Here is a 71634-nt window from a genome sequence, read left to right as displayed (position 1 = left end):
TCCAGCTGCCCTTTCCTTCTCAGCTCGAGGAGTCTTGAAGGCATGCTGTCTCCAAGGTGGTGGGATTCATGCTAGGCCAGGAGCTTTCAACCTGGACACTTGACAGCTTGGGTCAGATGGCCTCCTGTGTTGTAGAGGCTGGCCTGTGCATCCTAGGCCTCCTTGTTGTGGGGGCTGATCTGTGCATTCTCTAGCTTCTACCTACTAACATCAGTTGTGAGGACAAAAGGTATCTTCAGACATTGTCAAGTGTCCACTGTGGGACAAGAGTTGCTTCCTGTTGAGAACCATCAGTCCTGACCTCTGTGAGGCGAGCTCGTCTGGTGGGAAGGTAGAATGCTTTGCTTCAGATGACCTTTCAGAGTCTTGAAACCCTTCCTGGGGGTATCTTGAACGTCTATTGCAATACCTTCCTCCAGGCTTTGGATAAGCGTATAGCTTCCTGGGTACATAATCTAAACCTTTGCATTTGTTCTGAATCTAGGAGAAAGGTGTTTGTGAGTTTGCCCATGGTAACTTATAGAGATTTATTTTATATATGTCCGTTACAGATGGTTGTGAGTCACCGTGTAGTTGCTGGGAATTGAACTCAGGACCTATAGAAGAGCAGTCAGTGCTCTTAGTCGCTGAGCCGTTTTTCCAGCCCCTTTTTCCTACCCTTTTGAGTATGACGCGCTTGATGATGGTATTGAGTGAGTGGTGAGCCCATTGTGCATCCTTGGGTGTGATACACATGCAGATTTGATAGCTCTGCAAACATCTCTTTTCTCCAGCTCTGAGAGACCATCTGACTTGACTCTGGGTAAGCACCTCCCATGTTGGGTTTCTGCAGTCACTTGTTATCAGGAAAGAGTGAGTTTGTCATAACTTCCTAAATACTTAACCCTACTGTAATGCTGATTTTTTTTTTTTTTGACACAGTGTTTGTGTGGTCCTGACTGTCCCAGAACTCACTATGTAGATCAGGCTGGCCTCAGACTCAAGAGATCCGCTTACCTCTGACTTCTGAACGTTGGGATTAAAGGTGTGTACCACCACCAAACCAGCTGAAAATATTTTTTTCTTTGTTTTTTGAGACAGAGTTTCTCTGTGTAGGCCCAGCTGTTCTGGACAGCCTGTCTCCTCACTCTAGACTAGGCTGGCCTCGAACTCATAGAACTGCATCCTAAGTGCTGGAATTAAAGATGACTGCCACCATCACCCAGAGGAAATAATTTTTAAAATAAGTTATGGTCTTGGAGAAATGGCTTGGCATTTAAGAGCACTTTTCTTCCCAGTGAACTGGAGTTCAGTTCCTAGCACCCAAGTCAGAGAGCTCACAAAAACTTACGGTTCAGTTCCAAGAGATTTGCTGTCTCTGGCCTCTGAGGGTACCTGCACCCATATGTATATATCCACACCCAGGCACCTATACATATGATTAAAAAAATAATTTTTAAGACCTTTGAAGAAAATAAGAATTTTACTATAGCCATCTCTGTTTTTTGCTTGCTTGTTTTGTTTTTGAGACAGGGTCTCACTGTGTAGCTCTGACTAGCCTGAAACTCACTATGTAGTTGAGGCTGGCCTCCTCCTCTCAGAGATCCTCCTGCCTCTGTATCCTGACTGCTGGGATTAAAGGCGTGTGCTGCCACACCAGGCTACTACATCCACCCCAACCAGGATTTTTCTTTTTCTTCTTGGTCTTTCTTTTTGAGTTCTCCTTTCGGAGCCTAGCTTCAGAAAAAGCAGTAGGATTGAGAGCAGTTGATTAATTCACAAAGCCAGTTCTATTAGTAATAACAGTAATATTCAATTAGCTTGAATATTAGTAATAACCCAGAGAAACATGAAAGTTACATTGTGATATATATATATATATATATATATGGGTATATAATGTTTAGAATAAATTATAGGCACTTTGCACTAGCAAGGCGCATTTCAGGATCAGATATTGAGGTGCTGTCCTTTGGTATTTGTCAAAAGTCACTGAGTACTTAGAGCTAATCACATTAGGAATGAAATGAATTAATTAGCTCATTTTAATCTGCCTAACAACCCCAGGGGCTGATTTACAGTCACCTTCACCTTTTAGATGGGGAGAGAGAGCCCCGGCTCAGACAGGTAAGGTAACTTGCCTAAGGCCATTCACCAGCTAGGGGATAACAGGAGGATGTTTTCTTGCCATTGGATCAAAGCCTCTGCATCTCACTGTGCGGAGGATTAAGCCATAGCCTTGTACGTGCTAAGCGTGTGATCTAACACCCCGTTCCAGCTACGAACTTCTTCCGTCCCTTGTTAGTTTGCTGGGTAGAGAGAAAATGGCTGAGATGACAGCTACAGATGGCCCAGTGGTTAAGAGCAGGTTCTGGTCTTCTAGAGAGCCAGAGTTCTGTTTCTACCACTTGCTTCTCGTGGCTCACAACTTCCTGTAAGTCCAACTTCAGGGATCGACCCCTTTGCCTGTCCTCCCCTGGCACTCATGTGCACATCCCTCACTTGTATACTCGTAATTTTTAAAAATGAAATAATAAGGCACGTCTTCAAAGGAGGGCAACTGTTGAGATGAGTAACTCTGTGCTAAGTATGGAGCCACTGCCCTGGAAATGTCACTCCGAGCTGACTTCAGGGCCAGATTCCTCACCGACAGTCTATTAATAGAAGCTTTTCTGATAATTGTAAGTTATGGGAAAAGTAATGCAAATACTGGCATTTACTGCCCTAGGAACATGGGAGGCGTAAGGAAGGAGGGAGGGTTGTAATTGTAGAAAAACATCCATTCTGGTAACAGAACTCAGTGGCAGTCAGAGACTTCTTCACAGGTTTCCAGCCCTGCTGGTGGCCCCTCCACCAGGCTCCATACAGGCAGGAACCCCCAGAAGAGGAAAGGGGCCTGTTACAGGAATCATCAACCTGTCACCACTGCTAGGGTGAATATGGCCTCTGAGCTAGACTGGGAGGGGGGAGGCTTGCTTTATAGCACTACCAGCTGCAGGGGTGGGGGCAGGAGGTTAGCATTGTGGGGGAGAAGTGGAAGCTAGAGGTAGGCCTGCCTCTGAGAAACTGTCGTTCATGGAAGTGCTGGCACTAGTTAGCGCTGAGTATGAGCACGGAGGTCTTTTCCCCTCAGGGTCTCCTCACCCTTTGCCTGTGCCTGTGTGGATTTGTGTGAGAGAGAAAAGGGGGTCGTGGTGCTGGACATACAAGCCTGGGAAGGATTACGTAGGAAACCTGGGATGGAGAATGGGGACAGTGTGGTAGGAGGTGTGAGGTATGGGGTGTGTCGAAGTTGGCCAGAAGAGACTGGGGTGCTGGTGGTGGGCCTAAATGGTGTCTCTATGCTTGGCAGGCTGAAGGGGCTTGTTTCTGTGTATGTAGGTTTGGAGACCAGTAGTGTCTGGATACAGGAGGAGGGTAAAGAAAGTCTCCTTTTTCTCATTCATTTTATTTACTGCATGCTAGAGGCTGTACTTTGCTTTCTTCTCACTTTTTAAGGTCTTTATTATTTTTATCTCTTTGTGCATGTCCACCTGTCTATATATCCTAAGTATGCAGGTGCCCGCAGAAGCCAGAAGAGGCCATGGGAACCCCTCTGAGCTGGAGTTGTAAGTAGTCATGTGCCCTCTGACATGGATGGGAGCTGGAGACCAATCCTGGGTCCTATGGAAGAACACCAAGCCTCCTAAGAGCTGAGCTATCCCTCCAGCCCCCATGTTTTAATTTTTAGACTCTGTATGTTGTAGGAATCATCTCACAGGGCACCATCCCCCCAACTTCTCCTGGCTGTGAATTGGTGTTAAGTCCGTTTCTCTGATGAAGAAATTGACTCAAGGGTCAGTGACTAATGCAAAGTCTACCCGATTGGGTGTCAGAGAGCTCCTTTTTCAGCTGCTGGTCACTGGGACTACAGAGGGACCTGTAGTCCCTAAGACAGGGCATGGAGAAGGGGAGACCTATGGAGCTTCTGTTGGTGATCTTGCTTGTTTTCAAGGTTGGCATGAGGAGAAGCGGTACTCTTCTGTGTTTCAGCTTCTCTGCCATCGTCAATCTGACCTTGGGAAGATGTCCAGTGGTCATGCAGAATTCTGTCTTCCATTCTCTTTTCCCAGGCATTGTCGCTTGGGGTAGGAGTTCCAGGGTGCCCTGGCTGTGATGTTCCGGTTAATGTGCCAGCTGGAGGGGCTGGAAAAGAGATCCCAGGAAGCAGAAGTTCTGCAAATCTCTGGTTGTAGGTCTGCAGAAACTCTGAGGCCTGAACCACACCTGCAGAAAGCCTCTTGTCCCCAGCCCCAGCCCCTGCCCCAGCAATGTATCACAGACAACACACTTGACATAGGGCCATGCAGAGTGGGCATCCCGACCCGTATCCTCTTCCTGCTCTTTGCAGCCACTCCTGGCTCCCAGGTTCATGACCCTCAGCAGGGGTGGAACTTCTAACCTGTACAGAGAGCTAGGTAACACGACGTAGATTAATCAGTGCTCTGAGCGCCGGCTTGTCTTGCCATGACAGGTGCTGTAATTGGTGCTTTATATTCTAAATATTTATCATAGTTTGTCTTCTGGATAAATTTTAGTGAAGCAGTCTGTGCAAAATCAAGCGTTAAGTCATAAGATCAAGAAAATATTACAAAGTGAACACAAGGGTTAGCAGCGATACCAGGGAAACAGGACAAAACCAGTCCTTGGTCACTCCAGGGAGAACCACCATTCTGCTGCTTAACAGACACCCAAACATTTGCTTTCACTGGACAAGTATGAAGCCTGGGTGCAAGCTGTCAGTACAGCGTTATCAGTGAGGGCCCTGTGACTGTGTGATCTGTTTTTGAAGTGGCATGGGAGTGTTTTGCTTCTCCTCAAAGACTGGGGAGTGGGGGACTGGTCAGTATCTCAAATTTACACTTGTACAAAAAAAATTTTTATTTTCAGTTTCTAACACTTTTTATTTTTTTATTTTTTCATTTTTATTGTTTTTTTATTAGATATATTTCTTTCTTTAAAAATTATTTATTTATTTAAAGTACACTGTAGCTGTCTTCAAACACACCAGATCCCATTACAGATGGTTGTGAGCCACCATGTGGTTGCTGGGATTTGAACTCAGGACCTCTAGAAGAGCAGTCAGTGCTCCTAACCACTGAGCCATCTCTACAGCCACATTTATTTCTTTATTTACATTTCAAATATTATTCCCTTTCCTGGTTTCCTGTCCATAAGCCTCCTATCCCTTTCCCCATAAGGGTGTTCTCCCTATCCACCCCCCTTAACCCGCCCCCCAACATTCCCCTGCACCAGGGGTCCAACCTTGGCAGGACCAAGGGTTTCCTCTTCCACTGGTGCCCCAACAAGGCTATTCTCTGCTTGTACAAAAATTTGAGGTCACCTCCTGTTATTCCTCTGGGCTTACTCAGTGGAGTAAGGTGTGGCCCTAACTCCTAGGACCTGCCCTGTGTCTCCTAGGGGTGGGTTTGTGTATCTCAGAAGTCATAGGACAGGTTTAGAGTACAACTGCCTGCAGTGCTCATGGTTAACACAAACCTGGATCTTTTGTAACAGTGACACATCTCCAGCAAGCTTATTGCAATAAACATGGGCTTGAGGTTCACTGGGCCCTGAAAATCATGGAGAAACTTTAAATTGCTAGCACACTGGAGGTGGAGCTCCATAGTCGAGTGCTTGCCTCTCATCCTGTCTGCATTGCATGGGGTCTGATCTACTGCTCAGCAAAACAAAGAGATAACCTTTCTCCTGCTACTCAAACAACCCCAGAGTCTTGTTGGAGAGACAGCATGCCGCTTGTCTCTGCGGAATCTTCCTACAGAGCAGTCAGGTCAGTGGCTGTAACAGTCCCGTCTCACTGTGGTCATATCTATATTTCAACATAGAAATCCACATCGAGCTGAGTGAGCTGCGGCTCAGTTCTGTAATTCCAGCACTTGGGAGGCCATGGCAGGACGAGTGCCATAAATTCAAGGTCTGCCTATGCTACAAATAGGATCCAGTCTCAGAAAGCCAAACGCCAAGGTTGGTGAGATGACTCAGTGGGTAAGGGCTCTTGCTGCTAAGCCTGACAACCTAAATTTGATCCCAAATGAATATGGTAGAAGGAGGGAACCGGCTGTCCTTTAATGTGTCCAGTTATTTGTGCTGTGGCATGTATACATATATCTGTAACGGGCGCGCACGCGCACACACACACACACACACACACACACACACACACACACCTACATACACCACATAATAAATAAATGTAAAACAAACAAGTCCCCAAACCACTCACTTGCCTAACCACACAAACAAACAAACACCAACAATGGGAGGTATAGACCCCCAGGATTTATCTTTCTCTATGTATCCATCCTGGTCTAAAGGGATACAATACATTCTTCAAGGCAGTTTGTCTCTGTCTCTGTCTCTGTCTCTGCCTGTCTCTCTGTCTCTCTGTGCCTGTCTGTCTCTCTGTCCCTCTGTCTCTCTGTCTCTCTGTCTCTGTCTCTCTCTGATTTCTCTGTTGCAACCCTGGCTGTCCAAGAACTTGCTTTGTAGACCAGGTTGGCCTTAACCTCAAAGATCCCTCTGCTTCTGCCTCCTAGGTGCTGGGATTAAAGATGTGTGCCACCACCACCACCTGGCCCACACCAAACTCTTTAAAATCAGAATCCCAGTGCTGCAGATAAGGGCCTTTCAGGTCTCAGATCTTCCCTGGGGGAATTAGCAGTTCCCAGAACAGGGCAGCTTACTCCCCCTGTGGGATAGGCTCAAATGAGTGTATGAGTAGTGAACGCGGGTTGGGTGCTCCCTTATCGCATCAGGTTCCGGGCACTTTACATTCCTAGCAGCTTTTCCATGGGAGCAGGCTCAGAGCATCCACCCTCTCCCCTCTGTTTACTGCAATTACTCTGAAAGTTTCACGGGTTTTGTTTTCTGTGATGATAGAAAGGAATAGAACACAGGACCTTCACTCTGTTGAAGAACGAGGTGTTCTGGTTTGGATTCTAGAGTCAAGGCTTACCAGTTGAGTACCGTACTTGCTTTGTGACCTTGACTATGTCTGTTTATATTGGTAAACTTTAGTTTACTCTGAAAATACAAAGTACTACTATCTAATTAATCCACAAGGCTATTGCAAAGTCTGAGTTTTATGATTTGAATAACACCTTTAGGGGCTGGAGAGATGGCTCAGTGGTTAAGAGCACTGGCTGCTCTTCCAGAGGTCCTGAGTTCAAATCCCAGCAACCACATGGTGGCTCACAACCATCTGTAATGGGATTCGATGCCCTCTTCTGGTGTGTCTGAAGAGAGTGTCAGTGTTCTCACATTCATAAAAAATAAATAAACCTTAAAAAATCACGACACACTTGATTCAGGACCTTGAGGACCTAGATACAATAGCTAAGTGAACATTATTTATTTTTATTTAATTAATTTACTATTTTCATTAGTTCTTGAGATAGGGTCTCACTATGTAGCCTGAAACTCATTATTTAGATCACTTTAGCCTCCAACGCACAGAGATCCACCTGCCTCTGTTTTTTGTGCACTGGGATGGAGGCGTGTGCCACCGTGCCCAGTCGATTTTCATTCTTTAGTCTCATATCGTTCGGCCTTTACCTCTTTGTGTAGCTGAGGGCGATGTTGGATTCTGCATGTTTTCATTATTTGTTGGAGATGGTGGGGGGGATGCACACGGTCTGGCATCAGGGTGGAGGTCAGAGGACAAATTCTGGGAGTTACTTCTCTCCTTCCACACGAGCATACCAGAGATCGAGCTCTCATGGCAGTAGGCATATTTACTAGATTAGCCATCTTGCTTGTTCATGACCTTTGAACTTCTGATCCTCCTGCCTCTTCCTCCTGAGTGCTGGGATTTACAGTTGTGTGTCACCACAGTGGGTGACACACAGTGCGTATTCAGTGCTTGGGATCTGACCCAGGCTTTCCTGAATGGCAGCAAACACTTTACCAACTGAGCTACACCTCGGCCCTAACACCTGACCTAATTCTGTATTCTCAGTATTTTATGCTGTGATTTTTATAAGCAGGGCAAGAAAAATTGTTCTGATTTCACAGGTGATAAAGTAATGAACATATCACATGTGGGTAAACCTCAAAAACTATTATGCTAGGAGACAGAAGACAGAACGGGAGAGCAACTACTATATTATTTTAACCGCTTAAAATGTCCAGAAAAAAGTGATTTATAGGTAAAAGAACAGAGACTAGTGGTTGCCTCAAGCTGGAAGTGTGAAAGAAGATTCATTATAAAGAATCATGAAGGATCTTACTGGGAGAGTGACAACATTTTTTAAATGGATTTATTTTTATGGCTCTATGGTCATAGGACCAAAAAAAGAAGTAGAAAAAAAAACTATAGGCCTTCACACTTAAAATGAGTAAATTTTATGCTACAGAAAATATATATCAGGTTCTGGAGAGATAACCCAACAGTTAAAAGCACTGGCTGCTCTTACAGAGGACCTGGGTTCAATTTCTAGCACCCACATAGAGGCTCACAATTGTTTTATAACTCCCGTCTCAGGAAATCCAACACTCTCTTCTGCCCTCTATGGGCATAGCACATAGTGTGCAGACATAAATATAGGCAAAAACATGCATATATATATATATATATATATATATATATAATAAAAATATACATCAACAAAAGTATCAGTCCTTCTGAAAATTCCAGAGGAGAGCAGAGCCCAGATTTCCCTTGGGCATTCATTAGATGGTGCTGAGCTTTCCTTCCCACAGTGGAGGAAGCAGAGGGCCAATATCAGGGTGAGGAGTCATGTGGAGGCTAGAAACAGGATTTTAGGAGAGGAAAACCAAGGGGGATAAACTTTTTCAGAGGCATAAAAGAGGAAGGAGTGATTGTGTCTCACTTACCCTTAGCAAGAGCCTCACGCTGCACTGAGAGCTTCACTGGCATCGACTTCACGGCTGTGCGGCTACGGCCTGGGGTGAGCAGTGTTGCTGCTCATGCTGCAGAGGACGAGCAGATGCTCAGGGGAGATAAACGTGTTGTGGCAATAAGCCACTATGCAGGCAAGATCGGAACCCAGCACATCTGTATTTTAATGCTGACTGGGGGTGGGAGCATGTGGTGAAACAAAACAAAACAAAACCCAAGTTAGATTGTGAATTTGAGCCCAGAATATTCAGAGATGTGGTCCAAGATAACACAATTAAAATTGTTTAAGGTATTTTTAAATTTTTATGTGTATGAATGTTTTGCCTGAGTATGGCATCATGTGCATGGAGACTAGAAGAGGATGTCAGATCTCCTGGAACTGGAATACATGTATATGAATACATGGCTTTGTCTGAGACTGCACATCACTATGCAGCTCTGGCTAGCCTACAGCTTGCTTAGCTCAGAACTCTGGCTTTAAATTCACAGAATTCTACCCAGCTCTACCGCAGTGCTAGGGTCAAAGGTGTGAGCTACCACACCCAGTAGGCTTTGCTACATTTTTATTTGTGTGTGTGTGTAGGTCACATGTATGACGATTAGAGAACAACTTTCAGAAATGGCTTCTCTCCTATCACCTTGTGGGTCACTCAGGCTGTCAGTTTTGACAGCAAGGGCCTTATCCACTGATCCATCTTGATGGCCCCAATATATGAATATTTTAAACATTCAGACAGTCCTTCATGTTTGAAACATGCCTGTGCTCACAGTTTAAACTAAACTCATTTGTGTGTGTGTGTGTGTGTGTGTGTGTGTGTGTGGTGTGTACATGTGTAGTTGTTAGTTTTGTTTTGTTTTTTGGGACAGAGTCTCACTAGCTCTGCATGTCCTGCAATTCACTATGTAGACCAGGCTAATCTTGAACTCACACAAATCTACTTCTTTCTACCTGCCAAGTGCTAAGATTAAAGGCAAGTCCTCTATGCCTGGCTTTTTGTTTGTTTGCTTTGTTTTTTGTTTGCTTTGTTTTTTTGTTTTTTTGTTTTTTTAAGATTTATTTATTTTATTTATATGAGGACACTGCAGCTGTCTTCAGACACACCAGAAGAGGGCATCCCATTACAGATGGTTGTGAGCCACCATGTGGTTGATGGGAATTGAACTCAGGAACTCTGGAAAAGCAATCAGTGCTCTTAATCACTGCGCCATCTCTCAACCCCCATCCCCACCCCCTTTAAGATTTATTACTTTTTTTTCATGAGTACAGGTGAGCTCCTGCCTGTAGTGTATATGTACCATGTACTTGCCTGGTATTCCCAGAGGCCGAAAGAGAGCATCAGGTCCCCTAGGACTAGAGGTATAATGATTGTGCAACTCCATGGGGGTGCACGCTGGGTATTGAATCTGGGTCCTCTGAACAGAAGTGAGAACTTTTTTTTTTTAATATTTTGATCTTTTTTTTCATCTTTATTAACTTGAGTATTTCTTATTTACATTTCGATTGTCATTCCCCTTCCCGGTTTCTGGGCCAACATCTCTCTAACACCTCCCCCTCCTCTTCTCTATGGGTGTTCCCTCCCCATCCTCCCCCCATTTCCGCCCTCCCCACAACAATCACGTTCACTGGGGGTTCAGTCTTGGCAGGACCCAGGGCTTCCCCTTCCACTGGTGCTCTTACTAGGCTATTCATTGCTACCTATGAGGTTGGAATCCAGAGTCAGTCCATGTATAGTCTTTGGGTAGTGGCTTAGTCCCTGGAAGAAGTGAGAACTTTTAACTGCTGAGCCATCTGTCAGGATTTTATAATAACACCAGAACTGATGCAAACAATCCCAGATCTATGGCCCATGCTTCAAGCCTTGAACCCTTCCAGAGTCTCCTTCCCGGCATCCTTCCTTCCCACTCCCACTCACATCCTAAAACCTCCTGCTTTCTATTTCGCTCCTCTGCAAGGCATCGAGTCCTCAGACACTGCCTGGGAGAGAAACGACTTACAGATCCACTCTTTGGATTTGCTGCACTGAGAGAGAATGTTTGCAGGCAGAGGACAGGCAGTCCTGGCTGGAGGCGGGGCTGAGCTGTGGCTTAGTGTTTGGGAGCTCCTCATCCAGGATGCATGAAATCCTGAGTTGGATCCAAGCCCTGCAAAACAAACACATAAAAGGACTGCAGGGGTTACGAGGGATTGCTGCTTTGCAGAGGACCTGGGTTTAGTTCTCAGCGCTTCTATGGTACTGCACACAAATCATGCACATCACATAAAATTAAACTCAGGCACGCATACATGCAATCAAATAAATGAATATTCGAAAAGCTCAAACATGCAAAAAAAAGGACAACAAACAACTTGAAATGTTTCCAAAACCCAAATGCACTGTATTAAATACTTTTATTTAAACGATATGAGCATTGTCTCCTGCACTGGTGGGTACAGACCTGATTCAGTGGTTAAGAGCATGAATTGCTCTCACAAAGGACTCAGTTCCTAGCACCCATGCTGAGCAGCTCAAAACTGCCTTACCTCCTTCAGATCCAGGGAGATCTGACACCTCTGGCCTCCCATAGAAAACTGTATTTATATGCACAAGCACACACACACACAGACATATACTTAAAGATAATAAAAGTAAATCTTTAAAACGGATTTTTACTTTGAAATGGTGTGAGTGTGTGTGTGTGTGTGTGTGTGTGTGTGTGTGTGTGTGTTACTGGTGGTAATAAGACACCTAGTATGGGTGCAGGGAACCAAACACTGAGCCATCTCTCTAGTCCCTAAAAATAAAAATCTTAAAAAATAAAACAACCCCCTAGTTTTTCTCACAGAAAAAGAAAAAAAATATAGAGGAAATAAAAAGAAGTAAGTTGAATAAACAGACTAAGTGAAAATACCCCTTTCCCCTCTTTCATTTTTTTGGGTCCCAAGATTTAAAATGGCATGCATATGTAAACCAGGAAACCTACAGTAGACATTAAAGGATGCAGGTTTCTTGGATGCTGTACAGGGAGGAGACGAGGCTGAAGGACGAACACGGAAATGAGAAGATCAGAGAGGAGTGGACCAGTGATAGCAATCTGGTGGTCGGGATGGAAACCATGATCTGACTTTTTAATCTCTTCGTTTTGTGTAGGAGGAAGCAGAGAGCTAATACACGTTCATTTAGGAAGAACTCAAGCTCCGAGGAAACGGACACCTTGACAAGTTAATGCCCCACTCATTCCCCTGCCGCCCCAAAGTGGGGTGTATATTCCTCCATAAAGGTGTGTACATGGAATATACATGTTTCCTATATGATCACCCGTGAAGTCCAGGACCACATCTGATTAGTTGCAGAACAATTTCCGCTCCTCTTTAACAAATGTGGACTCATGCTATACGGAGTACTTTTTGCCGCTTGCTCTTTCAATCGACGTGAGCTTAGTCTCCTTTGCCTGTGAATGGATCTCCTTTGCATACTGAGAATTCTTTCCCACGTGTCGTTGTTTCCTGTAACTGCCATGGCCTCCACGTACTGATTGTTGGGTTCTTATTTTCACTTCTTTCTTTATAACCCATACAATGTAAGTATGCTTTTAAAAAGTATTCTGGAATACATTGCATAGGGAAAAAATTTCCAAGAAGTAACATTTCGAAGGCAAACTAAATAACTAAACTTAGAAACGTCGAATTGTCTCCGAGGTTTTATCGCCCCTCTCTGGCCCACCCCCGCGGGACACACACAAGCAAACGAACACAGAAAATAATTACATTTTAAGCTATGAAAAATACTAGTGTCTCCAGCTTTGAAATTCCGCCAGTATCAGACCGACGGTGTCTTCTTGCGCTGGGGTCTGTTTCAAAAGTTCTACACAAAATGTACAGCGTTGAAAAGAGGTTTTTCTCTGTCAGAACTTAGCAGAGCATCATTTCGGTAGATCACAGGCCAGAATAAGTGGGGACGGGGGGGGGGGAACGCTGACGTCTGTTGCGCGGGAAGAGCAGGTCAGAGTGAGGACCTTGGGGGGTGAAGGTGTCTGCAGGACTCCCCACAACTCAGAGGGATTGGATCGCGCCGCACGATCCTTTCTCGGCAGATGGAGAATTCCTTTTTAAGCCCAGACAGGAAAGGGCGCAGACACCAGCCCACTGCTCCTGGAGGGTCGAATTTCCTCCCAACAAATACCAAGCGCTGGGATGGAATTCCCTCTCCGTGGTGCACTGCCCACCCGCGCCTCCCCTGCTGCCCCCGCCACCCTCTCGCCCTCACCAGGAGCCGCGCGTCTCCAGACTGGTTGGCCTGGGAGACTGTGAGCTTTGCCCGAGCCCCGGGCCCCGTACCCCGGTGACATGAGCTTGCAGCCCGCTGAACCTGCGGGGCTGTCCATCATGGATAAAGCGTGCCCCGGGGTCCTGCCAAGGCGGCGTCCCCGAGAAGCTGGCAACAGTAGAACTTGTCATCAGCATGGTAACAGAGGCCAGAGGCCTCCGGCGACTCCCGGTGCCCTTCGGATTTAGCAGGATCATCCCGGGACATTTAGGTGGTCTGAGAGTTTGGTTCTTGTCAGCTTGTGGATAGAAGGAAAAAGCCTCAGTCAACCTAGCCACCTCAGAAATTCAGAGGGAACTGGGTAGACTGAGGCTAGAGAGGCAGCAGATAAGAGACTGTAGACCGTGGACCAGTCAGCCCCATCCTTGGACCAGAAGCATGGGGGACAGGCAGACACGGCCGCACCATTTCCTGCTCTCCACAGAATCCCACTAGCTCAAGTAGTCCTCAGGTTAGTGGGCTGTAGAAAAGTTTCAGCGTGTCCTAGTGGGGACAGTCCTGGGCTGGAGTCATTCTTTAGTCAATAGAGAACTGAATGACAATCCAGGAAAACAAAACAAGAGCGCACTTGAAGATGAAGCATCTTCCGATACACTCAACTTCAACTAAGAATCTGCTACTCCTGTCCCCTCGACTCTCTAAGGTGGCAAAGGCTTCCATTTCTACTTCTGTCGGCATAGGTGTTTGTTCCCTGAATATTTCCCGTCCTATTCTCTACTGTGTTTTATGGTACAGGGTCCACCCGTCTGCGGCTCTCTGAGAATCTAGCCAGTTCTGTCTGGCTCCTTAGTGAAAAATGGTTGCATTTGAGAAGCAGAGTCAGGAAGATGTCCAGGTTTAGGCCAGCCAGAATTAAGACAGAATGCCTGACTGGGACATTCTAAAAACCAGTCTCTCGAGGTTTTTTTTGTTGTTGTTGTTTGATGCTCAGAATTGAGCTAAGTCTTCCAGAGTGGTGGTGGTGCTCTCTGCTCAGCAGTCAAGACCCAGAAGGAGGCAGTGGTGTCTCTAAGGTTATTACAGTGACCAGGTCTAGAACTCACTTCCCTGAATCTTGGTCCAAAGACATTACACGTGATTCTTATCTGGGCTTTGACCCAACATTTGCCTTTCTCTGTCTGGGTGAACAGAAGGAGTTGATGAGGGCAGGCTTTGCTCTTGCTTTCGATTCTCAGTTCTGGTCTGAGAAAGCGCAGAGCTGTGGGCTGTTCTGTCCCCTTGGCTCACTCATAATCTGAAAAACAGAGCTTCCCACTGAGCGAAGTGAAAACTTTACAAAAGCTACAGTTTCTGTGGGAGAGGCTGGGTTTGGACTAGAAACCAAGAAAGCTCAGCAATGGCTACTCCATATGAAGTTCCCACCCTGTTTTAGTGTTTGAAAGTGCTAATTTGATCTCAAAGGAAATCAGTCTATCTAACCATTAGGGAAGTCTCCTCAAACCTTCAAGCTTGAGGTCTATGTATGGAGACAGAGAAGTGGCAGCCAAGTCCTTTGGCTCGCTGTCTCAATCTATTACAAAGCTCATGGAAAAATGAGTTGTTGGCAGTAGTAACTAGAGTGTAAGAGAAGTGGGCCTAAGGGACTTCGTGATTCAGTTATGGGCATTTCCCACCCAAGACTAAAATGTGTAAAGCAGGCCAGAGGCCTTCGTGTATCTGCATGAAGGAAACAGCACTTCGAGGTTTTCCTGTTGACTCAGCACATGGGATATCTATCCGAAACTGTGTTAACTAGTTCGTTGTATCACTTTACTTCCCATGGAGTAATGGGAAGACTACAAAAGCTACAGCTTCTGTGGGAGAGGCTGGGTTTGGATTAGAAACCAAGAAAGCTCAGCAATGGCTCCTCCATATGAAGTTCCCACCCTGTTCTAGCAAGGCACAAGGTGTTTACTAGTTCACTCAGTTTTTACAGCCAGTTGGGAACAGGGATTAGGAGCTGGCTCTTTTTCTGAAAAAGCCTTCTGAGAAAATGTTTTCAGTTTTCATTCTGTCCCTTGAAAAGCTTCTGATCTGTCCTCTTTGTATCTCTTCCCTGGTATCTGTGTAGCTTGGATATTAATCACTGCACAAGCACAAAGGATTGTTTCCATATTGCTATGTAATGTTACATCGGGTGCTGGTGGTAACAAGCACCTTTAATTCCAGCACTGGAGAAGCAGAGTCAGGAAGATCTCCAGGTTTAGGCCAGCCTGATCTACATAGTGAGTTCCTGGACAGTCAGGCCCACACAGAAACAGGGTCTCCCAAAACAAAAGACAAAACAACAGCAACAGTAGAGTTACTAACATGTTCTAGCAGCTGCTTGTCTGGCGTGACTACCTGCCTGGAGGAGGAATTACTGTAGTCTGAATGTCTGTAAAGGCGCAGTCTTTTCAGTGGAAATATTAGACAAGCGTGCACACCGCTTGCTGCACGTGATCATCAATTCCTTCTGTTAACCTGAATAGATGAAGAGAGATACCTGGGGGCGGGGCAGAAGAGAAGGATCAGTAGTCAAAAGCATTCACTGCTCTTGCCGAGGGCTTGTGCTCAGTTTCCAGCTTCTTCTTGATGGCTCCCAACCACCGGAAACTCTAGTTCCCAGGTATTCAGCACCCTCTTAAAGAGCTTTGCAGGCCCTCCAGGCATGCATTCGGTGCATATACATAGGTGTAGGTAAAACACTCGTTGAAAGAAAATAAACACAAAAAGAAAAAGGAAGAAAAGACACAATTAGGGCACACCTTTGGTATGCCTATGAGCATGTTTCTAGTGAGACTTAACTAGTGGATGGTGGGAGCATCTAGAATGGGATCCAAGATGGGCTAAACAGGATTTGTTGGCCCATGCCTGTAATCTCAACACTCCAGAGGCAGAGACAGGAGGATTGCTATAAGTTGGAGGCCAGCTTGATCTGTATAGTGAATTCCAGGCCAGCCAGGACATCATAGTTGCACACTAGTAACCTAGGGTCTTATTTATTTATTTATTTATTTATTTATTTATTTATTTATTTATTTATATATAAGTACACTGTAGCTGTCTTCAGACACACCAGAAGAGGGCATCAGATCTCATTATAGATGGTTGTGAGTCACCATGTGGTTGCTGGGAATTGAACTCAGGACCTCTGGAAGAGCAGTCATTGCTCTTAACCACTGAGCCATATCTCCAGCCTGGGTAACCTAGGGTCTCATGCATGCTACGCAAACACTGTATAACAATCCTATACATACCTCTCCCTCTCTGTAGGCTTAGATACTGACTTTAAAAACTGACTTTAATAAGGGTTCTTAAAATGCTTTAATCTCCTTTCTAGCCTACCACCCACCAGAGGTAGTGGGAAGGAAAGGTTAATAGGGCACAGGGGGATGTGGACCTGTTTAGAAATGGTTCTCTGGGTGATTCCAGTCTTCTTTGTCAGGATATCAGCAGTTCAGGTCACACGAATCAACAGCGTTAGGTAGATCCACTCGAAAACACCATTCACAAACCAGCCATGATAGTTTGATCCAGAAGAAACTGTGAGGCTCTGCCAATCGGCCCAAGTCAGCAGAAGCTGCAGGAAGTTATTGGTGTGTTTCTCTCTATGGTGTCCTGACACAGAATGATCAGCTAAGGAGGCAAGGCAAACCAGTGCCACAGGATTGTCAGTGGAGACCAGTGTCAGCAAAGCCCTACAATTCACCAGCAAAGAGCTGCAAGGCGAACCAAGGTCAGAGTGTCGTCCACTGTCTGTTGGGTTATACTTACAACCTTTCAAACATCATGTGCGCTTTCTCTCAAGTGTCCTCTCTAGCAAAACATCACATGCTCTTTTCCCAGGCAGCATCCAGAAAAACACCATGTGTCTGCTTCAGCAAAACATCCTCTCACGTGTCTGCTTCAGCAAAACATCCTCTTATGAGACAATTTCCAGAAAAACATCACATACACAACTGAGTCTCCAAAGAAACCAGAATTTTCCACTTCATCACCCTCTCTCCCTCATCCTGTCCCTCTTCTTCTTCCCTTCCTCCTCCCCTCTCCCTCCCTCTCCTTCTTTCTGTCTTCCTTCCTTCCTTCCTTTCTTCTTTCCTTCCTTTCTCCTCCCTCTCCTAGGATTTAATTTTCTTTTTAAAAAAAAACTTGAGACAAGCTCTCTCTCTACAGGCCTAGCTGTTCTGGGAACTTGTTCTGTAGCCCAGGCTGACCTCAAGCTCACATGGATATATCTGCTTCTGTCACCCAAGTGCTAAGACTGGAGACATACACCACCACATCCAGCTTGCTTTACTTTTAATCATGTGCATACGTGTGTATCTATGTGAGTGGGAGACACGTGTGCAGGCGCCCCTGGAGGCCAGGAGCCTCAGATCTCCTGGAGCTGCAGTTACAGGAGTTGTGAGCTGCCTGATGTGAGTGGTGGAAACTGAACTTAGATCCTTTGAAGAGTAATATGCACTCTTAGCTGCCGAGCCTCCGCCCAGCTCTCTTTTTAACCTTTAATTTAAATATAATCTCTCACAACAGGAGCGAGCATTGGATTTTATTCCAGACAGTTGTGAGCCACTATGTGGTTGCTGGGACTTGAACTCAAAACCTCTGGAAGCGCAGTCAGTGCTCTTAACCGCTGGGCCATCTCTCTAGCCCCTATCTTTAATTTTGAGATTCTGTTTCACTAAGTTGTTCAAGCTGGCCTTGAATTCATTCTGCAACCCAGTTAGACCTTTAACCCTGCAGTCCTGCTTCAACTTCCCAGCAGCTGGCATCGCAGGTCTTTGGTTTCCTGAAGTGCTGGGATTTCCACCCAGGGCCTCACCAGCCATAAGCGAGTGCTCTCCTGTGGCTTCTTTACTGCTGTGTCCACAAGGCACATATACAGCTCAAGGATACCATATTCTTATCAGTACTGGAAGTTTAACTTCAACAGGCCAAGAACTTTGTCTTCTGTGATCTACCGGGGAGAAATTGTTCCCGGTGTCATAAAGCCTTAAGTAAGGGTGTGGGGTGCTGTTCATTTGGAGACAGTACCCAGGGTACACTTAGCATTTTCAAGGATCTGGGTTTGATTTACAGATCCAAAAATCGGCCATGCAAAGACAGAAAATGAATCTAAAATCATCACGGCGCCTTAGTTACTTTTATATTGCTATGAAGGGATACTAGGACCAAGGCAATTTGTCAAAGAAAGCATCAACTGGGGGTTTGCATAAAGTTTTAGAGGGTGAGTCCATGATTATAGCAGTCAGTGTGGTAGCATGCAGGCAGGCATGGTGCTGAAGCAGTAGCTAAGAGTTTATATCCTGATCTGATGGAGAGAGAGAGAGAGAGAGAGAGAGAGAGAGAGAGAGAGAGAGAGAGAGAGAGAGAGAGAGAGAGAGAGAAACTGACCCTGGCATAGGCTTTTAAAATCTTAAAGCCCTCCTCCAGTGACATACCTCCACTAACAAGGCCACACCTCCTAATCATTCATAAACACCAAAAGGGAAACAAATATTCAAATGCATGAGCATATGTGGGGGACAGATATTCTCATTCAAACCACCATACAATACCTGGCTTAAAAAAATAAGGTGTTAAATTTCTCACCTGGAAGTCAGGGTAGGGGTCAGAGCAAGTGAAGGGCCCTATAATGTCAAGGACCCAGACTGTCCCATCTTACTGCTCTGCCTATGTAAGCTCAGGTTGTCAGCAGACGAGCTCCAGACAGCAGATGATAAAGACAGAATGGGCTTCTGCCTCTCTGACTTCCAAGGCCTCTTACAGCAGCGATTGAAGTGGGGTTGGGGGGCTTTTTCTTCAGACTGGAAAGCCATATGCTTAGGTGAAGGTAGGAGTTCTTTCAACATGACCGAAGGGGCTGAGGAGCAGCCAAGTGCGTGGACCGTTGGCTCAGCATCCTAGAGATCCAGGGTTCCATAATTGGGTAAAATCACAGTGAGGAGCACAGAATAGGGACTCGGCAAATGTCCCACAGACTGAGTTAAGCTTAAGTGTCCTTAAAGAATTTCTGAGAGCTTCACAGGGAGTATTAATGAGATGTGAGCCAGCAGGGGACAGTGGTACACAGAGCAGAGACAGGAGGACCAGACGCTGAAGCTGGTAAGTAGGATTTCGTTTCAATACCAACAACACTGAACACAAACAAGCAACCGAACAAAAATTAAAGCCAAATCACTGGACATTTCCTCTGGGTTTGGGAAGAACAGCTTGTGTGGAGATGGTTAAATAAGATCAAAGGACTTTCGCTTTCTAAATTTGCTGATTCTTTAAGCATCTTTCCCATCTGTAAACACTACTGATGCCGATGCCAATAAGACTGGCTTTCTTTTTTCTCCTCCTCTTTCTCTCTCCTCCCCTCCCCTCCTCTTCCCTCTGTTTCTCCTCTCCTTTCCTCTTTTCCTTGTTCTGAATGGCCTCAAACTTCTAGGTTTAACTCATCCTCCTGCCTCATTTTCCCAGTAGCTGGGATGACAAACAACGCACCATGTGCCGAGCCTCTTTCTTTCTTTCTTTCTTTCTTTCTTTCTTTCTTTCTTTCTTTCTTTCTTTCTTTCTTTCTTTCTTTTTCTTTCCTTCTTCCTTTCTCTTTCTCTTTTTCCTTCTTTCTTTCTCTTTCTCTTTTCTTTCTCTCTCTTTCTCTTTCTTTCTCTCTCTCTCTCTCTCTCTCTCTTTCTTCCTTCTTTCTTTGTTGTTTTGTTTTTGTTTGTTTTGAGACAGGGTCTTTCTACATGGCTTTGGCTGTTCTGGAATTCACTCTGTAGACCAAGATGGCCTTCAAGCTCACAGAGATCCACCTGCCTTTGGCTCCAAGTGCTGGGTTGAAAGGTGCCACCACTCTCAGCACCTCTCATGTTTCAAATATATTTGCCTCCTACTGATACTGAAGGAAGTCTTACAACATCAGCTTTACCATCACACTAGGATAAGATTGCCGTGAATAGCTAGCTCCAAGTGAGTAATTAATGCTGCCACACATGTGAGAGTCTCAGAAGGACTGAGCAGGATGCCCCTTAGGTAACAGTGACAAAAAGGAGTGTCTTGGAAGTCCACTTCCCTGAGTCCTCTTTCCTTCTTTAGCCCTGTTCTCCCAGTCATTCCCATAATGGTGGTTAAGTGTTAATGGATTGGCAAGCCTCAAGTAAGCAATGCTTGAACTGTAGCTCTGCCCAGGAGGATGAACTCTGTATTACACACAGGAGAACCATTAAGAGTCCAAAGATTAAAAGCAACAGCGAGAGGTAATAGCACTCTGTGTGAGCCAACAGCTACACAGAGAAGACAAATCAGATTTCATCCACTGGATGTTCAGGGAAGTTGAAGGGTCTAAGGTTATGTGACTTGAGCAGGTCAGTACTGACCTGTCTGCCTTTGAATGTATGCTGTTCCCGTACATACCCATGGCGTGTCTCCTCCATGGGTGGAGTCTGGCTGCAGTCGTCTTCCTTTTATCCTACAAGCACACATCAGAGAATTGACATACCATAAGGATGATAGCTAACATTTATGAAGTCTTAATGTGTGTTAGAACAGCTTCTAATCGTTTTATATGTGCTAACTCATTTAATACTGACTGGCGCCATTTTACGGATGAGGAAGCAAAGTTTGAAATAATTTAAGACACTCAACACCACACAGCTAGTAATGAGAATGGCAAATATGGAATTCGAAAGCAGGCAGGGCTCTTTGGGCTTTCATTCTCACCTGCTACTCTAGATTTCCACTAGATTGTCCTTAAAGGAGCAGCTACTGCTCCCCCCCCCTCTCTCTCTCTCTCTCTCTCTCTCTCTCTATATATATATATATATATATATATATATATATATATGGTGAGTAGCTTCACAAGCTAAAACCTTGTTGTGCAGGTAGATAGATAGACCGAGCAGGAAACTGAGAAAACTATTCTGGGCTTGCCTCTCTCTCTCTCTCTCTCTCTCTCTCTCTCTCTCTCTCTCTCTCTCTCTCCGTCCGTCCGTCCGTCTGTCTGTCTCTTCACTTATTTAATGTATATGAACACGCTATAGCTGTCTTCAGACACACCAGAAGAGGGCATCAGATCCCATTACAGATGGTTGTGAGCCACCATGTGGTTGCTGGGAATTGAACTCAGGACCTCTTGAAGAGCAGTCAGTGCTCTTAATTGCCAAGCCCTCTCTCCAGCCCACTATTGTATTCATGTACACTGAGCTGCCATGTAGGAAAAGAGCACAGTTGGTGAGGTTCCATGGGCACCATTCCCAGCATGCTCTCTGTTACTTCTCACTTTGAGAGGGATGTTGAGGAATAAATGTCTTGGATACAGTAGAGTGAGGTCAGGAGCTGGCAGGGTATGTGTGGGAAGGTAAATACAAGACCTTGCACTTGTGTAGTACCCATTACAGGCTGCTGCTAACTCTTTCCATCTCATTCGATCTTCGGAACAGCTCCAAAAGCAGGCCTTTTGTTTTCTAATTAGGCAGCTGCATTTTGGGTCTAACATCTTGCAGTGTTGGCTGGTAAGTGCCAGAGCTGAGGGTCAAGCTCAGGTCTGGTTTGCAAATCCTCTTGCATGTTATTTCAGTACAGCCTGCTTTCCAGCTCCTTAGCCATCCCTGGGACCGGTCTCTCCTGAACTCAGCCCAGGCCTTATGCTATATAAGACCTGGATGTTCTTCTGTTGGATCAGAAGATATTACAAGCTATATCCATATGGAAAGTGGACTTATGCTGGGCAGTGGTGGTGCACACCTTTAATCCCAGCATTTGGGAGGCAGAGGCAGGGGGATCTCTGTGTTCAAGGCCAGCCTGATCTATAGAGAGAGTTCAAGGACAGGCAGGGCTACACAGAGAAACCCTGTCTTGAAAACAACAACAACGACAAAAAGAAAAAAGAAAGAAAGAAAAGAAAAGAAAAAAGAAAAGAAAAGAAAAGGAAGAGAAAGTGGATTTGTGGCTACTGGAAGTAAAATTTGTAGTTTGTAAGCAAAGTGGCACAGAATTTCCCTCTTACTCTCTGTACGATTTCAAGAAAGTGTGTCAATGTCTTTGTGCCCCACTTTCCTCATTTGTTAAGTGGGGAGACCCATCACCCTCTCTGTGGATTGTCGTAATATTGAAACGACAGTAGGCAGGGCTGGAGGCTTTTGCAGAAGAGCTGGGTTCCATTGCTCTCACCCACATGGCTGTTCACAAGCAATCGTCTGTAACTCCGGTTTTAAGGAATTTGATGCTGTTCTTCTGGCCTCTATGGGCACCAGGTGTGCACAGACACACATACAGGCAAACAATCATATATATATAACATTATTTAAAAAGTAAAATAAGGATAAAAAGAAGTATGTGAGTTATGTTCTTAGCTGAGAGCCAGGACATGGTGTTGAAGTTAGGCTTGTTCTGCCTCCCAGCAGTTCTGTGCTCCCAGAAATAAGAGTCAGACTCAATATATATTTATAAATATCTTGGCTATATAGTGAGGCTCTTCTGTGACTAGATATAACTTAAAATATCCCTTTATCTTGCCTTTGTTCTGCCACACGGCTGGTTATCTGTACTCAGCTACCGTGTGTTCTTCTTGTCACATCTTCCTAGTTAGTCTTCTGCCTCGCTCTCTCCCAGAATCCTTTCTCCTCCCGGATGTCCCACCTCCTATTTCCTGCTTAAGCCATAGGCCATAGGCCATAGGCTTTTTAATTGACAGGTCATATTCTGACACGAGATATTCTCTCTACAATATGGCCTTTGTTCTTTCTGTTGCTTGTACCAGCAATAAAAGGGCAGGTCAAATAAAGACGAAATTTGTCTTCTTTTGCAGTTAATCTGGTTCTTCAGTTGCCAAAGGGCCATAGTTAGCATTAAATCACGACTGGATAGGAACATTGTTACCTGTAGATATGCCCCAGCCCTTTCCTCAGAACCTAACTCTAGAGCAGAGTTAAATCTGGAACGTGGGTGCCTTTTGGCCCTTCCCATGACTATTTTTATAACAGTGACCTTTCCTTCCTCTTCTGATTCTTTCCAAGAACAGTAAGGTCCGAGAACAGGGTAATTAGGAAAGCATTCCAAAGCTGACATGTTGCCAGTAATGGAGATTACAAAACCACTCAGGCCAATCGCAGCCGAAGCCTGGATCCACAGCATGCTTGCTTCCTGCTGTATATTTCCAATTATTAGTAGCGTCTTGCAGCTGTCTGCCTTTTCTTGTGTGTTTGTCAGCATTGGTGGGTCTTAAGGATGAGTCAGGGACCAAGAATAACTCATTCATTCTGTAAGATCCACTGGAAAACTGCTATTTTTGCTCCATGTAAAGCTTGAGTCTTTGTTCCGTGTCCTAGCTATGAGATGATATTGTCTGGAATAGAATTGAAGACCCAGAAATGAACCCACACACCTATGGTCACTTGATTTTTGACAAAGGAGCCCAAACCATCCAATGGAAAAAAGATAGCATTTTCAGCAAATGGTGCTGGTTCAACTGGAGGTCAACATGTAGAAGAATGCAGATCGATCCATGCTTATCACCCTGTACAAAGCTTAAGTCCAAGTGGATCAAGGACCTCCACATCAAACCAGACACACTCAAACTAATAGAAGAAAAACTAGGGAAGCATCTGGAACACATGGGCACTGGAAAAATTTCCTGAACAAAACACCAATGGCTTATGCTCTAAGATCAAGGAAAATGGGATCTCATAAAACTTCAAAGCTTCTGTAAGGCAAAGGACACTGTGGTTAGGACAAAACGGCAACCAACAGATTGGGAAAAGATCTTTACCAATCCTACAACAGATAGAGGCCTTATATCCAAAATATAAAAGAACTCAAAAAGTTAGAGAGGGGAGACAAATAACCCTATTAAAAATGGGGTTGCTAAACAAAAATTCGAATGGCTGAAACACCTAAAGAAATGTTCAACATCTTTAGTCATCAGGGAAATGCAAATCAAAACAACCTGAGATTTCACCTCACATCAGTGAGAATGGCTAAGATCAAAAACTCAGGTGACAGCAAATGCTGGAGGATGCGGAGAAAGAGGAACACTCCTCCATTGTTGGTGGGTTGCAGACTGGTACAACCATTCTGGAAATCAGTCTGAGGTTTTCAGAAAATTGGGCATTGAACACCTGAGGATCCAGCTATACCTCTCTTGGGCATATACCCAAAAGATGCCCCAACATATAAAAAAAAGACACGTGCTCCACTATGTTCATCGCAGCCTTATTTATAATAGCCAGAAGCTGGAAAGAACCCAGATGCCCTTCAACAGAGAATGGATACAGAAAATATGGTACATCTACACAATGGAATATTACTCAGCTATCAAAACAACGACTTTATGAAATTAAAGAGGCAAATGGTTGGAACTGGAAAATATCATCCTGGAGCTAACCCAATCACAGAAAAGACATACATGGTATGCACTCACTGATAAGTGGCTATTAGCCCAAATGCTTGAATTACCCTAGTTGCCTAGAAAAATGAAACTCAAACGGATGATCAAAATGTGAAGGACAAGAATAGGCAGGAAGAGAGAGAGGCAAAGATTAAAACAGAGGAACACCCATTCAGAGCCTGCCCACATGTGGCCCATACATATAGAGCCACCCAATTAGCCAAGATGGATGAAAAGAAGGGCAGACCGACAGGAGCAGGATGTAGATCGATCCTGAGAGACACAGCCAGAATACAGCAAATACAGAGGCGAATGCCAGTAGCAAACCACTGAACTAAGAATAGGACCCCCGTTGAAGGAATCAGAGAAAGAACTGGAAGAGCTTGAAGGGGCTTGAGACCCCATATGTACAACAATGCAAAGCAACCAGAGCTTCCAGGGACTAAGCCACTACCTAAAGACTATGCATGGACTGACCCTGGACTCTGACCTCATAGGTAGCAATGAATATCCTAGTAAGAGCACCAGTGGAAGGGGAAGCCCTGGGTCCTGCTAAGACTGAACCCCCAGTGAACTAGACTGTCGGGGGGAGGGCGGCAATGGGGGGAGGGTGGGGAGGGGAACACCCATAAGGAAGGGGGGGGGGAAGGGGATGTTTGCCCGGAAACCGGGAAAGGGAATAACACTCGAAATGTATAAAGAAAAAATAAAGTTAATAAAAAAAAAAAATAAAGGAAAAAAAAAAAAAAAAAGATGATATTGTCTATGTCTCCCGACCGTCTGAACTGTGGCTTCTGAAACTGGTCACTGAAAAGAACAATTCTCTACCAACCTGATTTGCCAGAGGCCTGGGGAGGAGCAAAGAGTATCCAGGCAGGGAAGGCAGCCTTCACGTCTCAAACACAGGATTAATAAAGCTGAGCATGGTGTCTAAGGCCTTTAACCACAGCATTCAGGATGCAAAAGCAGGCGGATCTCTGAGGTTAGTGTGGTCTACAGAGTGGGTTCCAGAACACCAGAACAGCTAGGTCTACACAGAGAAATCTTGGCTTGAAAAGCTGGAGAGAGAGAGAGAGAGAGAGAGAGAGAGAGAGAGAGAGAGAGAGAGAGAGAGAGCACACTATAAGAGAGCAAGTTACCTGGACTACATGAGACATGAAATCTTGTCTTAAATTAAAAATAAAGGATGTTAGGGGAGGGAGGAAGGAGGGAGGAGGAGGGAGGGAGGGAGGAGGAGGGAGGAAGACAGAGATGGAGGGAGAGAGAAGATGCTTGGTTCTGATATGATGATACATGGACTTAGATGTAAATGTTTATAATCTTAGCACTCAGGAAACTGAGGCAGGAGGATAGTGAATTTGAGGTGCCAGAGTAGGCAATATAGCAAGGCCATGCCTCAAGGCTAGTGAGATGGCTCAGTGGGTAAAGGCTCTGGCAGCCAGGGCTAGTGATCTGAGTTCAATTCCTGAGACCTTCATGGTGGAAGGAAGTTGTGCTTTGACCTTCACATGTACGCTGTAGCATGTGCACATACGCTAATTAAATAAATGCAATAAAAAGCAGCAGCAGCAGCAGCACAAAGGAGGCTGTATGCGTGATATCTGACATAAAAAAGAGAAGAGACTGCAGGGTGCTGGTGCATACAATCTTATCACTGGGGGGGGGTAGGCATATCTCTGTGACTTGGAGGCCAGTCTGGTCCACAGAGTGAGCTCTAGGGCAGCCAGGGCTGTTATACAGAAAAGGCCTTTCTTAAAAAAAAAAATAGACAGACATACAAATAGACAGTCAGAAGGAAAAAAATGACAAAGAAGTCAGAAGGCCTAACAGCATCCCTCAAAGGAGCTGGGTGGTATTTAATCTCTGGGACTTTCTTTACCTGTAAAGTAGGACTCTACAATAGATGTTGGACTTTCCTTCCTTCCTTCCTTCCTTCCTTCCTTCCTTCCTTCCTTCCTTCCTTCTTTCTTCCTTCCCCTCTTCTTTTTTTTCTTGAGATAGTTTCTCTGTGTAGCCCTGGCTGTCTTGGAACTCATTCTATAGACTAAGCTGGCCTTGAACTCAGAAATCCACCCGTCTCAGCATCCCTAGTGCTGGGAACTCAGGGGCCCACCACCACTGCCCAGCTGATGTCAGAAATTTCTATTTGACAAATCTCTTGTAACAACTCCAACAGTGGTCGAGAAAAGTTTACATGAATGTGATGAATGATTCAACTGCTAGTTTTAAAGATTTATTTATTTATTTATTTATTTATTTATTTATTTATTTATTTATTTATTTATTTATTATATGTAAGTACACTATAGCTGTTCAGACGCACCAGAAGAGGGCATCAGATCTCATTACAGATGGTTGTGAGCCACCATGTGGTTGCTGGGAATTGAACTCAGGACCTTTGGAAGAGCAGTCAGTGCTCTTAACTGCTGAGCCATCTCTCCAGCCCCAACTGTTAGTTTTAAATCTTAAATCTGTTTTAGTTTTGATTTATGCTTGTAGGTTTTTTTGCCTGCATGTGTGTCTGTGCACCATTTGTTTGCCTGGCACCTGGAGAGGCTAGAGGAGGGCATCAGATGCCCCAGAACTGGAGTTAAGAGGGTTGTGATCCGCCATGTGGATAGAACCCTGAAAGAGCAGCCAGTGCTCGCGACCACAGAGCCATCTCTCAAGCCCTGTTTTTTTTTTTTTTTTAATTTTAATTTTTTTTAAATTTTATTTATTTACTTCATGTATGTGAGTACACTGTTGCTGTCTTCAGAGGGGATCGGATCCCCATTACAGATGGTTATGAGCCACCATGTGGTTGCTGGGAATTGAACTCAGGACCTCTGGAAGAGCAGCCAGTGCTCCTAACCACTAAGCCATCTCTCCAGCCCCTCGAGCCCTGTTTTTATGTTTGAGACAGGTTCTCATTACGCAAGCATAGCTGGCTGGAACTTGCTATGCAGATCAGGCTGATCTTAAACTTCCCAGATACCTGGAGTTCTGGGACTAACAGTGCACACTACCATGACTATGTAGGAGGGGGTTTTTCTTTGGTTGCTTTCGGATGTTTTTGGTTTTGTTGCTTTGGAGAAGAGATCTTACTGTGTAGCTCTGCGTGTCCCGTACTCATCGTGCAGATCAAGTTGGCCTTGAACTCAAAGACCTGCTAGCTTTGCCTCCAGAATGCTGAAAGTAAGGACTCATACCATCATTTGGGGTCAGTTTTATTATTACTGTTATTGCCATTGTTATTGAAGTTTGGCACTTGAACTTGAATCTAAAAAGCTTACACATGCTAAACTTGCTGTCTGCAAAAACCTAACTCCCAGCCCTGTCCACTGCCACTCACACTGCTGGCTGTAACCACTATGAAATCCAGTATTTTTTTTTTTAAGCTCAAAGGACTGTGGAGGCCAGGTTGATGTCAGGAAGGAGGAGGAGCTAGACCCCTAGAACTCCCTTGGATTCCGCTCTCACCTCTGCTTTAGCTGGCTGTGTGTTCCCAGCGAGCCTTTAACCCCTCTTTGACTTAGCTCCCCCATCTGTATTACTGGCATGACTGCAGTTGTAGTAAGCTCCTGGAGTTCTGGGTAGTTTATGTGCACAGCACCTAGTACTAGAGTAGTAGTACTAGAGTAGTACCCAGTATTAGGGTAGTACCCAGTACTCAGGGGCACAGCAATTCCAAACTCACTGTTCCTTTAACTTACCAAACAACAGCCTAGGGTATGTTTAAAAGAATCTGACAATGACAATCTATGCATATGCATACACGTACGTTATGCATATAGTGTGTCAGCTTTCTAGGGCTCCTCTAAAGATGTTTGATTTAGGCCTAAATTAGCATCTTAGAAATATTCCCAAAGGAAAGTCCTTATGTAGGGTGGAGGTGTATAGCTCAGTAGTGAAACTGTGGGTTCATCCCCAGGGAAAGATAGAGAGTGAAATTATAAATATTTGCTTGTTGCTATTTTGTTGTTTTGTGAGCTAGTATTTCCTGTAGCCTAGGGTTATCTTGAAATCATTGTTACACACACACACATACACACACACACACACACACGCATATAGATGTAATCTTTTATCACACTTATTTTATTTCTAAATTTCAGTTTATCTGTGTGGATATTTTTGAGGCATGGGTATCTGTGCGTCCCATGCAGGCCTGGTGTCTGCAAATGTCCAAAGAGGGCATCAAAACCCCTGGAAGCAGAGTTCTCGCAGGCTGTAAGGTGCTGGGAATAGAACCTAGTCCTCTGGAAGAGCAGCCAGTACTCCCAACTCAGAGCATCCATCCAGTCTCTCATACTGAGAATGACTCTAAACTTCTAATCTGCCTGCCCCCACCCCCAGTGCTGGGATTGCATGCATGTACTGCCACACCCAATTTATGCCATGCTGGTAGTGAAGCCTAGAGCCTCATGCCTGCTAGGCATGCATTCTAAAGCTGAGCTATATCCCCAGCCCAGGTGTGTCTGAAACTCAAGCCTAAGGTGCTGTATGCAGGAGGTACTTGTAACACCACCTCCTTTAAGGATTAATATGCCCATAGTTTTTAGGAGTCCCTAGAAAACCTGTTTCTGTACCCTAGCCTTCCTTGTCCCCAGTTACTTCCAAGGCCTTTATTTCCATTTCTGTTTGTGTAAAGAGCGACTTGGAAGCTGGGCATGGGTGGTGCCTGCCTGTAATTCCACCGCTCTGGAGGCAGAGGCAGGCGGGTCTCTGAGTTGGAGATCAACCCAATCTACAGAGTGAGTTGCAGGACAGCCGGGGCTACACAGAGAAACGCTGTCTCCAAAAATGAAACAACATAACAAACCAATGAATCAGAACAACAACCAAAGAGCTACTTAGAAGCCATAAAGGACAGGGAAACTCAAACATATATACATGGATGTGTGTGCAACCTTTAAAGTACTCTTTAAAAACTCCATCTCAGGCAAAGGACCGCAGAAATGACGAAATCCACAGAGTAGCAGTTTTTAATCTTGAACGTGCATTGTGATCATTTGAGGGGCTTGTTGAAACACATTACTGAACCCAGTCTAAGAATTTTTGATTCAGTAGATCTCTAAATGGAGTTCCCAGATGCTGTAGACCACACTTCAAGAGCACTGTCTAGGTGAATCTGAGAAGGGTTGCTTGTTTATCAATGGGCCTCAAAACTATGTGAGGAAAAAGTTGCCCAAGACTTGAAGGCAAAGCAATATCCAGAGACTCCACAACCTGGGCTGGGTGAGTCACATCAAGTGGAACATGCACACATGACTGGACGGAATGACAAGTGACAATTATGACTTCTATCCATGCTACAGTTCTTATGGAGGTGGGAGGTAGTTCTGCGCTGGTTCTCAAATGACTGGGGAGGAGGCAGGCTGGCATAAGAGAGCCAGGTCCAGTTCCCCACCTGTAGTTAATTACCAGTCTTTGGAAATGAGACTAGGTGGGCGGAGACCTCGCGTCCAGCTCTCCTGGAGTCTTAACCCCAGGACGGACGCACCGGGAGGGAGGGAGGGAGGCTCACTACTGTGCCAAGATCAACCGGACCTCTAGCTATTCGGATGCCCGTAGTGGCAGAGCCCTGGGATTTGAGCCAGCGAGGATGCTGCGACGAGATACGACTTCCGCCTCTGGCGATCGGCAGTGGGGGGCGCACCAAGACAGCAGTTCGGGAGCCGTGCTTTGTCACCGCGGCAGCGAGGGGCGGAGGATACAGGACCTGGCCGCAAAGACCGGATGGAACGCCTGACTGGCTCTCAGCTTGAAAGGGACATTTTAGGGGGTTGTGCGGCTGCACCTGGTGCCGCTGTGATGGTGAACGGAAGGGATATAGACGCCATGACGAGCCAGTCTGGGCGCACAGTACTCTCCTAGCCCGCAGCGCTTGTTTTCTGGGCTGACATCACTTCCACATCTCCCTCGCTGCCACAATCTGATCCACCTTCGGTTACAGCACCAGCACCTCCTCCGATACTCACCGCTAGATTTCTAGGCCACGAACGCCCAGTTCTTCCACCTTGAGGCGCTCTGCGGGCCTTCCTAGGGTTAACTATTTTTTTTCTGTTGTATTGGATCCTCTGATCCCTTAACAGCCGCAGCCACCCAGCCAATTCGAGAAGGATGGTCCTTGTCCTGATCTTTTGATACCCGAAGCATCTTGATTGTCTGGGTGTTAGGGAATGTGATATAGGATCTTGAGGGCACTGGGGAAAATGTCATAACGAAAAACCTGGCGTTTGGAAGCTCCTCGACTTAAGTTAAAAACTGTTCATTTCACTTCTATCTGAGTGCTACTTAGATCCTTTCAATCTCTGAGACCGTTTTTTCCTCTGCTTATTGGTACCATGAAGCTCAATTAGTTGGGGGGACTAGTCTGGGTTGGGAGGGGACTCTGAAAGTCAGCTTCCACAAATCTCCAAACCAAACCAAAGACTTAGAGAAGTTCGACTGCACAGACCAGTTGGACTTGCTGCCCTAGGCTAAAGAATGGAGAAGTAGTTTTCCCACCCAGTTATCTCCTAGGCTGGGGATCCAGAGAAGACAGGGAGACCAGCACTTATGGGATCAGTTAGGGTCAATTCAGATTCCTTGCAGACTCCTTAGTCTGATATTACAGTGGGTCTCTCTCATTACTGTCAGTGAATGGGGTGAACAGGGGGACAGCACTGTATGGGAAAGTTAGAGCTGACTCAAGTCCTTCATACACAGAAAAGCTTGCCTTGGAGAAAATTGTAGAAAGCAGAGTAAGCACTGGGTATGAGGGTACATGCATAAAGTCCCAGAGGCAGAGGCAGAGGCAGAGGCAGAGGCAGAGGCAGAGGCAGAGGCAGAGGCAGAGGCAGAGGCAGAGGCAGAGGCAGAGGCAGAGGCAGAGGCAGAGGCAGGAGACTCACCCAGTCGGGGCCAGCCTGAACTCTACAGCAGAGCTTCCGTCCTTTCAGCCTAGGCTACACAGCCAGACTCTTATCTCATCCTCCTACCCCTCTATGAAGTGCACAGCAATAGATCTGGGGTATGTCCTGGTGGCAAAGTGCCTGATGAGCACGTGCAGGTTCTAGCTGCAGAGTCCGACTAAAACCCAAGCTAACAAGAACAGAGAAGCCCTCCCTGAGGCTGGGAAAGGAACTCCTGGTGTAATAGAGGGATGTGGGAGTAGCCAGGCAGCTCTTGTCTTCATTCGAAAGATGATCAGGCTAAGTCAAGCCCTGCCTTTTAGGGATGCTCCAGCCAGACCATCTTTCTCTGCCCCAGGGCCAAAACCTGGAGGTTTCCCCTGGAGGATGTGTGCAGGTCAGGTCACATGTACACACAAGCCTGGCCAGCCACTTAGGTTTAGTCTTTTGGTCCACACAACATTAGGATAGTTTGGGAGAGGAAGCTGCTATGTAATGAAAGAAGAAAACAACAACAATAACAACAAATCCCTCAGGTAAATATACATCCCTAAAAATGAATTAGGCCATTTTGCTTGGACTCTGGTGGCTCTAAAGGACTTATGAAGGGAGAGAAATTCTGGCAATTGAAGGACCTCTGTGAGCTTTTCTAGGGAAAGGATAGCCAGGTATCTAAGGGGATAGAGATTCTAAAAGGTTAAGAGTGTAGGGGTAGTTGGTTGGGTGTGGTAAAAGGCTATATGCCTGTAAATCTAGCACCCTGGAAGGCTGAGGCAGGAGGGTGCCTGTGAGTTGGGGCTAGGCTGGTGGTTTTCAGGTTATCATATGTGATTGTGGTCTTGCCTCTTAAAAAACTAGATGCGTGACCCTGGGAAACCCAAGTCTTTCTTAGTAAAGTAATCAGGGTTGATTGCAATGGTATGGGCCGATGCCTTAAGGTGCCCAAAGTCAGTAATTATACTGACATTTGCCACTCTAAACCTGATCCCAAAGATCGGAAGTTCCACCTTCAGGTCCCAATGTCCTGCTGCATGGCCACACGTGGCCACAGTAAATTTTTTTCTCCTATAGTCCCTTGCACTGTCCTCACCCAGCTGCTGGCCCCTATCCTGTAGAGGGAATATTTCCAAATGGTTTACAGCCTTTTCCCCCCTCCCCTGCAGGTCCAAGGGGAGTACCCAGGGTCCCAGGAATTGTCCCCTCATCTATGAGTGAGGCAGGAGGAAAAAAGTCCTTGGTGAAAGCACAAGCTGGCTTTTTAGTGTGAAAGCCTCAAAGCCCATGTCTGGTACCTCATGGTAGCCAGGTAAGCATTCTACCACACAGGTCACGGCCCAGCTTCCAAGTTGTTCTGAGAGTTGTCTTCCAGGAGGAGTGGGGGAGTGAAATACTCTTCCTCTTATTTCTCCCCGTTTAGTTTTCTCAGCTGCAAGCCAGGAATAATTCATCACCCCCTTACCACCCCCCCAAGCCTGTAGAAGTTAGAAAACACAAATGCACAAGACTGTGTTGTCCTTACCACAGGGCCCCTTGTCCTCCTGGAAAAAGATGTATGTTGGGGAGGGGTGGCATCAATGTGGCCAGGAGCCTCTTCTCCAGGGAAGTGCTTTTGAGGGTGGGAAGGACCTGCTGAGGCTTCAGCCCTATCTAGATTCCAAAAAGTCTGTGGGGTGTTACCTCAGCATGAGTGATAGCAGAAGAGATTCCCCAAGGACAGGAAGGAAGAAGACTTAGGAGGAGGAGCCTAACACTCAGCCTTGCCCGGCCATTTGTTAGGACTGGTCACCCTACAACTGAGGGAGAAAAAGCATTGCAGTCTGTCAGAGCCCTTTAAGGAACTCTTGCACAGCTAAAAGAGACTCAGATGTCAACTACCTTTGTAATAATAGCAAGTTTCAGAACAGTCAGGATGAAAGAGACCATGGTACTTTTGTGAGGGCAAGGCTAGCTATCCTGGCTTTTGTACATGCAGACACTGAAGAACTCCCTTGGACGGGAGGGAACAAACCACACTGGACACATCCAGGCCTTGTCCAAAGGGAAGGGTTAGCTTCGGGTGTCAGTCCTGTGGTGGGTCTGCTCCCCACTGCTGTCAGCACCCACGGTGAGCTAGGCAGGCAGAGGTAGAACAGAGGTAGGAAGCCACTGGACTCTGGTTTTCAGTAGACTAGGCAGACAGGTCCAAAGGGAGAGAAGGCAGGATTAGATACTTTTGGGGTTCTGAAAAGCACCACGCATTGAGCGCCATGAAGCACCCAGGTTCTTGTCTCAGATATCTGTGCCCTTTACATCAGGAGACCCAGAGGCTGAGCACTTTTCCTAACTGGACTCGTCCTAACTGGACTTCCGAAGCCTGCACCTCAGTCTTCTGAAGAGGAAAGCTGTTGTGTTGCCCCCTGCAGCTGAACACTGCCTCGAGCTCCCTCAGCAACAGCCCCCTCCCCCGCCGCCCCCGCCGCCCTGGACAGCCTGGAAGAGGGGTAGGGAATTGGCCCAGATCATTTGATCTCAGGGCTCATGGACCCTCTGGAGTTCGGCTTCCAGTGAACTTTCCTCGGGGGAGGGGGGCGGCTGTTCCCCAAAGGAGTGCACTACTCAGTGATTCTGGGCTCAAAGAGGCCTGGACAGCTGTGTTGGGAGCAGTAGAGCTGACTGAACGGCACTCCCACTGCCAGCCCCTCTAGCTGTAAAGACCCAGAGTCACAGAAACTTTCAGGAAATATCCCTGCCAGAATCTGGGAGGTCACGGAGGACCAGAGGACAGTCTCTAAGACAGTTGGGCGACTCTTACTATTTAGAAGGATGCTCTCTTTGTTCTTACATTTGACGAAAGAAAAGTTAATTTTTTTTCTTTTCTCAGCCAACTCACAGCCCCCCCCCGCCATCTCTCCCCCTCGCCCCTTCGGGAGAAGGCGGCTAAACCAGCTCCAGGTCCTTGGACTTTCGTCCTTTGCCTTTCAGGAGGCATGTGCAAAGGTGCTCTGGACGGCTCAGGAAGCTGCGGACCACGCCCACGGGCCCAGGTCCACCTAGACAGCTACCACGACCGCCGCCGTCTCTGCCGAGCGAAGCGAAGCTTTTTCCGTGGATCCCTGCGTCCAGTGCCCGCTCAAGGCTTCAGATTCCGTTTGAAACAACCGGCGCGACTTATCTCCCCTCGGCCCCGTAGGATTCCCAGCCACCCTCTATGCCTCCTAGCCGGGGCGGAAGCCAAACCCGCAGCTTTTGAAGTTCAGAGAATTTCAATCAGCGTCGAGCTGGCGGCATCCGAGCCGATCGCCCCAGCAGGAGAAGGACCACAGGTCGGCAGGGTTGCAGGGGAGAGAGATGCACCGGGACCAGATTCCACTCGGGCGGCTGTCACCCCCTCTTCGTTTTCGAAGGGTTACCTTGCTTCACGGGCTATTAGAATTTTCTTTCTTTCTTCCGCTGCTCAGTAAATAACCTTCATAATACAACGGCAGTGACGATTAAAACACACTTCCCATGCAGGAAGATAAATAAAACAAAAACAGTAGCACCCTAAGAGAAAGCAAAAATCCTGAAATCGTGTCTTTCTCCAGCACTCTCTTTTCATCTGCCGTGAAACATCCCACCTCCCATCATTTGAAGTCGGCCAACTGCTGATTTTAGAAGTGACATTTAGTTAGATTTTCCCCCTTTAAGCATCGGCATCGGTGGGGAGAGGTTCAGTAGGGACCTGAGAACTAAATAGACGGAGACTGCTTTAAAAAGCTAGGCTAGATTCTGGGGAGGAATTTGGGATTGGGGGTGGGCTGGGAAGGGATTTCCAGGAAGCTCAAAGCAGGAGCAGAGAGGAGGCTGTAGTCTTCTGAGTCTGAGGCCCCTCCCGGAGATGTAAGGGGAAGCCTGGCTCCATCAGACTGACCCAGGAAGGAAACTAAATGGCACCCCTTGATCTCACAATTCTGTTCTGCTTTCATCTCTAGGGAAAATGCTGAGTAAAAGGGGATCAAACATTGAACATTCCCATTGAATGCAAAACTGGGGGCGGGGCAGGGGAGCTCCGACTGACTCTAGGGACCAGCCTCCCTCTGAGAGGGAGGGCAGTGAAGTAGTGGCTTGTTCATGGGGGGTGGGCAGGGAAAGTGGGTGTCTCATAGGCCCAGCCCTGGAAGATTTTGGTTTAGCAGCGACAACAGCAGCAGCAGCAGCACCAGCAGCAGCAACCCCAGACAGATTCAGGAGTCTAGAGAGCAGAGAGAGTAAGCCAGGTGCTCCTGCAGATCTGCAGAGTGAGAGAGTCGGGGCAAGCCAGAATTGGTGGCTATCTCCTCACGGTAGGAAAGGTCCCAGGACTCATTATCTCCTCGATCCCATCTCTGCCCTCGGCCTCTGAAATAGTTCTCTAGATTTCTGGGCTGGCAGATTTAGCAGATGGTGGATTTGGGGGTTCATAGGGAGTGGAAGCATTTGCGTGGACACCACCCTCCTTGTCCATCTGCCCTTGTTCCCCAGGCAAGGATAACAAACATTTGCTGTACCAGGAGAGACGTGGAAAGCCAGAGCTGTTTTCCTAAACCTCTGGCTTCCTCCAGTCTTTCCATGATCCTAAATCAGAAAGATGGAGGGACGGGTAGGAGACAGATGACAATGAGGGAATCATAGGAACTTTTTTAGAAACTGTGGCTTTGTCTTGGGACGCAGAGGAGCCCCCCCCCTTTCAGTTAAGTGGGCAGGCTGCTCACCAGTGGAAAATATTGCAGGGGGAGCCAGAGAGAGGGGAAACCAGGAACTAAACCTGGAAGATGCTCACTTCTACCCCTCAAACCAGCCCACCTGCCAGGCTCCGGAGATCTATTCCTTCTCCCAAACACCAAGTCCCAGAATTCCACAGACCCAGCTCCTCACCTCCTCAAAGGATTATCTTAGCCCACAAACCCCCATCCCCAATTGCCTGTTTTGTTTTTTGTTTTGTGTCCCCCAACCCCACCCCCAGGACATTTCAATGACTCTCTTCTATCTCTGGCTTTGAACACAGAAAACTTCTTTTGGGCAGAGCACAGGAGAGGACCCTGCAAGTTCAAATCCCACCGATACCATTTGCTACATTCCATCCACAGTTGCCCTAAAACCTCCAAGGAAGGCCGCCAGTACCTTCTACCTGGGGTCTTTCGGTGCTGCCATAGTAGGGGGTCTGATTGCCAGCACCTTTTCATTAGAGCACTCTGTTTGTGGCAGAATTCGTTGACTCTGAAGAAATCACCTAAAACACACACAGGAAAAGAAAGGCCAGTCTTAGACCCTTTCCCTAACCGACATACCTGAAATAGCCCGGAGACAAGCCAAACCAAAAGATGTTTTCTTCTATGAAGAGCCAACCCGAATTCAAGCCAGGACATCTAGATAGAGAGAGAAAATTAACAACAGCAGTGACAACTCATTGAACATTTCGATTTTAAGCCAGGTGATCTGGGTGGGGAAAGATTTTCTTCTTCTCCTTAAATCGTGGAACACTGAGCCGGCACACAAGGCCGGCTTTCAAAGGGGAAAGAAGATACCTCTTGACTCTCAGGGAAGAAAAATAAAGTTTGGTTTTAAGGAAGGAGACAGATGAGGATGGGGCGATGAGGGAGAAATGGGGTACTGCAGGCTCAAGCTCTCCAGACAACTGGGGTGGGGGGCACTTTTTCAGTAGCTTGTAAAAAATATTGAAGCCACTTAGAATGACAAGCGGTTATATAAATACTCGGAAAGCCCGGGTTTGTACGTAGCTTCCAAAAAGCAGCTATGGGTTCTTTCATTAGTATTAGATCTAGACACCAGGGTAAGAAAACAGAAGTCAAAACAACAATAAAATAAAATTTCAAAAGCGTTTTTCAATTACCAAGTCCTGCTGCCCCTGTGGAACTCGCGGCGCGCCTTAAGCGCTCCCTTTTCTGTGTGCGGAATTCCATTTGCATCCTCTCTGCCTGGGTGTCTCCCTTTCTCAGTGTGTGTGTCTCTCTGTTTTCACACTCTCCTCCCCATTCGAACGAGGCCCACACCTGGCGCATCACTGCCGAGCCATTAGCTGCGGGTCTCCTTTCATCTTCGCTGTGGTAGACGTTTCTATTTATCCACTTGCGTTCGCCGAGTGGCGTCACCAGCGGTACTGTAATGACGATTGCAGCAAGAGGATGACAGCTTAGAAAGAAGAGGGCAATGGGGCTTCCTCCCAGAGGCGGTGCGGCACAGAGGAGCGCTCGCATCACAAGGTGACCCTAGCTCCCCACTGGCATCTCCGCGGTCGCCGTCTACACCACGCTGGGGCTACCAGGCGCCAGCCTTGTTGCCTTAGCTCCCCTTCTCAGCCAAGATCCCAGGGAGCCTGGGGTTAGGAGCTAACTTGGGGGTTTCCCCCCTCCCCCCTCTGGAGAGTCCGGGGATGGAGAGCCGAAAGGACATGGTTATGTTTTTGGATGGGGGTCAGCTTGGCAGTCTGGTTGGTAAGAGGGTTTCTAATTTGTCCGAAGCCGTGAGCAGCCCGCTGCCTGAACCGCCAGAGAAGATGGTGCCCCACGGTTGCCTGAGCCCGCGAGCCGGCCCTCCGACTTCCCGGGAGCGTGGCGGGGGAGGCCAGGAGGAGGAGCCGGTCGATGGACTAGCAGGCAGCGCTGCAGGGCTGGGCGCCGAGCCACGGTCTGCTGGAGCGGCCATGCTTGGCCCGGGACCCCCAGTCCCCTCTGCGGACAGCCTCTCTGGCCAAGGGCAACCTAGTAGCTCAGACACCGAGTCGGATTTCTATGAAGAAATCGAGGTGAGCTGCACCCCGGACTGCGCCACCGGGAACGCCGAGTACCAGCACAGCAAAGGTAGCCACCTTGTCCCTCTGCTCCCCGGTCCGCCCACAGCACCCACAGTTCCCTTCATCTCAGGCCAGGTGGAAGATACTCCTTTCCCTTGGGGCAGGATGGCTGGGGGTTGGGTGAGTGGGGCGGGGGCACCTGAACAACTCTTGCTCTCTGCACCTTGGTGTGTGTGAGGTCTCTTGTGTTATCCCATTAGTGGGACTAAGAGTGACAGTTGTGCCTGGATGAATGTCAGCTTTGACACAAGTCTTGACTTGAGGGATCCAAAACGCACCCCAACGCACCCCCCCCCCCGAGTTTTGTGGGAATGATTCAGCTGAGAGGAAGACACCTTCCATCGGGTAGGGCAAGATCAAACGCTTGTCCGGGCAGTTTGTGACTGGAGGGGTGCAAGGCACAAGGAGGCGCGGAAGCCAAGAGAATATAAAGGACCGTAAAATAGTGGCGGACTCTGGTCTCCGGAGGGCTGCAGCCCTCCGACCAGTTTGCACGTCGGTCAGAGGTCCAAATTACCTTGTCACTTCCCGGGCTGGCGGCGCCAGGTCGGAAATAGTCCCAATGGTCTAATTGCCTTTGGTCTCCGGTTGCATTTGAAAAGGCGGGGATTGGGCCCTCCCCCTCCCCCTTTCCATCGGTCTCACTTCTCCACCCAAAGGAAAAGCAGCTGCAGGGGGCTAGAGCCCCACCCTTCTCTGGGGTGGGTCTAAGGGGTTGGTACTTTAATTACAGAGCTCCTTCTCACCAGGGGCTAATGGGAATGGGGGTGGATAGCTCAGAAGGGAGTCTCTCTCTATAACAACAATATCCACTCCTAGGAATGAAAAACTGGGAGCTGGAGCCCATCAGTAGACACACCTCCACAAAACCACGGGGATGGGTGGGAAAGGCTTGCATCTACCTCTAGGCCTCCGCAGCCAACACCACCTTGTTCAGTATCCACCTCCACCTCCTATCATCTTATCTACCTACTCCAGATTCACTACCATACCATGCCCTCACAACCTATACATAAAAATACCACTCCTGCAATAGGATGTGCAACACACATCCCCACACCTGCTACTGGCATCCTGGTGCACACACACAAGAACGGGGAAGCTCACTGCATGTCCAACAATCTACAATACATTAACCTCAAGAATTTAGTGTCCTGGCACATCCTTGCCCATTCCTACCCACAAAAGTAGAAAGCTCAAGGAATATGCCCTTTGCTGCACCCAGGGGCAAGCGGAAGGGAAAGGAGTTTGGGAGCCTTTAGACCCATATGCCTTAGGTCCAGGTCTTCCAAACAGTCAGTTTAAGTCTGCCCCAAACCCTTTCTGTTTCAACGATCCAAGACCTCGCTGGTGAAGCTTCCAGAGCCCCAGCAGAATCAGTGACTGAGGAAACGAAAGGGTTCTCCTTCTAATGCCCCTCCTCCAACCTGAAGTCAGCATTGTTTGTGTGTTTGTGTTGTGTCTCTGTCTTTGCACCTGTGTGCTCTGGGCTCCTGTGCAGCGCCAGGCTCCGATGCACTGGGCAGCAGTCCTAACAGTAGCAGCGAGGCCCCCAAGAGTAACGGTGGCAGCGGCGGCAGCGGCTCACAAGGCACCCTGGCCTGCAGCGCCAGTGACCAGATGCGCCGATACCGCACGGCCTTTACCAGGGAGCAGATTGCAAGGCTGGAGAAAGAGTTCTACAGGGAGAACTACGTTTCAAGACCGCGGAGATGCGAGTTGGCTGCAGCCCTAAACCTTCCTGAAACTACCATCAAGGTAGGCTGCACTAGGATGCTCCAGGCGATCTATACCTAGGTTGGTAGGAAGGAAATGCCAAGGGCCTATCTCCTGAATTGCAGCTGAAGAGTCTGGGCCTGGACTCTCCAATCTGGTACCTGCAGAAGTCCCCTCTGACAGTCCGTGGTCAGCCACTGCTGCCAAGAGGTCGATTTTGTCCTTTTCCTAGGCAAATAGAGTACAAGGGCAGGTGATTGCACGTGACAGTGCCCCCGAAAGAACAGGGATGAAAGCGCCCCCAAATCTGTGGGAAAATGTCTTTTGCCTCTTCAGACCCATCGAGGCAGGCCTTCCTATTAGCACCTTCACTCCAGATTGTGATGTCAAGGCCGGGTAGACCGAGCAGCTCCCCTCGTCTCCTCCCGAGGGTTTCCCTCTGGGATGGCGGCGGGTGGCCTGGCCTTGTTATCTGGAGTTGCTTTTGACTCTTGGAGAAAGAGGAAGATCCCCTCACTGTAGGGATCGCCCTCACACGCCACCCACCCCAGAGTTGGGCCTGGGCCTGGCGCAGTCATCCGACCCGCTCCTCCTCTTCCTCTCCTCAGGTGTGGTTTCAGAACCGACGCATGAAGGACAAGCGTCAGCGGCTGGCCATGACGTGGCCGCACCCAGCCGACCCCGCCTTCTACACCTACATGATGAGCCACGCGGCGGCCGCGGGCGGCCTGCCCTACCCCTTCCCGTCGCACCTGCCCCTGCCCTACTACTCGCCCGTGGGCCTGGGTGCCGCGTCCGCTGCCTCGGCCGCCGCCTCGCCCTTCAGCGGCCCCCTGCGCCCGCTCGACACCTTCCGCGTGCTCTCGCAGCCCTACCCGCGACCCGAACTGCTGTGCGCCTTCCGCCACCCACCGCTCTACCCCGGGCCGGCGCACGGACTGGGCGCCTCGGCCGGCGGCCCCTGCTCCTGCCTCGCCTGCCACAGCGGCCCCTCCAATGGGCTGGCGCCCAGGGCCGCCGCCGCCTCAGACTTCACTTGTGCCTCCACCTCCCGCTCGGACTCCTTCCTCACGTTCGCCCCCTCTGTGCTCAGCAAGGCCTCCTCCGTGGCGTTGGACCAGAGAGAGGAGGTGCCCCTCACCAGATAAGGGGGCGCCCTCAGGGCTGCCGGCTGCAGGACGTCATGGGGTGGGGGTGGGGGGAGTCTTCGAGACTCCTCCAGGATCCTACCTGTCACCTCTCTTCTCAGATGAAGAGGGGAAAGGAGGTGGGGGGGACACCATAAAGGACTCGGCCTAGAGGATCCAGGAGCCCCAGAAGGGCAGTGAATGTTGCTGCTTGGAGCAGGAATGGGGTGGGAAAGGTTGAGAGAGCTTCCCCTGGGATGGTCAGGCTTTGCCACCCTCCACAAAAGCACAACCCTGTCAGAGGTTGAGGCCTTGGTTCAACAGCTAACCGGCAACAACCCCACTCCCACAGCCCTCCTACCCTTCACCTGGGCCCCCCACTCTCCTGTCAAGGGCAAGCATTGCGAAGGGAAATCGCTGTTTCTTGGAACAAAATGCTGTGTATGCAGAGCAGGTAGAGATTAATCTTCAGCAGCTTTTCCAAAGCATGCAGGGGGCTTGTTGGTGGCAACATACCAGCCATTTAGGGGAGAGATGATTTACTGCCAGGGAGGCGCTTGCACTTGGCAAGGAACCTGGAGCTGTCTCACCGTCCCAGGCCTCCATCACACAGCATCTTTTGGTTCTAGCCTCTACCAGCCCCTGACCTCTTTCCATATTCCTGGCTTTGTGACATCTCACAACTTGCAGCTCCAGCCTTCTCCCTTTCGGTTTGGCATTGGCAGAGAAGCTGCAGGGCCTCCAGTCTCCCCAGGCAGCTTCTGTGAGGCGAACCTCTTCTCCCTGAACCCAGCACACAGCCTGATTAGCAAGTGATGTGTGCGGAGGGTTTTTGAATGTTGAATGTATGTATAATAATGAACCCCACTCTGCTGGGCCACCAAGCCTGGAGCTGAGCCCTTATAACAAGGCGCCCTGGGAAGAGCTTAGGGAATGGAGACTTCTCACATTCTTCTTTCATTGTCTACCCCAATTGACACAGGGCCTTGGCTTTCCGCTGTCAGTACAAACCTTCAGCACCTCTGGAGGACCCTGTCTCTCCCCTTCACTGGGGTTCACTGGGGGAGCCACTTATGAACTCCTGTACTCATCCTTATAGCCAGTGTTTGAGGAAAAGGACAACTTCAATCATCCCATGCAAGCTTCACTCCACTGGGAGGGAGTGGTCCTTCCTGTAGGGAATGAATTTGGTTTGGTTTGGGGTTTTCCTTTGCAGCCCAAAGAATTTGCTGTTATGATTTGTTAACCATATTGCAATAAAAGCTGAACATGATTCTTACTTTAGCATTTAAGCATAAATTCTTCTTTTTTTTTTTTTTTGGTGGCATCAGGGAGCGTATTTAGTATTTTTGAATTGCTAATTTAGCTACCACGGGGCATGCATAAGGAAAGAATGAAGAAGACAGACCCACAAAAGGGTCTCCTAAGTCCCTGTTGGGCACTGGCAGGATCCAAACAGACATTGCAGGAAGAAAGAGGGCTGTCTTCCAGCTGCCTTGGGTGTAGGTTTGGTTAGTTCTGGGGCTATCTAGGACTTGCCATAGGTAGATTGCCCCCCGCTCCCCTAAAGTGTTGAGTTTATCCAGGGCTCATCTCTCTAAGGGATGAATCCTTCAGTTGCTCCAAGAGGGACTCCAGGACTGCCATCTCCTTGAGACCCACCTCCAGCCTGACCCCTGATGAGATGAGTCGGTCATGACAGGTGCTGGACCACTGCAGAGAACAGTGTTTGCTGGTGGAGTGGGGCCCCCATCCGCACATAGAAACAAGTGGCTGGATGAGGGTTGGGATGGTTTTAGTATGATTCAGCCACATGCTAGGAATCCTACCTTCAGCTTAAGGCCAGATGGTACGTAGCAGGTCCCCCATCTACTCAAGAGTGGCTCGTTTTGAAATCCCAGCCCAATAGCCTTCTGGGAAGCTAGCAAGGTTTGGGTTGCCTAGCAGGAGGGTTCTCTGCTGGGCAGTAGGAACTTCACAAATGCCCTCTGCCCTCTTGCATGCTGTGGCCCCTGTGTGGAACCTTCTACCCAGCAACTGTCCTCCCCAACTCTACCCTGCCCCCAGGCCCTCCAAGTTCCCTCTGAAGCCAGGGGCTCCCCAGTGCCAAATCCCAGCAAATTTTGCAGTTGCTCCACATCGGGCCAGGATTGCTTGCGACAGGTAAATGGGCTGCGGGTTGCCTTAATGCCAGGCGTATTTTCAGTTAATAGGGAAGGAAAATGAGGTGTCTGCAGCGATATTGGAAAGTACAAGATCGATGATCCGGCCTCGTGTCCAATCAGCAGCCTTTAATTGACTGTATTTTCTGGGTAATTGAGCCTCTCTTCCTCCAAATTGAAGTGGAAGATATAACAATACATCTTGCCAGGAGGAATTACTCATTACTTCATAATGAAATTTCCCTTTTGCCAAGGTTTGCGGTTTGGCAGTAGGCACCACTTCTCACTCTGTGACCCCCTCCCCCAAAGCCCCCACCCCCGAGCTCAGCTTGCCTGCACCAGGCCATGCCATCTGGCTTGACATGCCCCACTTTGGTTGGAAGAGCAGAGTTGACTATGAAGGTACTGGCTGTCTCTAGCTTCAGTTTTTGTCTATAGAACAGATAGGGCAGACCAGGCAAGAGACCTAATATGGGATTGTTTTTGGTTTTGTTTCTTTTTTAACTTCTGAGCATCTTGTCTTAACTGAACCCTAGCAAGGTCCCATTTTGCCTGAAGCCCAGAGCTGTGCACAGCAAATAGTGGCCCGGGTGCACTAGGTTCTTGATCCCCCCTCTCGTACACACACACACACACACACACACACAGACACACACACACACACACACACACACTGGGCTTTGGGAATCGGAACCCAAGATTGTGCTCAACAAATTTCACATTTCGTTTCCCCCTGCAGCTTTTGAGTCCTGGCAGAACCTGCAGGTCTGAAAAACAAGGTCCAGTGCTCAGCTTGGGTCTGCCTAGATCTGCAAGACTAACCATTCTGCAGACCAAGTGTGCGCAGAGCGCAGGCCGTCGCTGGCTTGTTAACGTGTGATTGATTGCCTTATTAAAGCGTGTTCTTGTAAGTGTGACCAAACTGATTGCATTGCATATGTTTGGGATAATGCTCATTTTAAACAACAGGATAAAGCGGATGAGCTCGGCAGAGCCTCGAAGACGAAATGATTCCGGCCAGCAGTTCCCTAACTCTGGCATTAAATTACCCAGTTACATAGCAAATCACTTAGTTCTTCCAGCCTCACCCCTATTTGGGGTGGGGGTGGGGACTCTGCCGTTTGATCTCACCCTCTGTCCTACTGATGGCTTTCTAGTCACCATAACAGATCCACCTTCCTAGTCTCTAGATCTGTAAGGACTCACTAGACATGGGGTCCTCCACAGGAGAAAGGCAGCAGGAAACAAGAGATTCACCATACACATCGTTACTCAAAGGTCACAGCCCTAGACAGTCACCCCAAATGGAAGCCTTGGGTCCCCACAGTATGTCTCCTTCATCCAAAATGCTTTCATGAAAGTTTAAAAGATTCCTTTGTTCTCCAGACTTCTCCTGCTCCGTTGCTTCTATTATTCTCCAAACGAGGATACACCCGCTGCCATATGTCCTCCGGGAGAGCATGGGTGTCACAGTGGACAGTTGTGGAAGATACCCAGACGGATGGCATACCCCAAGTGGGAAGAGGTTTTCTTTTCTTTCCTTTCTTTTTTTTTTTTCTTTCTATATTAAGCATCCTCTCCCCACACAGTGAGGGATGGGAGAAGAGAAAAAGAGATTGTACCAAAGAGGGGGGGTGTCTTCTAATCATCTCCACTCCCAGTCATTAGTTGCAGCAACATTTTCTTTCTCTGTGCTCCATTCCCATCAAAGAAATCCTCCTCTTGTCTGCACTCGCTCCTGACGACTTGCACTGAGAGCGGAGCTGCTGGGAGACTGAGCTGTCTCAGGAACACCTTTGGGATCTGCTGAAATTCTGATTTGTTCAAGATTATGACGGTCATCAGGACAAATCAGAAACAGTGCCACTCTTCAGGGTGTCATTTGTAAGTGCAGTTGCACAGATTCGTTTGCAGTCCCCAGCCAAAACAGGACCGGGTAAGAAAATTGATGCACCGGCAAATTTCTTCCCTCGCTCCCCACCTCCCAGGCTCTGCAGGGGCAAGCACATCCGAGCTCAACTGGAAAAACACTAAGGCCAAATTCACCATTTACCCAATGTATGGGACCCTGGAAATGTTGACCCTGGGCGGGGGGGAATCAAATCCCAACTATAAAGCCCATCGTAGCCTCTGTAAAACAAACAAAACACAGTCACTTCCAAATTGCCTTCTCAGCAAAGAAGTATGTGATATTCTGAGGAGGACGGAGAAAGATTGCCACTTAAAAATAACATGAAAGCATTAAGTAATTATTTAAAACAAGGCTGTTTAGAAAAATATTTGTATTTATTGCAGCTGCTCAATTGGCCTCGTTAAAGTCGGCAAGCATTTAAATTGTGTTACAATCTCATTTAAATCCTGCTCGGTTCCAGCAGGCTGAAGAGCTTGAATAGACCAATCACTTCATAATGATGATGAATGAGAAATTAATTCAGATACAAGCAAGACAATTTAGGCCTTCATCTGTTTAAATAGCCTTCCAATATTATTCGCGATCGCGGGTCACAGATTGAATCAATTGTCCAATCTTGTGAAAGTCATATCCTTACATCTTCATCCAGATTATTTATAGCGCAGTGAGGGCTGCTGAAAGGTATACGCCGTTAACAGGGACAATTACTTAAAGGGAAACGTTTATAAAATGGAAAACAAATGCCGGGGATGGTAACAAATGGAATCAAACGCAGCCATTCCAATCTGGCAGCTGGAGGGAAGGGAGCAGCGGGCACAGTCGCTCAGGAAGAGGGGCGAATTCTGACCTCTCCCGGGGCCCAGGTGAGGCCGAGAATCAAGGGCGCCTGCACTGTCGCAGCAGGAGCAGTCGCGGCAGTTTGGCCCCTGCCTGCCTTAGGTTCTTGCGTTACTAGTGCAGGAGATAGCCTGCAGTTTTCCCGGACCCACACCTTGAGGAACAGTCCCTTATAGGGGTTTGTATCTGGGTCTCAGTTTTCCTTATGCGGGACATCAGCCTTCCTCTGGCCACCACTGTCAGGTGGCCGCAGGGGAGGGGGTCTCGGGCCTTGGTAGTGGAGAAGCAGAAACGGTCCTGAGTGTGCAGAGTTGCTGGTGATTTTTGGACTCTGCAGACTCAACCTCCTCTTACCATCCTTCTAAACCAAAGACCCTGAAGGGTTCTTGGTTACATAGGCCCCTCGATTTTCTCCCCGCTGCACACCGGGCTGCCTTCCCAACCAGGAGAGGCGCCAAGGTCCCCACCCTTAGGGGTCCCTCCTGAGTCTAAATCTTGAACTAATGTCTTCCCACGAGGCCAGGCTCATTTCGTCGCCCTTCTCGGTCAGGATGTTCTCTGCTAGGACCCACGGAGTTAGGGTGATTGTTGACTTTGAGGTGACAGGTGCTTTTCCAGTGTCTTCTACTTCCCGGGCTTGTTTAGCAAAAACCAGCATGGTGCTGCCAGGGAGATGGGTTGCTTTCTCTGGAGTGGGTACAAGCACGGATCTAAACGTGCGTCTCATCTCCGCCAGCTAAAAGCCTGTCCCAGGGAGAAGAGAGCCTTCTAGGCGGCGCTCTTAGGGGGAAGTTAGTAGGGTGGCCTCAGAACACAGAAACAGGGAAGATTCCATTCCATTCCATGCACAGCGCCGGGAGGATGGGAGGAGAGCAAGTGGATCCCGAGAAATACAGGAGTCCGCGCTGCACTCCAGTCCTATCTTGGAGTGGTTTCTTTTTTTAATTTTCGTTTTTCCCTTTCTGTATTTCTCTATTTGAAACAAAGCCCTACTAACGGATTCCTGGCGCTCTGAGGACCCACTCCTGGGAGCGACTTTGATGTATTGCTGTCCAATTAGTGCCTTTAATTGGTGTCCTCGGGGACGGGCAGGCCGTGAGCTGGGACGCAGCCTCCTCTCGATTCTCCTGAACACTGAAAAGGTAAAATTTATAACGCACTGTGGGAACCCCTTGGGAGAGCAACGAGCAAGGGGGGGGGGAGAAGGGAGAGTGGTAAGTCCGTCTTGCTGAGGATGCATCCTCAAACTCGGGGGTCCTGGGGAAGGGTCCAGAACACGTGTGTCCTGCTCAGTTTTCTGTGCAGAAGAGTTAGGGGCGGCTTAGTCGCTGAAGATTATGAATTTCCTTGCAGAAAAGCCAGGGGAGTTTGCATTGTCTGTAGATGCCCAACCCCATGTGGTCTCCCATCTCGTTAATAATGGCTGTTTGTTAACAAGGATGCGGAGGTTAAATAATCCGGGTGGAAGATTAAACATGCCTCATCAAGGCGCCCGGAGCGGAGCCTCAGCGCAGAGACCTGCAGCACAGCCAGCTAGCTTGCTGGAGCCTGGAGGATGATGGGAATAAAGAGCTTTCAGGAGCACTGAGGTGGAGGAAAGGAAAGGTCTGAGGCCCATGGAAGGCCCAGCTCCTAGATTTGCAAAATAGAGACCCCAAATCAGAGGCTGCTCCAGTAGGAGGTGGTCGTTAAATCGTGGAAGAATCTGCTTGGGGATCAAAAAGCAGCTCTTGGTCCTGACTTCTGGGTTCTCACGATCCAGTTACATCACTAGGAAGTAAAGGTGCTTGTAACCCAGGGGACTGGCATTCAATGGACACAGGAAATGTGGCTCCTGGCTGGGCTCTACCCCCTAACAGCTGCACAGGTGGCATCCCATTATTCTCCTCAGCCATTTTTTTTGCTATTGTATGAAATGGACACGAGACCAGGCTTCATGCAGATGATGTGTCTTTTTTCCTTTCTTTTCTCTATTTTCCCAGCAGAATTAGAAACTGGAGCACTTTCTCCTCTGCACTGTCTCTCCTTAACCTTGGGAAGTTCAAAGAGGATTTTATTTGGCAAATGTTTTTAACCTACTGTGTGCTGGTCATGATGTGATGCGTGCTTTTAAACTGGAGAGCAGACTGCCAATTCTTATCCCTTCCCCACCATTCCCAAATAGGTGTCAGAAAGGGAGACAAGGGAGGGAATTTTGAAGGACAGAGAGTGGAATGGGAATGTGTTTGGGGGGAAGAGAAGCTGTAGAGGGGGGTGTGGTGGAACTGTTAAAAAGAAGTAAAGGACTTGAAGGGACAGCAGGAATGACAGTGAGGACAGGAGAAGTGGCGGAAGGGCTTTCTGGAGTCCTGGTGATGTCCAGTGAACAAAGGATCTGATAAGAAGATATGTGGGTCAATTTTTCTATTTACACGTTGTGTCAACAGTTGGAAAGATAATTGTTACCTAATTTCAAAAGAAAGCACTTCCAGTTTTTTAACCAAACGGAGAACTCAACTGACAACCTGGAACTCCGAGCTTTTGCCTCACAGAAGGTGTTGGGTGAGCGTCCCGTCCAGTTTCCTTCTAGACAGCAGTGGAGGGGGCTTACACATGTGTCGACCTTTGGTTGGAAAACCCAGAGGTCAGTGGTGGGCAGTGAGCGGGACACGGCAGTAGCTGAGTCTTTGCTGGTATTTCCTCGGGTGAGGACTTGCATGGAGTTGTTTACTTTGGTCCTCCTAGCCTTCTGAGTTGAGCACAGTTTTCATCCTCTGTCTGCAGAGGAAGCTGAGTCACAGGGAGCTTGTAGCAGGCTTGTTCCAGGCCTGTGTTACTTAGTCAAGGCATCAGCCTGATTCCAGAACACAGCATCCACTACTCTGCTAAAGCTGCCTTCCTGGTGTGGCAGGGTGGCTGAGGGCAGATCAGGAGAGTGTTTCTCCTAGAGTTGCTAATATCAAATATGTTCTAGATAAAGGCAGCTAGTACAAGGAGCAGGATGTATCTATTTTAACAACAACAACAACAAAAATATTTGTGCCTGTCCCTAGGCATCTAACCCATGACCACATGCATGCTAGGTGAACCTTCTACCTTAACTTACATATTAAATTTTATTTTAATACATATTTTAAAGATGTCCATTTAAATTATTATTTGCATTATTAATGTTATCTGGCTTTTTGAGACAGGTTCACACTATATAGCTTTGGTTGGCTAGCAACTCAATGTGTAGATCAGGCTGGCCTCGAACTCACAGAGATCTGCCTGCTTCTGCCTCCCAAGTGCTGGGCTTAAAGACATGTGCTACCACCACATCTGGCAGGTGTCTATTTTTACAGAGCACAACTCCTTCCTGCCCTCTACAAATACAGTCAGTGTTTCTGTGGTAAATGCTCTGTGAGCAACGCAGCCCAACCAACCAATCAATAAACATTCCTTAGTACCTTCTGTATGATTGATTCCAGTTTGCACAATATCTTCATTTCAAATTTCAAATCAGCCATGTTGATATGCCTTTGTTTAGACACCCTCACAATTAATTTGTGCTTTGCTTGAAAATAACTCATTAGTGGTGACAGCTGTGGTCAAGATGCTCCTATGGTGGGAAGTACACTGTCTTTGGCAGGAAGCCTGCCAAAAGAGAGCTTGGGAGATACCACAACTCATTTGCTGTTTGATTTAGTAGCCATTTCCTTAGTATCAGAAGCTGTCTGTTTTACAAAATATAAAAATACAAGCGTGTTGACACCTATTGACTGAAACATAAATAATTTGAGTTATACCAAAACACGCATTCTGGAATCAGCATCCCTGGGCTTAAATCTCCACTCTGATCCTTAAAAGTATTCTAAGTCTGAAAGTTTCCAAACCCAAGCCTCAATTTCCTCATGTTCTGGGTAGGCCCGTGGTTGTTATTTAGAACTTAGCCATCCATTTATATCAATTGTCATAATCTTAGTTTCTGTGAGCCAGGAATCTTGATGCAGCTCTCTAGCAAAGGTTAGTCTCCTGGAGCTGTAGTCTATCTACCAAAAGGGTCAAGGGTCAAGGAGGGAGGCTAAGGCTCCAGGCTAACTCACATGGTTGCTGACAGGAGTTATGCCTTACTAAGGGATGTTTGGCAGAAGGCCTCAGTTCCTTGCTGGTTGTTGCTTACAATACTCTTTGCCATGTGAGTCTACACCTAGAGTAACTCACAGTTAGGTCATCTGTCTTCTTTCAGTATGAGCATGTATGCAAGGGATGGGGGTGCTGAGCCCAACAGAAACCACTGTCCTTTTGTCAGTTAACTGTGAAGTGACGTACTATCACTTGGGCTATATAATAGTCATCAGAGGGGAACACTAGATCTAGCCCATGTTAAAGGGGCAGATACACAGGGCATCAAGTCTAGGAGGCAAGAATCTTTGCCATCTTAGAAGCTGTCCCTGTAGACTTGTTTTCCATTACATGGCGTTATCGTTATGAAGAGTCAGGATAGCCCTCTGTCCTAACATTGCCACTGTCATCTCTCACTGACACAGTTCTTCATGGAGGTCCCCCACCTTAACCGTGGATTCCATTCATCCTAGTTTTGAGAAAGGGCCTTCCAATGGTCTGTAGCTTGACAATTAGGCTAGGTTTGCCTTCCTAGCCTAGGTCTAGGCATAAGACCTAGGTCCTCCTACACGCAAGGCAAGCATTTTACAAAGCCGAGCTATCTTCATGATGATGATGATGATGATGATGATGATGATGATGATGATGATGATGATCGTGGTGGTGGTTGTGGTGGTGATGGTGATGGTGGTGATGATGTGTTTGTCAGTGCAGGTCTAGGTATACTATGGTACCCATGTGGAGGGTAGAGATCAGAGGATCAGAGGAAAACTTTCAGGGGAGTTGGCTGTCTGTTTCTAATCTGGTTTCTGGGGATCAAACTTCAGGGGTCAGGATTGCATGTCAAGAGACTTTATCTTGCCATCCCTGGTTTCAGGTTTGAAAACAGGATCTTATGTAGTGCAGGCTGGACTTGAACTCAGGATCTTCTTGCTTCAACCTGCTGGGACTCTGGGTGGTAATCACTGTAGCCAGTTCTAAACTGCAGGAGGGTGAGGCAGCTTGGCCAGAGCTGGGGTGGGGAGGTGGGGTTGGGAGAGAGACTGTTTTCAGTTCCTGGCTGTTATTTAGTGGCTGAGAGGGTGACAGCTGTTTAGTCTCCTAGACTCTGAGGTCTAGAGCTTCAGTCTTCTCCTGAGGGAGAGGGTCTGACCAGATGAGGTCATAAGCATTGAGCACTGCCCGGTCTTCCCTCTTTGTTCTTTAGCCCTAGCCATTCCTTGAGCCCTTGGACAGAGAATAAGATTTAACTGCAGGTCTCCCTTTCTCTCAGGCCAAGGAAAGCAGAGGCCACCGTTTGTTTGTAGATTCTGCCTGTAGCAGTCTGTCACAGAGTTGGGGCATACTGCCGTTGCTGGTGGGGATGGTGGATTAGCTGTGGGAAGTTCCACGCTGCGGCATATTAAAATTATCTGTGGGGGATCGTACACCAGGCCATGCCCTAACATAGCTGAATGTGACGCTTATAAACTGCGATCTGCGTAGCTGCGGTTTTCCAAACTCTGCAGGATGATCTCGAGGAAGAGCAATATGCCTTTTACCAAGGTCGGGGGACCTTCCGTGCCTGTCATATTTCACTTGGGCCAGGAGAACATATCTGGGTTTAAAGGCTAAACCTGTGTTTCTCAATAGTCACTCAGGGAGCAGGACATTCAGGTTGAACTTTGTGAACCTAGTGAAAGGCAGGCGCTAGGGTGGGGGTGGGGGGGTGGGAGACAGGACAACTACAGCAGGGCCCACAAAACCAAACCAAACCAAACCAAGGCAGTGTGGCATACTCTCACCTACATTACCCTACTAAACACCAGGAAGGAAATGCAAGGGAGGAGCGGTAGGAAGCTCAGGTTACAGACCCTGGAAGATAAGGTCTGTGTTGACTCAAGTATGCCCTGGGAAGAGAGATTTGAACGTCTGACCAGCTTCTCTTATCTAAATGACCAGAATGGGCCAGGTGCCTTTAGGAATTAGGATTGTTTAGGATGGGAGATAGGCTGGTGGGGGAGGGATGACTATGGAAGATATACGTGTAAAAATATCCTGCCATTCTACAGAAAACTTCTCAACCCCCAGGAAAATACTCCTAGAGCTGCACGGCTAGGTCGGCTTCTGAGATAGCATGACTTTTCTGCATAAAGGATTTTCTTTTCCTTCAAGAAAGACGGCTACTTATGTATTTATTTAATAAATTGATTTGTTGTTGTGGCTGTTGTTGTTGTTGTTCAAATGCTATTCAGAAAGGACTCGTTAAGGCCATATTCTTTCTGGTGCCAAAGCTGGAGACTTGTGTTTGCTGGAATCGCTGTATCAGGTCAAAGGAAATGAAGAGAAAAAGAGAGGAAATCCCAGCTAACCACTCAAGCCACGGGCTACCTCTGAGAAAGAAGCTGTGGCACTTGGTCCTAAGATCCACACTAAGGTCGTGGTGTAAGGCCTATGAGTTCCCAGTTACTTGGAGATGGTCTGTGTGCAATCATTGGTCACTAAGCCTAAGCTGAAGATGGATGCCGTTTCCAAGGCTCTTTTAATACATTAGAACTGCCGTTTAGCCAGATGAGGTTCTACTCTGACTTTACCTGTAACACGGTCTTAGAGATTGAAGCCGAGAGTTCTCTGCTGGCTTCACTGTGGCTCCTCCACATCCCCTACCCATTTGTCTGCTAATGGACTCTTAGCTTGTTCCCCAGTCTTGGCATTTGTGAATATTGTTGCAATGAATGTGAAATGTGCATTATCTTTAGCTGATGGTGATTTCACCTCCTTAGGGTTCGGAGGTCACCCAGAAGAGAGATTGCTAGGCTATATGAAAGTTCTAGTTCCAGTTTTGTCGGTAGGCTTCATGCTGTCTGTATTCTTGCTAACAGGACACTAGGGGGGATTCCCTTCCTACCACATCCTCATAGCTCTTCACTATTTATTGCTTCTCCCCTCTACCTCCTCCTCTCAGTACTAGCAATTGGACCCAGGGCCTTTTGTATACTAGGTAAGCACTCTGCCGCTGAACTTATAGTCTACCTTGAAATGAATAAAAAGTTTTTTGAGACACGGTTTTGGTCAAGTTGCCCAACCTGGCCTTGAACTTGCTTGTCAGGTAGGCCTTGAAGTTTCACTCTTCCGGCTCCAGTCCTCTAATCTGAGTGACTAGGATCCCCACTCCCACTCCCATACCTTGTTGTCAGAATATTCACATCCAGGGCCAGGGGGTGATTACGGGCCATGGTTTTCCTTTGTTCCAGGGTACCTTCTGCTCTAGCCCCGTAACCAGCACATAGAAACTTTCTCTTCTCTGGTCTCTTCTATGCATTTTCCCACCCATTCTCCCCCCCTCTATTTTGATGCTATCCATCCAAGGGTGTGAAGTGATATTTCCTCCTGCTTTTAATTTGCCCTTTCCTGATGATCAGTGATGTGGGCCTTTCTCAGATACTTGTTGGCTCTTTTTACAGCCGTCTTTGGAGAAATATCCAATTAGGTCTTTAGCAATCTCTCTCTCTCTCTCTCTCTCTCTCTCTCACATGACATTGGTGTTTTGCCTCCATATATGTCTGTATGAGGGTGTCAGATCTGCTGGAACGAGAGTTGCAGACAGTTGTGAGCTGCTATCTGGGTGCTGGGATTGAACTCAGGTCTTCTAGGAGAGCAGCCAGTGCTCTTATCCCCTGAGCCATCTCTCTGGCCTAGCTCACAATTATTATTATTAGTTCTATAAAGCATTCTATTTTATGTGTACAGGCATTCTTCCTCCAGTACCTGGAGTTACAGAGGGTTGTAAGCTAGGTGGGGGTTAGGAATCAGAGCTGGGTCCTCAGGAAGAGCACCAATGCTCTGAATTCTCTGCTAGTCTGCTCTAAGACTTCTTTATACATTTTGGATATTAACCCCTTATCAAAGAGGTTGATCACACATAATTTCCCCTGTCCAACATTGATTTTGTTGTTGTTGTTTCCTTTGCTAAGAATTTTATGTGTGAGGGGGTAAGGTATCCAAAAGATTATTATCAAGCCGATGTGAGGCAGCTTCCTCCTTGGGTTCTCTTCTAGGAGAGTTATGATTTCAGGTCTTGCAAGCAGAAGGCAGCTATGGCTGTCTTTCCTCTGGGCTTCCCCTTTGGTTTTCTGTGTTTGCTTTATTTATTTATTTTTATTCTTTTGAGACAGAATTTCTATGTGGAATCTCTGGGTGTCTTGGAACTCTCTTTGTAGACTAGGCTGGCCTAGAATTCAGAGATCCTCCTGCTTCTGCTTCCCAATGGCTGGGATTAAAATGTGTGCCATCGCACTGGGCCAACTTCCTCTTTGTTTTAAGGAGGTGAAGGAAGAACCTTGCACAGGCTCAGAGAATCCACTGGGTGTGGATGTGTGGAGGTGGGGGGTGTGGAGGTGTGGGGAGTGGAGGTATGGGAAGGGGGGTGGTCAAGTGTAGAGGTCAGGTGGAGTGGTTCTAAAATTTTGGGTCTCAGGCTCTTTTCCCGGCTTATTGTGTGTTTGCCCAAATGGGTGTCATTTACACCTTAGACTTGGAATTTCTAAACTTTACATTCCTCTTCTTAGAACCTCTTCCTACGTGCCTCCCTTCAGTGCCACAAGAACATTTCAAAATAGAGTCTTTGCTTTATAAAACTTTAAAGTCTTTAGAGGCCTTCGGAGAGATACTTTCAGCTGATGAATGGACACACTTCTAATTTTGTTTTCTTTTGTTTTTTTGGGAGAGAATTTTGACTGGTTTTGATCTCAGAATTCTCACCCAAGACCTGGGATTATAGGTAGATATGGCCACATTTCACAGTTGAAATGTCTTTTGAAGGATTATTGTGAATTAACTGCACGCATGTGTACACACATACATGCACACACATACACATACACACATACACATACACACATACACATGCACACATACACACATACACATACACACATACACACACATACACATACACACACATACACATACACACATATACACACACATACACACACATACACATACACACATATACACACACACACACATACACACATACACACACACACACACACATACACACATACACACACATATACACACACATACACACACACACACATACACACACATATACCCACACATACACACACACACATACACACACACACACACACACACACACACACTTTTTGGTGCCTGTGTGTGCGCAAGAGTACTCCACATTGGGTTATAATCCCGAGTCTCATAGTAAACCTTTGGGAGTATGTTAAAGGATTGCCTATTAATGGATGATGCTTTATTTACATCCACAGTGATTTCAAGATGGCTTCCTGTCTTCGGTGAGAAACTAAACCTTGACACAGATTTGTGCAGTGTTCTGTTACCCCTTGATGGACAGTCTTGTTGCTTAAAGGACCTCGCTTTGGTTATTGGCGAGTGCACATGGCTTACAGCATGCTCCGTGCCCGTTCCTCCCACCCTTCCAAGTCAATTATCCCAACTTCAGGACAAAGTAACACATTCTTGGAGAAGGGGTATCGAAATAGTTTCATTTTGGTTTGCTGCAGGCTCTCTGCCTTTAGTCCCATTTTCTCAGGTTGTGTCTTAATTCCTATCCCACCGGATTTAAAAACATGTAGCCAATGGCAGAGGCCCGGCAGTGTTGTATGGAGAATTGATTTCTAAAATTGTATTTGCCTGTTATTGTTATCTGTTCTTTTTGGTGAAGGATAAAAATGAAAGCGTCTTTAGTCTGCATTATCTCAGAAGCGACAATGAGCCAAATTAAACGAAATATTCATGTTGTGAGGGTGCTAAGTGGCTTTCAAAGAACAAGGTTAATGGGGACTGATTTAATTTTCAGACTTGGTAGCTTTAGTGAAAAGAATTGTCCATTTTAAGGCACATCCTGTTAATAACTTCTGTTTTAATTTGGTGGTGGGTTTTTGTGGTTCTTGCTGTTTTGTGTCCCCCCCTACCCCCCAGGGTTTCTCTGTAGCACTGGCTGTCCTGTAGACCAGTCTGGCCTCAGACTCACAGAGACCCATTAGCCTCTGCATGGCATGTTCCCTCATCCAGCGATTTGGTGTTTTAATCATTTTAATACATGTTGTAGCTTCAGAATTCCAGCGTTCATGTCAAGCAGTGTCCTGTGTGATTGGTCTCTGTTCATTCATTTTTCCGGCTGTCTCTTCAACGAAGCTGCCAAATTGGGGGGAAAAAATCATTCCCACGATTTAAAACATCACATTTAAAACACTGATAGCCCAAGTTCATTGTAGATTCTGAGGGGTTGAAAACAGTGGGATTTGCTCTTGCTGCCAAAGGTAATTTGAGATCTGGAGAGAGCAGTGTGAAGTCCTTAAACCAGCTGAAGTGAAGTCAGTCCAGATTTGTACAAGGCAGAGTTGCTTTCTCAGGAATAAAAAGGCAGCCAGGTCATGGAAAGCGGGGTTAGACTTTGAAACCTGGCAAGCCTGAGTTCAAATTTGCTCTTATCATTTATTAGCTGTATGTGAAAATTAACCTCCTAAGCCCCAGGACATTTCTGGGGAAGAATCCCCACCCAGCTCTGGAGAAGAGACCAATTCTAAACTGATAGCAGCACCCAGGCTTCCGGCCGCCCTCCAAAAGCAGTTGATTAGCCCACATCCCCCTAGAGGCTCAGTACCTGCAGATAAGGTGGGCACTTTGAAGTGCAGACCCTGTCGGCCGGATTACCACCCCTGCTGTGGAGAGGGAGTCGGTAGTGGGAATTGCAAATGACGCTGATAAAATCCTGTTTGGAATCTTGGGAAATACCAAGGCCCTGGGAGACAGTGGCTGGTGTCTGGACTTCAGAAGTCCTGGCTGACTCGGGGAAACTAAGGAGCAGAATGACGCCAGTTGCAGGAGCTCCTGGGAAGCTCAGGGCTATCTCCACTCACGTCGTGAGATGCTTTCCTTTGCTTTCTGGTTCTCTTTCTGAAGCATTTAGAGATGACCTTCAGGTCCAATTGAGGATTTGGACCTCTGGATGGTGCCAATCAAGCTTGGCTTCTCTCTCTCTCTCTCTCTCTCTCTCTCTCTCTCTCTCTCTCTCTCTCTCTCTCTCTCTCTCTCTCAGATATTGCTGGCTAGAAAGACATCCCTCCCACCCCAGTATTCTTACTTAGCAGTTTTCAAAGGTTTTAGAGATAAAATACTATTTTTTTAAAGCAAAAAAAAATATTAATGTGTGTGTGATGTTTTGCTCGCACGTATGTCTGTGCACTGTATGCATGCACTGTGGAGGCCAGGAAAAGGCATGGGATCTCCAGGAACTAGAGTTTTAATGGTTGTGAGTCGCCCTGTGGATGCTGGGAATCAAACTTGGTCTTCTGCATGAGCAGCCACTGCTCTTAACAACTCAACCGTTTCTTCAGCTCCCGCGTTTTTCAAACTCTTAACTGTTTCTTACAATGGCTAATTTCTTACAGTAACTATGATCTTTTTTATTTTATGTATTTTATGTATGTGAGTGCTCTTAACTGCTGAGCCATCTCTCCAGCCTGGGAATAAGAATGCTTTCTATGGCCTTCTACACACACAAGCACACACAGGCACACACGCACTCCTCTGAAACCTACATTTGCTAACATGATACGGACATTTACTCATGGACTCTGCTGGTTTCTTTCCCTTTCTATTTCAGGACCAGCCTTAAATGACTTCTTATCAGCAACACTAGAGCTTTAGAGATGTGAATTCTGCAGAGAAGATTCTCTCTCCACACCCACTCTGGCCTTATTCCTACCGAACAGGCCTAGAACCCCAAAGATGGGCCCAAACTTAATCAGGCATGTGAGGGTTGGTTTTGTTTTGTCTGTTTGTTTTAATGGTTTATGGTTTTGTGGGTCCCCAATGAGTCTAAAGTACATTTCGAGGCCCTTTTCTTAGGACACAGCTGATGGTGAGTCTATGGAGCTGGTAGCTGGAAGGACTGAAGCTTGGGTTTACAGGAGGAGACAGGCCAGGGGGTGAAGGGCAATGGCTTCCAGGCAGAGGATAGAAAACAGTGAGCACATTTGAATGCCGTAGAGCCCAGTGCTAACATAATCCTTTATAGTAAATCTTAAAATTTACCTGAGTGGGCTGCTTCCACACCTCTAAGCTGTTGACTACTTGGCTTGGCTAGGCTAAAAGTCTAGGGCTGAAGGGAGTGCATTCAAAGCCAGTGTTTGCACAGATAGCAGCTAGATCACCTTTAATCTCAGCACTGGGAGGCAAAGGCAGGAGGCCAACCTGGTTTACAGAGTGAGTTCCAAGACAGCCAAGGCAACACAGAGAAACCCTGTCTCAAAAATAAAATAATTGGGATTGGGGATTTAGTACAATGGTAGAGCGCTTGCCTAGCAAGCACAAGGCCCTGGGTTCAGTGCCCAGCTCCGAAAAAAAGAAAAAATAAAAATAAAATAAAATAAAATAATTTAAAAAGTAGAACACACACACACACACACACACACACACACACACACACACCTTAAAAAAACCCTGTAAACCAGCTGTCAGAGGCATTCTTGTAATGCATCAGAACTGCCACTCTGCCCCACGTAAGAGAACTTGAGACCCTACCTCAAAATAACGCAACAAGCAAAACGTGTACAGAGAAAATGAAATTTATTCTGGTGACCATTTTTATGGGTTTAGCCATGTTAAAGGCATGCACATGGCTGTGTAGTACATCTCCAGAACCTTTACTTTCACAAATCTGAAACTATGCCAATAGCGGAGCTCCCTATCCCCCTTCCCTGTGTCAGACCCTGGGCTGGTGCCCGACTGGGGCTTCTACTCCTTCTGCCTCCCTCCCCAGGGCTGGGATTACAGATGTGTGTCACCACGCCCAGGGGTTGGATGACTGACTTTATGTTTCTAAAAGTTTGACTACGCCAGAGAAGGACCATGAATAGAACTAGGCAGTGTCTGTCACGCTGCTTCCTGTGAGGAACAAGCACATTTGCTGGTATTGTAGAATGGTGTAGTTGAACATGGCAGAGCAGGGGACTTTCTTGTCTTCCTTTCCTGGGAAAGGTGATGGGATGTTTTATCCTTCATTACAGAGTCTTGATTCAGGAAAACAGTTTGTAAGGTACATCCTCAATTAGCCCTAGGTTGTTGGTAGGGCCTGTTGTTTTAGTGAACATTTTCTTTAACTGAGGGAATACGGAGGGAAAAAAATAAAATAAAGAAGAATTAGAGAAATCCTTCTAGACCCTCAAAAGTACATAGAACATAAATTTTATTGTAGTGTGTTACAGGTCAAGTATGAGAGAGAGAGAGAGAGAGAGAGAGAGAGAGAGAGAGAGAGAGAGAGAGAGAGAGAGAGAGAGAAAGAGAGAGAAGCAAACATCTACTAAATATTTTTCTTGTGCCAAACTCTACCTTAGGTGGTGGGTGTAATCTGATTTAAGACTGAGGGTCTAGGAAGTCTTCCTACAGGAAGTGGCATTTGAATGAATGCAGGATAAAAGTGGGCTAGATATACGACAGCGTCATTCCTCTTTAATTGAAGTCTTATAATTTGCATCAAATGGGAGAACATTATGTTAAGTGCAACAAGCCAGACACAGAAGGGTACAGGCTGCGTGCTTTTCACTTACATGCAGATGCTCAAGTAAGTAAATCTCAACGTGAGCTGAGTTATAAAGGCGAGTAGGTGTTACCCAGCAAAAGGTCAGAGGGACCAAAGATGCATTCCTAGTATGTTGTAGAGCATTTGAGGAAGCAGAAGGCTGTGTGGCTGGCTAGAGATCTGGTACAACAAGGTGTAGGTCATGATTTTACAGTTGGATTCTGTAGGTCGAGATGAGGCCTTGGGCTTAGCGACGGGAAGTCATTTCAGTAGACATAGGGTCATAGTTCTGTTGTTTTGTTTTGTTTTGCTTTGTTTTTGCTAGACAGGGATCCTCTCTGTAGTCCTGGCTGTCCTGGAACTCTCTCTGTAAGACACCAGGGTGTCTTCAAACTTAGAGATTCAACAGGGTCAGATTTACATTGGAAAAGAACACTCTGGACTCTCTGGGAAGCAGATTCAGGTGGGGTATAGTGAGTTTGAAGAGACTAGTTAGAAGCCTTAGTTGGGGGGTTGGGATTTAGCTCAGCGGTAGAGCGCTTGCCCTAGCAAAGTGCAAGGCCCTGGTTCGGTCCCCAACTCAAAAAAAGGAAAAAAAAAAAAAAAAAAAGAAGCCTTAGTTGGTGATCCCACCAAAACAAGAGGTTGTGAAACCTTCTCAAGCAGTGACCTTCAGCTGAGTGTTGAAGGACGAATGGGTATTTCACAACAACACTAAAAAAAAAAAAAAAAAAAGATTAGAAGTTTTATAAGAAATGTTCAAATGGTCCGCAGGCCCAGGCTCTAATGGATCTGGGCCTGTGTGTGCCTCCATCTGAAGAATTTGACACTGGCTGTATTGTGAAGACGACTTGTACTTTTGCAGAAGATAACAACTTTGTAAGTTCTTCTTTAGGGAATGAGGTCATCTGATTTGTATCTTAGGACAATTAATCAACTGCAGAAAAGTGACAAAACCAGGAGTTGGGAGAGAAGTGAGAAAGGCAGGGAGGAAAGAAGGTCCAAGATGTGTTTAACGGTTAGACCCTCTGACTTTACTAAGAGTCAGGCATGGTGGCACATGACTCTGCAGAGGCAGGAGGATCTCTGTGAGTTTAAAGCCAGCCTGATCTACGATGCCAGTTCCAGGTGGGCCAGGTCTCCGTAGTGAAACCCTGTCTCAAAACAACAACAAACTGAAACAAAAGTCCACCATCTCCACTGCAAGCAGTTTATTAACAGTAGATGCAGGAGGTCAGCAAAAGAGAGAAGCTAAGGGATGCTTGGAAAGTCTACCTGGATAGATGTGGATCCGTTTACTGTAACCCAGAATTCTAGGAGAGAGAACAGGATCGTCTGAGCTAAGGAAGAGAAAAGGGGGGCGGGGGAGAGGAAGAGTGATAGATTGGCCTTGGGAAATGTTTGATGTTAAAGGCACTTGACAGGCAGAGATGCCCAAGCCAGGGCTCACTGACACCTTTCTGTGAGCAAATGCTCATGATGGGCCAGGCACTGGACAGAGAACCTTCTGTGGCTCCCCCCTAGTCAGGACAGCATCCCTGAGGAGTAGATGTTCTTGGCTCCATTTTGTATGTATGGAAACTGGGCAGCTGATGCTTTGGAATGCTCACGGAATTGGCTGATTCCTATTTTCTGTTCTCCTCAAAAATGTCAAGAAATCCCTCTTTTGCCATCCTGTGCTACTGAAAATGTCCCATGAAAAGCTTTTTACTTCGTTCCTCTGCCTTCTCCTCATTTAAGACATGCAGTCATAGAAAGAGTGCTGCCAATTTGAAACCGGATACCTGTCCAGACTCAGCCTTCCCAACATAGGTCTGCTGCACATATTTGCAAAATGGAGAAAGAACAAAGCCCATCCCTTTATTCTCAGGGAAGCAGAACTAGTCCAACGCTCCCCTTGTTGGGACATTTAGGAATAGCTGGTGTGGTAGCACATGCTTGTAATCTCAGTACTCAAGAGGCTGAGGCAGGACTGCAAGTTCAAGGCCGGACTACATAGCAAAACAAACAAGAAAGGGGGATTAAAGGAAAAGAAGACGTAGGAACAATGGTTTTCAATGAACAACCAGACACGCTCTTGCTAGAGCAGGAAAAGCACATGGTTTTGTGCCAACTTCAGCAACACACGAGCTTCAAAGAGATTTCATGGCTCTGCCGAGGTGTTGTTGAGCTATTTCCTCAGATCTTCATGGATCAAAGTTCGGGCTCCACCAGCAGCAGCAGTAATGGGGAAGAGCAAGACTTGCCGTGCGTTCTACTGATGTCTAGGACTGAAATTAAGAGCAAATGATCAGAAGGCTCAGATATCACTGTGAAGCAGCTTTGTTACAAAACTCAGCACAAGGGCTCTCTACCATCATTTTAGTTACCGGCTCACTCAAAAACTTTCTGTGTTTCCTTCACCCCAGGTTCACCTAAGACATTTTACCTGGGCTCGTCTCTTCCTCATTGTCACTGTCACAGGGGGCGAGCACAGAGGACCAACATGGTTCTGGTTTGCATTTGTGTGCCTATCTGCCCCACCCTGCCCCTTATCTTTCTAACCCTCAGCCTCCTTCAGCCTCAGGCCCTTGGTTCTCAGACTGAGTCAGCACTGTGTTCTTTAGGACATAGATTTTCCCAGTGACCAGCTCAGAACAAGGAGCGACAATGCCAACATCAGTCTTTGTTGTCCTGATTATTATCTTGTTTGGTGTTTGTCAACTTGGTACAAACCTAGACGTATCAGGGAAGAGGGAATCCCAACTGAAGAACTGGCTCTATTGAGTCAGCCTGTAGGTTAAGTCTGTGGAGCATTTTCTTGATTAATGATTGATGTAGGAAGGCCAAGCCCACTGTGGGCGGTGTCACTCCTGAGTAGGTGGTCCTGGATGGTATAAGAAAGCAGGCTTAACAACTGGTGAGGAGCAAGCAAGTTAAGTAGCTGTGGTGGTTTGAGTGAGGATGACTGTACCTAGGGAGTGGAAACACCTGAGAGAGAGATGTATTTTGCAGACAACAAAACTGGAAGGACAGAAGCATCTCAGGCCTACCAGACATAGAGCTCTAGGATTTGAGGTTTTCTCTACAAGGCTTCTGCTTTGCTTTGGTTCAGTGTTTCTTCACTATGCTTCCATTCCTTTTCTTTCTTTTTTCTCTCTTTCTTTCTTTCTCTCTTTCTTTCTTTCTCTCTCTCTCTCTCTCTTTCTTTCTTTCTTTCTTTCTTTCTTGGAATAGTAATGTATATTCTGTGTCATTGTATGTGGAAGTATGGTTTTTGCTGCTGTTTTGTTTACCCGGGGTTACAATTAAGAGATTTGCCTTGAGTCTCAGAAGAGACTTTGAACAGTTTTGAGAGTGGAAGATTATGGGCACGTTTGACATTATACTAAATTTTACATACAATGTGGTTGTGAGCTTATTGGGACCAGAGAGTGGAATCCGGTAGTTTGACTGATAATGGCCTCCGTAGGCTCAGATGCTCGAATAATTAGTCCCTGTTTGTGGAACTGTTTAGGACCAATTAGGAGGGGTGGCCTTGTTGGAACAGGTCTGTTACTTAAAAATTTCACGAGACTCAAGACATTTCTAGAATACTATCTCTGCCATGCTTGTGGATCAAGGTGTGAGCTCTCAAAGCCACACCTTTGCTCCTCTGTCATGTATGCCAAGTCTCTGAAACAGTAAATTTAACTCAACATTTTCTTCTCTTCTCTTCTCTTCTCTTTCTTTTTCCATTTTGTTTTCTTTTGAGACAGAGTCTCATGTTGTAGCTCTGGCTGTCTTGGAACTCACTATGTAGATCAGGCTGGCCTCAAACTCACAGAGATCCTCCTGCCTCTGGGTCCTGAGTGAGGCATGAAAGCTGAGAAGCTCTATGCCCTACTTACACACTTTCTTTTGAAAGTTGCCATGGTCATGGTGTTTTATCATAGCAATAGAAAAATAATCAAGACCGTAGAGTTTCTTTATAGCTTCTGCTTCTGTTTCAACCTCCAGGCTCCTACCCTGCTCGAGCTTCTGCCCTGACTTTCAGTGAAGTAGTATGACCAGAGAGTTATAAGAATAACTTATAATGAAAATAAACCTTTTCATCCCTGGGTTGCTTGTGGTCTTGGAGTTTTATATCCTAACTAAAACAGTTACTCTTTTCATTGGCAAAATATCAGGAACCCTAGTACACAGGGACCCAGGTATTTTCTCTTCCAGAAGTTCTGAACTCTTACTTTCTGCTCTTGAATCTCACCTTGCAAGTCAACAAAGTCACTTATGGATTTCTATCTATCTATCTATCTATCTATCTATCTATCTATCTATCTATCTATCTATCTATCTATTATCTATCTATTATCTATCTGCCTTCATATCTGTCTTCATATCTATCTATCTATCTATCTATCTATCTATCTATCTATCTATCTATCAATCATCTATCTACCATCATCTAGATATTATCTATCTAGATATCTCTCTACCTATCAATCTCCTTTTATTTCATGTTTATTGGCATTTTGTCTGCACGTGTATCTGTGTGAGGGTTTTGAATCTCCTGGAACTAGAGCTGCAGGTTGCTGTGAGCTGCTGTGTGGGTTCTGGGAATTGTACCTGGGTCCTCTGGAAGAGCAGCCAGCTCTTAACTGCTGAGCCATCTCTCTAGCTTTTTTTTTTTTTTTCCATATTTCAATTATCAAGCACCAACTTCTCTCTTTCTTTCTTTCTTTCTTTCTTTCTTTCTTTCTTTCTTTCTTTCTTTCTCTTTTAAAAGGGTTCTTTACTTTATTTATGTGAGTACACACCAAAAGAGGGCATTAGATCTCACTACAGATGGTTGTGAGCCACCATATGGTTGCTGGGATTTAAACTCAGGACCTCTGGAGGAACAGTCAGTGCTCTTAACCTCTGAGCCATCTCTCCAGCCCAGCAATTTCTTTTTTAAGTACTAGGGGTTGAGCCTCAGACTTAATGCATGCTGGGAAAAATGCTCTATTACTGAAATATAGAACAGACCCATTTATTCACTTTTTTTTTTGAGACAGGGTTCTGCACAGACTGGCCTTGAACCTACTCTGTACCAGGCTGGTCTTGAACTTTCAATCCTGTTGTTTCAGCTTCCTAAGTAGCTCCGATTCCAGGCCTACACCACCAGGCCTGTCCCGATTTTCACTTTTGAATCAAGTTCTAATTTAGGTTACAAGTTAAATCTTTTATTTGTGGTACTGTGTAAATACTCATGTTTTTACATTTAAAAAATCCTCAGAAAACTAAAATAAGTTCATTAAGGGAAACAAACCAAACTGGCAAAAAGAAAGTAAATCTTCAATATTTTGGCAGGAGTTTTCCAAGAGCTAACTTTTTGTGGAATGCAGAGGCAGAAGGATCAGGGGTTCCAAGGCCAGTCTGAGCAACATGAAACGGTTGGCTCAGACGGAAAAGATGTTTGCAACTAGGACTAATAATTCGAGTTTCCCCTGGGACACAAGGTAGGAGGTAAAAACCGACTACTACAAGTTGTCTTCTGGTTTTCACATATTGCATTATATATTATGACAAGCACACACGCACATGCACACACACACACACACACACACAGAGAGAGAGAGAGAGAGAGAGAGAGAATATAATAAAACCTAAAACAATAACAACATATATATATATATATATATATATATATATATGGCTAAGAACATCTGGATAACTGTCTTAGTTATGGTTTTACTACTGTGAACAGACACCGTGACCAAGGCAACTCTTATAAGGACAACATTTAATTGGGGCTGGCTCACAGGTTCAGAGGTCCAGATCATTATCATCAAGGCAGCATCCAGGCAGGCATGGTGCAGGAGAAGCTGAGAGTTCTACATCTTCATCTGAAGGCTGCTAGTGGAAGACCAACTTCCAGGCAGCCAGGGTGAAGAAGTCTCATCACCCACACCCACAGTGACACACCTACTCCAGCAGGGCCACACATCCCAATAATGCCACTCCATGGGCCAAATATATACAAACCATCACAATAACCAAGACATTGACTAATTATCATCATCATCATCGTCATCGTCATTATCATCATTGTCGTCGTCATCATCATCATTTATTATTTTAAGACAGGGCTTACTCTGTGTAGCCCTTGTTATCCTGGAACTTGCTCTGTAGATCAGGCCTCAAATTCAGAGATCTACCTGCTTTTGCTTCCCAAGTGTTGGGATTAAGGGCATGCACCACCATATCTGGCTGATTTTAATTTTTTATAAAGATATTTTACTTTAACTTATGCATATGTGGTGTGTGTCTGTGTGTGAGTATATGCACATGAATTCAGGTGCCAACGGAGACCAGAAGAGGGTGTCAGCTCTCCTGAGGCTGGAGTTGTGGTTGTGAGCCACCTAATGTGGGTTCTAGCCGTGAAACTCAGGTCCTTGCAAGAACGGTATTTGCTCTTAACGTCTGAGCCCTGCTTCAGCCCATAACACCATTTCCATTTCCACATTTCTACTAAATGTATACAAGGGGAGGATGGGTCACTGTTTAGGGGGACAAAGTGAAGGGCCTGAAAAATCTGCAGTAATTCCGGATCCTGAAAGGGAAGGTCTAATGTGTGTAGGTGTCACAGGTCATGAGTTAAAGTTGACGTGGTTTAGGTACGAACGATTAATAGTGTGTTGTGGTGGACCTTGGCAGTAGAGGACTGACTTGGCACGGTCAAGGCTGGGTTCAATCCCCAGCGCTAACACTAGAAACACAAAACAAAATACCCCTACAAATGTCCCATGAGTACTTCGGGGTGCCAGGTACTTTACAGTGCATTAACAGTAGACCGTTATTTCCTTTTACACAGAGACTGTTAGAGATGGAGCATGTGTTGGGATGCTGGCAATCTTCCGCTAGATTTGGAGACCTTAATGGCTTGCACGTCTCTGCCCCTGTGGTCAGGAGGGCCGCAAGCACCCAAGTGTATCTCCTACTGTGTGCTTGCAACTGCAACGCTCTAGCTTTCTCTCCTCAGCCTTGCTTCTGTAGCATCCACAAATAATTGCTAAATGATTTTCTTTGTGGATGCTGTTATCATTCCTCTTTGTCAAACAAGGAAATGCCCCGATGGGTTTTATTCATTCATTATTTATTTAATTCTCCACAGCAGGAAATAAGAAACCTGCATCTGTTCACGTTTCGCCAGGCTTTTTGCTAAGTCATTGCTTACACAGCAGTTTCCATCAGAAGGGTTTCTGAGCACTCGGTTGACTTTGGAAGGCCTTTGGTGGTGTCCAATCAAGCTGGTCACTGTAGATGGTTTCATCATTAGCTTCTCAGAAGAGCAAAAGGCAGGGGCCTGAGCAATAGGAAGAGGGATGCTGATGCCTGCTGTTTGTGCTTATGCTCTAGACTCTGAACCTAAGTTTCTAAACGTGTGCTCCTGTCCTGAGTGCTGGGCTTAATACGCCGCTTCAGAAGCCTTCCATTCCTGTCCTTGGAGCCCATCCCGCTACTGTTAAAGACTTTTGCTTCTCATCATGGAGGGGTCCCATGGAGAGAGGCTGCACAAGGTAAAATCTCACAGCTCTGCAAAGGAGAGCTGTGATCACAGTTTATAACAGGGGATACTGAGGATTTGATTTTCAAATGTGGGTGGGACATTGCCTTATTAATGCTCACTTTTGAAATAAAAGGGTGCTTGTACCAGACCCAAAGAGGCTTTGCATTTATTCTTATTATTCAAAGATTTGATTTACGTCAATACCATTGATGAAAGTGCTTAGCAACAGATTTTCAAACCGCTGTACTTTACACATCACACATTAAATTGATTTTCTCATTTTTAGATATCACACTTTAAATGGTTCTCAAGTGCTTTGCAGAATATTGAAGATTTCCAAAGACAGGGACTTTATCCGGTATGGCACACGCACTCTGCAGTCAGGTCTCCCAGTGGGGCCATATGTTTTCCTATAGAAACAGTTAGTGCTGAATAATTAGTGCCATAGGTTCAAGGGGTCCCGAAGCCTCGGTAAAGATGCTTGACAATTAGCAGATTATTTAACGAAGAAACCACAGAATGACATGTTTTTGTAATCTGTGTTTTCATGTGTGTCCATGTGCGTGTGTGAGCATGTGCATATATGAACTCGTGCCTGTGTGTGGTCTAGGGATAGGTATCAAGTAAGGGTTCTGTCATCAGCCCACACCCTCAATCCCATTTGATAATTTTAATATGAAATGTATATATGTGTTAGAGTCTTCAAACATGCAAACTCATGTTTATTATACTGTTAAAAGTCAAATGACTTTTGAGTAATATTTGTTAAAGGATGAAAAGTTAGCATGAAAGACAGATGTAGAGTGGAAGAACAGGTCTACTTCCTTACTCCTCAAGCCTTAGTTCTACTGATCAGGGATAAACAGGCTAAAACTTCCTATCAACAAATGTCTGAGTCTATTGTGTGTGTGTCCTTTAAAACACCCTGTAAGTGACGGGCAGTTGTGGCATATAACTTAGATCTCTGTGCATTCCTGGCCATTTGGTCTATAGAGTGAGTTCCAGGACAGGGGTGTTACACAGAGAAACTTTATCTTGAAAAACCAAAAACCAAAAACAGCCAACCAAAAACAAACAAAAAACCAAACAAACAAAAACACCTATAAACATGATTGTAACATTATTTAGTAAATAATATTCGAGCTTTATCACTCTCCTTCTATATGTTCTGTATGTATAGCTCACTTCCTTTCTTCTTAGTGGTCATTTTACACACACTGTAAAATATATATCTGAATTGACTCAACCAATGGGAAATTTGATGGTACCTAGGGTTTTGTTTTCTTTTTTCTTTTCTTTCTCCTTTTCTTCGCGTGCGTGCGTGCGTGCGTGCGTGCGTGCGTGCGTGCGTGCGTGCGTGTGTGTGTGTGTTTGTGTGTGTGTGTGTGTGTGTGTGTGTGTGAAGGCCAGACATTGACGTTGATGTTGTGACTGTCATGGCATGCGTATGGAGATCAGATGACAATCTTGGGTGTCAGACTTTGCCTTCCATCTTGTTTGAGGCAGGGTCTCCTTTGCTGATGTATTGTGTATTGTGTAGTCCAGGTTAGCTGGCCTGTACACTTCAGTTGGGGTGGGAGGTTCAGGAGTGGGATCCTCTTATCCCCATCTCCCATCTCCATAATAGTGCTAGGATTACAGACATGCCGTGTGCCCCCAGCTTTAACGTGTGTTCCAGGGACCCAAACCCAGGTGGTCAGGACTGCTTTTAAATGCTTTCGTAAACCCACTGAGCCACCCACCTTGTTTGCCTATTTTTTTAGAGGAAGTCTCACTGAACCTGGAGCCCAGCACTTCATCCGGGCTAGCCAGAGGTCTCCAGAATCTATTTATCTTTCTCTCCCCAGGGCTGGGATTACAGGTAGCCTTGGCTCTTTCGTGGACACTTGGATCGTCATGCTTGCCCTACAGACATTGCCAACCAAACCATCTTTAGAGTCCCCCTTTTGCCTTTTCTCTTGAAAACCAATGTGTAATGATGCTCACTGTGCACGTAAATACATCACAAACTTCCTACAAATGGAACTTCAGGGTAAAGGACATGTGCATTTGGATGTACTGATGTTTTCTCTCTCTGTCTCTGTCTCTGTCTCTCTCTCTTTCTCTCTCTCTCTCTCTCTCTCTCTCTGTGTGTCTCTCTCTCTCCTTCCTTCCTTCCTTCTTTCTTCCTTTTTTCTTTCTTTGAACACTTAAGGAGGTTTGTGTTTATAATAAAAATGAAAAAAATCTACATAGAAGGTAATTGAAAATAAAAATTCCTTTCTCCCCATCACTGTTTTTTAGCTTTTTTATTTTGAGACCGGTCCATGAAGTGGTGTTGAATTTTGTCAAATGTAGCTCAGCTGTCCTAGAACATCCCTGCATTTTGGGATACACCATGATTGTTTTGATGTGCCTGGATTCGGTTTTAGATTCATCAGAGATCTGCCTCCTAAGAGTGCGTAGTGAGCTTAAGGTTGATACTAAGAAAGTCAACCACTAAACTTGGCCTCATGATCATCATTAAAACTGGTTTTCTTAAAGGACCTGGAGATGGCTCTGCGTTAAGAGCACTTGTTCTGTTATGTTTGGGGAACTGGGGCTTGGTCCAAGCATCCACATCTGGTGAGATACCAACCAACTTGGCCCATAACTCCAGTTGCAGGGCTTGACACCTCTCCTGGCCTCCCTGAGCACCTGCACACGGTGCACAGACAGACATGTGAAATAATAAAAAAATACATCTTTAAAAAGCTTTTTAGAAATCTATTCTCTAATGAATGTGATACATATTTGATATATACTCAGCCCTTTGTATCTATGGACCCACAGAGTCAATGAAACCTGAATTAAAATTTGTCTATGGTGAACATATACGGACTTTTTCTTGTTACTGTTCTCTGCATAATCTACTGTGAGGTATTTACATAGAATCTGTATCGTATTAGATATTATAGGAGTCTAGAGATTGCTTAAAGCATTGAACGGCCTGGGATGGAGCACAGTTGTGAAGTGCTAGCCCAGCATACAGGGAGACGTGAGTTCAACCTCCAGCACTAGTAAAACTAGGCATAGTGCTACATTTCTGTAATCCCGCCACTTGGGAGGTAGAGGCAGGATGATCACAAGTTCAAGGTCATCCTCAACTGCATAGCAAGTTTGAGATCACTTTGGGCTTCATGAGCCAGGATCTCAACGTTTTCCATCTCTTCAGTCTGTAGAGATAAAGGTAGGTAGATCTTTATGAGTTTCAGGCTAGCCTAATCTAGACAGTGAGTTCCAAGCTAGCCAGAGCTACATAGTAAAATCCTGTCTCAGTCAGACAGATAAACAAGAACAACAAAATTCACAAATAGGCAGTTGAGATGGGTGTCTTCATTTCACTGAGGAGAAAAGGAAAAGTTAGAGAGTTCTTCCTGTGTGGATTCATTTTATCCAGAGTCACAAAGCTCAGCTGTTTATTTCTACCGGGGTCCTGGAAGCATGTCCCACAAACACCATGGGGACTGTACTATGTGCACTTAAACACATAAGTGGTAGGATCCAACCTAGGCTACGTTAACTGGACACAGGAAAAATACCACCCTTCCAAAGGTTCATCTCTAGTTATTTCCACCAAAATTGCCTGGGGTCCCTCCCACTTCCACGATCCTTGTTGATCACACTGGCTATGTTCACGCTTTCCATGTGTCCATCTGTCGTTTATTGTGTGCTTGCTTGTGGCGCTGGGGACTGAACCTATGGTCTCAAGCGTGCCAGGCAAGTACTTTACAACGGTCCTTCTGTGTGAGCAAGGCAGAACCGCGTGGGACTGTCTTCCTTACTGGGCACTGTCTTTCCTTGCACACCTGCAGTCACATACAAGTCTTTCTGTTATTCTGAAGACGCCAACTCAGTGCGTAGAGATGATGTTTTATTCTACTCTGATTTTCATCACTGCGAGAAGTCACACAGACCCAAGACTTTCTCAGAGGCCCTGAGGAAAGGGCCTAGGGAACTTTAGTTCTCTGTCCTTGTCCAGGGATGGCAAGGTCAGTCTAGGGCTGGAGCCAGTACCTTGGAGGAGTCAAGGCTGTAGATTCTGGGGACCTGACTCTTGCCCCTGGGCTGTGGTTATGTCCTCAGGCATCTGTGTCTCAGGTATCCCATGTTCCCTTTGCCCACTACACTGTCTGACTTAGTTCTCTGCTGACCTTAACCTCCCCTGATGCAAACTGTATATATGACTTCCTCCTCTTCCTGTGCCTCTTCTCCCTCTTCTTCCTCCTCCTCTTCCTATTTATTTACTTATTTAGTTTTGAGACAGAATTTCTCTGTGTAGCCTTGGCTACCCTGGAACTCAGTCTGTAGACCAGGCTGGCCTGGGACTCAGAGATCTGCCTGCCCCTACCTCCTGAGTGCTGGGATTGAAGGCGTGCACCACTGTCCTGCTTGGTGTTGTACTTCTTCATAAACTTGCTTGGCATAACTCATCAGCGTATATGAGATCTCCTGGTCTCAGCTATTGCTTCTGTCTTTATTTCTTGTCCCCCTT

General features: G+C 46.5%; 1 protein-coding gene across 1 annotated transcript; it reads left to right on the top strand.

Annotated features, from left to right (window-relative positions):
• The first annotated feature begins 37801 nt into the window (after nt 1-37801).
• Nucleotides 37802-41162, top strand: Evx1 (even-skipped homeobox 1). Its single transcript, XM_032905162.1, has 3 exons — nt 37802-38228; nt 39723-39979; nt 40546-41162. The coding sequence occupies exons 1-3, from the start codon at nt 37802-37804 to the stop codon at nt 41083-41085; spliced, it is 1224 nt and encodes a 407-aa protein (XP_032761053.1). The 3' UTR covers nt 41086-41162.
• The last annotated feature ends 30472 nt before the right edge of the window (nt 41163-71634 follow it).

The sequence above is a fragment of the Rattus rattus genome, chromosome 6 (assembly GCF_011064425.1).
Source record: "Rattus rattus isolate New Zealand chromosome 6, Rrattus_CSIRO_v1, whole genome shotgun sequence".
NCBI lineage: Eukaryota > Metazoa > Chordata > Mammalia > Rodentia > Muridae > Rattus > Rattus rattus.
The sequence above is the reverse complement of the archived record's forward strand: the minus strand, read 5'-3'. Positions and strand labels throughout refer to the sequence as shown.

Bases quoted from the DNA above. Each gene is read 5' to 3' on its own strand.
- Evx1 (XM_032905162.1), top strand. From the start codon at position 37,802: ATGGAGAGCCGAAAGGACATGGTTATGTTTTTGGATGGGGGTCAGCTT. The intron at 38,229-39,722 runs GTAGCCACCTTG...GCTCCTGTGCAG, and splicing joins CGAGTACCAGCACAGCAAAG to CGCCAGGCTCCGATGCACTG. The intron at 39,980-40,545 runs GTAGGCTGCACT...TCCTCTCCTCAG, and splicing joins TTCCTGAAACTACCATCAAG to GTGTGGTTTCAGAACCGACG.